Source organism: Cupressus sempervirens, chromosome 9 (genome assembly GCF_028749045.1).
Source record: "Cupressus sempervirens isolate cs-2001-9-10 chromosome 9, ASM2874904v1, whole genome shotgun sequence".
Classification (NCBI taxonomy): domain Eukaryota; kingdom Viridiplantae; phylum Streptophyta; class Pinopsida; order Cupressales; family Cupressaceae; genus Cupressus; species Cupressus sempervirens.
Window position 1 is genome coordinate 393,539,461 of NC_143126.1, and position 72,089 is coordinate 393,611,549.

The 72,089-nt window shown below is 36.3% G+C and overlaps 1 protein-coding gene across 1 annotated transcript; it reads left to right on the top strand.

Annotated features, from left to right (window-relative positions):
* The first annotated feature begins 4,961 nt into the window (after nt 1–4,961).
* Nucleotides 4,962–23,852, top strand: LOC149538920 (protein kinase STUNTED-like). Its single transcript, XM_089800305.1, has 11 exons — nt 4,962–5,462; nt 19,495–19,592; nt 19,954–20,072; nt 20,161–20,273; nt 20,396–21,307; nt 21,436–21,684; nt 21,801–21,961; nt 22,101–22,180; nt 22,268–22,415; nt 22,514–22,663; nt 22,896–23,852. Exons 1-11 carry the CDS (start codon nt 5,309–5,311, stop codon nt 23,112–23,114), a joined length of 2,403 nt encoding a protein of 800 aa, XP_089656431.1. The 5' UTR covers nt 4,962–5,308; the 3' UTR covers nt 23,115–23,852.
* The last annotated feature ends 48,237 nt before the right edge of the window (nt 23,853–72,089 follow it).

Genomic DNA, 72,089 nt, shown 5'->3' on the forward strand with positions numbered 1-72,089 from the left:
TCTTGAATATTTCCAACAGTATCATGATGTTGTTCTGTGATTACCCTAAGATGTGTGCAAAGATTGTATTGTGTACTATTATCTTGCTACATTGGACTAGGTTGTTGTAGTAGTGGATGGTCATGTGTTTGACCATTTTCACTTATGTGTTTTAAGCACCTTTTTAATGATGTTTAAACAACCATTATTAAATGCTTAAATAACTAGAAATGAATTGTCCATGTTAGATTCTTTGGTTATTTGCTACGGATATTTACCTTGTTATATTTCAATTCGAGAGATATTTGTTACTCATGTTATGTTTTACATTTGAGATGATCCGGGGGTCAGGTATTATACTTGATTTCAGTATCATAGATTTTAGACTACTATGTTGTTCAGTTGATCATATTTGCATGATAATGTCATTTTGAGATGGCAGGGTGTTTTATAATGATATCTGCTTATCTAGTATTTGGACATATCTCTGATTATATTATGTGATGGATTTAATGCTATGGTTATTTACTTCATTCTTGCTTCATTATGCTATATGTGAATGTGAGTGATGTAAATATATTACTTTAGTATAATTGAATAAATGGTTAAATTAGGTGATTTAATGCATTTATTGCTTCGGCTAAGTTATTACATGCAATTGCACTTGATCATGTATTTTAGTGTGCAACATTTATATCCCTAGTAGTGGCACATGGAGTTAGTGATTTAGTTGTTCATATTTACCAATGTCATCCCTGTATGGTTGATGTATCTTATTTAAATGTTTAAATTAAACCTTTCGGTGATTTGATAAATCCAGAGTCATTTGCATTATGTGACTAGACATGTGATCATGTCTGTGCATTTAGAGTTTCACATTGTAGCAAAGTTAAGAAAATTTTATGATTTTTCATGTTTTCGAGCTTTATTTTGATTAATTTTAATTTCTGTCAGCTTTTTCATAGATGAATTCCAATTACTTAGAATATCCTATTTTCATTTGGGTTGGTTTGGGGTTTAACTAGGTTGGCTGGTTATTTGTCCTAATCGATTATTCACTCAAAAAGTGAATAAGTATTCAAAAAAGAATTTAATTCCTCATTTCTCACTTTTGAATTAGAAAATTTGAGAGTAAAACCCAAATTCCTCTTCATAAGGAATGACTATTATGTTCATTGTGGGAACTATGGGTGTGGGATTGTCACGAGATCGGTTCGGGGAGACCTTGGATTGCTGCGATTTTCAGCTAGTTCTACGAGGTTTTTTATTTTATGGTTCAGATTCTTACTTTGCCCCTTTTGGCTATGAGGTAGAGCTCTCCCATTTTATTATTTCAGCTTCTATTTTTGGTAGCCATTTTTCAGGGGGCTAAGAACTAGTGTTTCCCTCTGTTTGTGTATGCTAGCTCTACCTGGTTGGGTGGGTATGAGCATTTCCCTATTTTCTAAGATGAGGGTTTGAGGTTTTGCATTGTTATGCTAGTCATTTTTTCATATAGACTTCAAACCTATATTTTATTGGATTTTCATGGCTTTTGTGCCCTAAGACCAAATGGGTTTTAATTTTGAAGTTTTCCTATTTTTTGGGTTTTTACCTTATTTTGTGTATTGCCCTGTTTTCTCAAGTTTTCTTGGCATGATGTTAGTCGTGGACCTGGATCATCCGTTGGGATGACAGTTAGATCATTGTTGCACTTTTATGTTGCAGTGGGATGCATGCTGCATCTGTACTTTCGACTTTGTGTTTGGTTGAGTGATTTTATACCTGGTGTTATTATTTCTTTTGGACCCTTGTTGTTATATTGTGGACACTAGGATTCTTTTAGAATCCATCTTCCCAAATTGAGGTCGGTTGAGTGAGTTCATGATGTTTGGTTGTATTGCATCATTGGGATTCGTGTAAAATTCATACTCTCGAATTGAGACCGGTTTAGGGAGTTTTATGATGCATGGTTTTATTGTTTCTTAAGATTCATGTAGAATCTGTTCGAGTATGTTTTCAATTGTGTATTTTCTTTGCATTGTGTTCTCATCTAGTCCTTGTGTTATGATCTTCGTGATGGTGGTACGCCACACACAAGTATGTACGCGTACATTTTTTGGGTGACTTGCGAGGCCCAATCTTCTGTGGACTTGCTGGAAGTTATGATCATTGGGGTTGGGTTGGGAATATGCATGTCTACAGACATTCATTGTTGGATGAGCATGGGTAGGGTAGGGTAGCATATGGAGGGGGCTTCTTTTTTGTAGCCCAATGTCTATTTCTTGAGGGTTGGTGCACATAAGCTTTAATCAAGTGATAACTAAAAAAAATACTAGGTGGTAATAAAACTTAAGATAATAAAATATATGTGCGAGAGCCTTCCATTGAGGAGTTGAGCTGCACGATTTGAGCTTGGGCTTGTTAATGCCAAGTGACTCTCCATGATGTCAGCCCCTACTTAGTAGCCCATTGAGTGTTTGACCAGGACTTGTAGTACTTGCATTGTCTCATGATCTTGGTTTCAATTTTCATCATAATATCTAGCGTGAGTGTTATCCATGGATGTCTATTTTATGTGTGTTTGTGGTTGGATCAATATCTCCATCATCACAACAAGAGTGGGCCTACATGTTTCATGTGGTTGGGAGGTGTAGCTACTTTCACCACTATTGGGGACCAATGTACAAAGATAGTCTATTGTCCTAGTGGGACCGTTGCTGGATGCTTTCACTTGATACTTCTAGTTCCAAAGTATGCTTTCTTGTAATTTATGCTTTCATTGGAATGCTTGGATATCATGTTTAGATGATGTTAGTTTATTTGACGCATTCCCATGTTATGATGTTTAACATATAATTAGATAATGTTATTTTCTTAGTTGGAGTATCTATTGCTTATTGAATTAACATGTTAGATTTCCTATTCTTATGATGTTATTACGCTTTAGTAGTGACGTCCTCATAAGACAACTCCGACTATCTAGTTGGCAGTTTGGGATGTTATGCGTAGGGGATGGCTAGGACCTTAGAGGTTTCATGATGCTATTATGGTTGAGAGGAATTGCACACGAGTTTTAATTGTCTGGTGCTTTAGTATATATGTTTTCCTTCATATGATGTTTGGTTTATGAACCATATATGTTCATTGCGATGTTGCTTTCTGCATGTTCCTTCATATGCTATTATGGATTAGATGGATAGTTGTATTATACTTCTTATTGCATGGTGTTTTGTATTTCATGTGTTTGAGAGTCCAAGCCTCAATTATAGTGGATTTGGTACTCCCCGATGTGGAGGTTCTAACTCTTTTACCCTTTTATTTGTTCGTCAAATTGTTTCTTTTCAATCTTGGGTGATAGTGGTTCAACATTGGGCAATACTGGAAGAGTATTGCATACCTTAAGTAGAAAGCTCGTACAATGCTAGGAAGTATCGTACCATAGTAGTGTGAAATATTATATGATACTAGTGAACTATCGCCTAACCGTACTGAGAAGTATCGCCTAGCTATAGGGAAAGTATCGCCTTGGGAAAAAGTATCACCTGGATATAGTGAGAAATGTTGCTTGGCTGTATTAAAGTGTTGCCTAGTTTTCTTCCAAATACCTGTTCAAGAAAACAATAGGTATCTCTGGACATTTCATTAGGGAGTTGATTGGTGTTTTGAGTACCCTTTAGGGTTGCACTCCTTCCTAGTTCATCAGAGGTTTCTGTGAGGTTTAAAATATATCATTTAAGTATAAGTTTATGTATATTTAATTCTTTATACTTCCTTATACTTAAGATATATTTTAGTATATGCAACGATTCATTTGAGATAGGAACTAGACCTCTTCGGGATTGGGTGTAGATTCTAAAATTTTTTAGGGCTTTAGAAATTTAGACTTAGCCAATTTTCAAAGCTTCGGGATTTCAAACAACCAAATTTCAAGAATCGACATTTATCTTTCATCATGGTGTTTAGCAAAGTGGTGGTAACTTTGTGCCCTCGTCTTCTGCTTGACCTTTGTTGGTCTCTACTTGCGAATCGTGATTATGATTTGATTTGTGGATATGGACTTGTATGTCTAAGCATGCTACGAGCTTTTACCTTGGGATTGAACAAGAATATTCCCTTGGTATATTCTCATGATTTGTGTGGTCTTGGGTTGTGAGTTGCAGTTTTGAGCTTAGAGATCTTTGGAAGTAGTTGTAAGACTTTTGTTGGTGTAGGTGAACATGTGAGTCTTGCCATGTGTCCTATTCTCATCACCTTGTACTGGTGTTTTGTTATTGCACTTGGTTACTTTTGTTGTTCTTAAGTAACTTATCTTAAGAAAAAAAATTATTCAGTGCATGTTTTATCCTTGTGTTCCAAGGATCTTTGGACGGGGCATTACAATGTGCCTATTTTCATCAATCCTAATCTACACAAAAAACCTTAGCATTTGATGTAAGCATCTTGAGAAGGATCAATTTTAGCATACTATATATAAGCCAATGTTAATAATTTGGAGATCAAATGTACATGGAGTGAATGATGATAAGAACATGAAGGAATTTGACATTTGTCTCCTAAAAAATCAAAGAATAACCAATTTTGTTCTCCTATTTGTGTAGCAATTTGTAGAGTTATTCCAGACCCCTAAAATGGATGAGAATCATAAGACATGACAGAAAAATAATTTACCAACTTTTATATGTAGACATTTTACTTACATGCTGATCATTGCATTTGAAGACAACTCACCTGTAACTTAAAAGAAAACGTCTCTTAAACCTGTAACTAAAAGAAAACGTCTTTTCTAACTTACCCTCCTTTAATCATTAATAAAAAGAGGTTTTTAATGATTTATCACATAAACATACTCTTATTCGTGGGAGTCTATTAAACCGCCTAGTTGAAAAGGATCCTACGTTGTCTTCATCACACTCCTCCGCATTGCTTTCGAGCAGCTCCCTTGTGGGGCCAAAGCCTAAATTCTTCTCCCCATAATTGTTCCTCAATGTTCTCAACTTCCCGTCAGCTAATTTGACTCGTATCGATTAGTGACGACACGGTGTTTTACCAAAAAAAAATTCCGTTTCTTGATTTCATGGATGCCTAAGTAGCATCGGGTACCCACATAAATGAACCAACGATTATATTGTGCCTGCCAAAAACGACACGAAATCTGTAAATTGATGACGAGAAACCTGCAAGTAGAAGAGGGTGCGGGCAATAGCAGTTGAAGTGGATGGGGGAGTTTGGTGGTACACATCTCTCTGTTTGGAGTGGGGAATCACCAGCCGGCCCACTAATTCCATGCGAAAGAAATGGAGAAACCAATGCCAAAGAGGGGCAGAAGAATTGTATGTAGTTAATCAAAATGACTGCCGCGAAGGAGAGAGGAAGCAGGAGCAGATGCATTCTGGTGGCAGTCAAGGCTGGGGTGAGCAGTCACCAGCTCTTAACATGGGCAATCTCCAAGGCCGCGGAGCCAGGAGATCATGTCATTGCTCTTCATATTATCACTCACTCAGGTATAGGGCTTTGTACTTGAATGGGTGCGGAAATTATTTATCTGCTTTGATTATACTCAATTCACATTCATAGATAAATGTGGCATTTGTTCTTTTCTTTCCGACCACTTAATAGCAATTCAGGGGGCTTATCATTCTATTTTGTAGTAGACACGAGGTTTTCATTGTGCAGGAGAAGGAGTGAAATTCTTTTTAAGGTAAAATATGTAAGTTCAGTTCACAAACATTAGGGATCATGCATCATGAGGCGGAAAAAAAAGACCGGTTCCCTGTCATACAGTTATGGTTTATAACTTAGTGAGATATTGTACGAAGTGTTATATAGTAGAAAGAGATCTCCTTGTGTTTTCGGTCCAGATCCTAGCATGTCCTCTTTTTCTTGTGGTGTTTGACCGAGTGCTGCGTTCAATGTAACTAACATGTACAATCCAAGGGGCTCTATATTATGCAGGGGCGAAGTAGTTCAATTAAAGCAGCCTTTGTAATTTTCTAGTGTCTAACACAATGGGTGGTTAGTTAAGCCTGAATTTCTTAGTTTAATAAATTGCTAGCTGATGAGACTAATGGCTAAATGTTGGGATATGAAGCCCAACGGTCACACGACTGTTAATCTCCCTCTTGACTCTTCATAATCATAGAGCTCTTTATAATGGCTGTGGCAGCCCATGTACTGTAATGAGATTGTGAATTACATTAATATAATAGTTGCATACTGGAATGTGGACGTATGCAAAGTTTTGCTGAACCACTATAAACACACTGTTCTTGTATTTCGTCTACTTTGTTTACGTTTTTCTGATTCTTTGTTCGTTTTATATTTACAATTGGTATCAAAGCCAAGGTGATGCTAGAATAGAGATGGAGGATGGTGAAGTAGATTCTATCATTAACATATTTCTTGGGAACTAAAACTTGGTAGAGAGTGAGGTTGTGTGTGCAAAGATCAAAAGAATCTGCCACGTGCATTGGTGGAATGGATGGAAAGATAAACCAAAAGCTGAAGTAGAAGAAGATTTTAAAGCTCTTAATTCTGAGCTTAATGCAGTTCTTGAGTGCACTTGTGATGGTGATGCGCAACATAAGAAAGTTGTCATGAAAAAATTGTGGAAGAGAGCAAAGGAGGATAAGACCTGCGAGTCTATAAAACACTTGGTGTTGACCTTTTATGGCATGACTTCTCTTATTTCTAGCTTCAAACTAGATGAACCAAATATTTTTGCATTCAAAATCCACAAGATGTTGCAGTTTGAAAACTGTACATATGTCCCTGGAGAACAAAAGTCTGGGACAGAAAAGAAGTTTGTTGTAGAAGAAGATAAAGTGGCAAACGAGAAGTTTGTTGTAGAAGAAGATAAAGGGGCAAATGAGAAGTTCGCTGTAGAAGAAGATGAAGGTGCAAACAAGAAGTTCACTGTGGAAGTAGGTGAAAGGGCAAACAAAGGAGAAGATAATTCGCTGAAGGGACACACCAAACCCGCTTGGTAACAACAGTTTACCCAATGCACTTCCTGCCACACAGTCACAAACAGTGGTGGAGAAAGTCATCCAGACTGGGCATGACTTGGAATTCATTGACATGGAGAGTCTGCCAGACACTCTTGTGGTTGGGAGTAACAAAGATTGTCTTATACGCATAGGCAAAATTTCACATGGAATTCAATCATACGCGACTCTTTTAAAGGTGCACTAGGAAGTATTACTACGCAGCTCCAGGTATTTCCATTTCTCCCTTGCATAATTCTGTGGATATTGGTTTCTTTGCAGAAAATTGGTTTCAATATTTGTCGTTGTGTGGTGGTGTCGATCACATACAAATTTCACAAACAAGACAAGGTGTCTCAGATGCATAGGTAATAGATGATATTGAGTTGTGCACATGTTCTCTCACTAGTAAGCATTTAATTGCAATACAAACACATTCAAATGTGCAAACAAATAACTTGTTTGGAGAGGGCCACGATGGAAATTACAGGGATATGAGATTATTAATTCCCCTGTTAAAAATTTGGGATTAAAACATGGCGTTGGGTATCATCAGTGTTTGCTGGACGTGGCAAGTACCGTGCTTGGAGATTGGGTACCTACGTGATGTGCTTAGATCAATTTGTAGCGGACGCTAATGTGATTCTTGACAAACTCAAATTGTAATTTGGGATTTTTATCCGGTTTCTCAAGCGCAGGTAAAGATTATTACCATGTAGAAACTGAGGAAAATATCAATTCCTACGCGAACTGTTAATTCAATGTAGAGACAAGCACATACGGGCTCAAATTAGTAGTAGTTTGGGTATGCAAAAGACCAAAAATACAAAGATTCTTGTTAATAATAAACATAGAGTGCTTTCGGCGAGGGGGAGTCAAAATAACGTCTTGGAGACCCTAGTCATTGGAAAGTCTTTACAAATGTATCTTGCTTGGGATATTTCTAATTGTGTCCAGATGCTGCGCCATTTTGCTGGAAGATTATTTCAAACTTTGCATTTTCAAGATGCCATAACGAGTTCAATAGTTGCCCGAGTGGCTACAATTACATTGAGTCAAGTTGTACAAAGGTGAAAGAATCTTTGACAATGGGAGAGCCAGCCAAGAGCTTTTCCCAAATGGAGGAGTCTGAAAGGTGTCTTCTCCAAGCTCTTCCAAAATTTTAGTATCATATTGGTGGTCAAATCAGCACAACAAAAGTTAAGGATGTGTTGGATTTATGCAATGACACAAATCTCAGAGATAAGTACAGAATTTGAGTAACCGCATCAAGAACTTTCAAGGGAAAATAGTGTTTGGGATGGAGATTAGAGGGTGTTCATATTCAGATCTGACATCAAATTCATTTGCAACAATGGGGAGCATATGATTACAAGTGTGCCCGAGATTTTTGTAAGAGAAGATGTTTATGGTTCTGATCTGATGTGGAGAAGACTCATAGGATTGTGTTGGAACAAGGTCTGGCAATCCTCATTCTCTGAAAATTGAAATAGGTAGCAGGGGATGTCACACTACATGGCTGTACCGGCTGAACTTCATGGGGGAGATTGTTGGGATATGATCACATGACTGTTCGTTCTCCCTCTTGATTCTTCGTATTCTTAGAGCTCTTTATAATGGCTATGTACAACCCATTTAATGTAATGAGATTGCGAATTAGGTTAATATAATAGTTCCCTGCTGGTGTGTGGATGTAGGCTCTTGCCAAACCACGATAAACATTGTGTTCTTGTATTTCATCTTCTTTTGTTATATTTTTTCCATTTCTTTGTTTGTTTTATATTTACACTAAAGGCTTTATGTACTTAGTAGGGCATATCTAAGTGACATCCTAATTCAGAGATTTGCTGCAGAGTTGTTTTCTAGCAGGAGGGGACAATCACTGGAGCCCAAACAATTATGTTGATCTGTAAATAATAGTAAAGAATCAGATATCAACTTCTTAGTTACCTGTAATTTGAGGAATGTGGATGTTTTAGAGGGTCCCCTTAGCTACCACCTATTTGCAGAGGAACTTGTTAATCAATTCGGTTTAGAGATTAAATTAAGTGGATAATATTTGGATATTTCCCTTTTAGGTGATTCTATGGAGGATGAAGACCTAAATTTATGGCTGTGAATCTAGGATGCTTGAATGCCTCTATTATTGGAAAAGTAGTTTACTATTCTTTCAAGTTTGACAGTGAATGGTTGAGGAAATTAAGAAGCTCAATGAGGGCTTGCAGGATTTGCGCAAGAAGGTTGAAGACATCCAGAAGGCCAACAATTGTAAGGTATCTAGCAACAGTGCTGAAAGTGAATTCAATGTAATAATGGAGGCCCGTATGCACCAGATAAATGAAGGTATGGAAAAGAATGAAGCCATGCACCAATTGCTCAAGAGCCATAAGGAAAAGTAAGTTATCAATGTGGAAAAGGAAGAGGGCACTTCAACTGCTGGCCCTCGCAACAAAACCGGTTCAAGCATGAGGAAGAAGACCCAGGTAGATAAGAAGGAAAAGCCTAAGAAAAATTCTGAAATCAAGGAATCACTGCAAAGGCTTGAGACTTTAGAGGAGGAGACAGAGACTCTCCTTATGCAGTTGGTCTAGCTGGTCCTTTTTGGTTCTGTGTCTGTTCTGTGTTAGTGCGTCTGCTGTTCTTAGTGTGTCTGTTGTTTAGTTTTTTGATGTGACTTGTCTATGTTACCTGCTCTTGGGGTGACAATTTAATCTGATGAACTTATTGAAAATCTTTCTGTAACGAGAATGTAAAGGGTTTTGGGTCCCTTCAAAACTTGTTTTTACCATCTATCAAAAACTTTGAATATTTAAATCATAAATGTATTGAATAATTATTAATATATTTAGTAAATATTAGGTGTTATCAATTCATATAATGAATTATAATTATATATTTATTGATTTTCATTTAGGTTTTGGTGATCTAATATTTATGGTATTTCACATATTCAATTCTGATTTATTACATTTAGGGATATCATAGTTCTCTAACTAATTTGTTAGTTGTAAATATTGTCTCTTATGATTTCTACAATACAATATCTATGAATAGATTGATGAGGTGTTTATTTATTTATATTCCAACTATTATGATCTAATATTAAATTTCATCATTAGAGGGGGATATTACATATTATTCACCACGTTCAACACTGACTTTTGTTTCTTATTGACAAAATATGTTGGTTACATCATTTGATAGTAACATGCAATTTTTCTGCAATATCATACAACACCATGCTAATGACCTGCAACAACATACAATAACACAAGCAATTCCCTAAATCTCATTCTATGTTTGTTGTACACTCTTGTTCCAGTTCACAGGTCAACTTGAGAATAGAAAATATAATACCTTTAGGATAAGCACAATCCCCAATTGAGACTCACCACAAGAACCAAAGGGATATAGTCCTTTGAGATCTTGTCTCAAGGGCTTTTTATCCTTAATTATTGAGCATTGTCTCAAGGGTTTTTTATCCCAATGATCAAACACACTAATATATATCACGCCGGAGGGCCCAAATAATGATGCCCCATGAGCTGTCTTCATTCTTAGAATGACAAATGATATTCAAGTCGCTACCTCAAAATTAGTGCCCCACTTTGGTCATCATAACATCCTCTTAAAAGCAACTTGTAATGCTTTCATAAATCCGTCATTTAAATGGAGTGTTGCAACCATCCTTTGTGGAAATTGTAAAATTTAGACATAATTAATATGTTATTGTGCTTAGTTTCTAAATCATGGCCTGCTTAATAAAAACATTTCCTCATCCCATCGGGAAATAAATGAATGAGCTCATGGGTCCATAGATGATTAATTAATGAAATAGAGACACCCTTCCAAGTATTGCTTGTCCACAAGCTATGGAGTGTTGGACAGTCAAGTATCTTTGACACTCCCATGTAGCATCCTTTTTTAAGGTAGGTTCCTCCAATGGACAAGTTCTATGACAACCTTGTTTGTTAGTTGCTTATTTATTAGTTTTATACCTGAGTTTTCTTTAAGTTACATTTCCACAACATAACTTGTTTGATGTTCTATAATCAAAGCATATGATATCAATTGAACTTTCTAAAGTAAATAAACAATTAATATACATAATACAATTTATAGCTTCATTTCCAACAACCAACCATAGTTTGGTGAGGAATGCATGATAGGGTGCCCAAAACATTTGCCGCAACTAAGCTTGAGGGTGTGATATAGCACCCCTTGGCTCACAAGTGATAGGAATTGTTTGTCCATCCAACATTTGGGTGGCCTACTTAGAGGAGGTACATATATTTGTTCTTCCAATTGTGACTCCTTACTAACCCATACATGATTGCTTCTATTCTTTAGTTTTACTTCCAACAATCCCCTTGTAGGGGTTGGAGAGGAATGCATGATAGGGTACCTAGATCATTCACTAGAACTAAGCCCAACGACATGATATAACACCCCTTGGCCCACAAGTGACATTATTTTTTTTCCACCCAATATTGGGGTGACCTACTTAGAGGCAGAACCCATATCTTCTCTCTCAATCGCTTCTCCTTACTAACCTATACATGATCTCTTGTGGGAGAATAAATAATTTAAATCAGTAATTAAAGAATCTAGATAGTTTAGTAATTCTTCATACTAAATATATCAAGATAAATATGAGAATACATATTAGATAAGAACATAGCATTGCATACCACAGTACTTGTTAGTTCACAAGCCTAGTGTATTCTGCATGTAGATTTCTTGTATCAGATCTGATCCACATCGATGTGATCCCTTTAGATGGATGCTTCATCAAATGATTATTAATCTCTCTATCTATCTATCTCTGTATCTAGCAATGGAGTCAAAACTCTTTACTTGCAAGGGATGGAACTCTTCATTTAGTGTTGTTTGTTATTCCTAATTAGCTGTGTGTAACTTCCACTTGGTTAGCCCCATGAAGAGAGGCGCTTATCCATAAGAGGTCAGGTTCTTTAAACAAGACATATATGATTTTGTTTACTTTTCAAATCACCTAGGTGAAGGTTGGCTGGGAAAGCATACATATATTTATATTTCTCAAAAGGTGAGCACCAAGACTAGGTTGGCTAACATGTATTTTAATTATTTTGTTCTCATTTCTATAAACGGTCAGCCAACATTTTTGGTTGTTTTCATTTATTTAAACTCAACCACTTACATAAGGGAGTTAGCTAAATATTGTAAAGTTCTAACATCTTCTAAATAAGACAATTTTATGTTTAGCGATGCATATCCCATTTAATTTATTTGTACTTTCTTTTAGGGATGGATGAGAAGGTATCATTGCAGAAGCATGACACTCTCATATGTCAATAATAGCATCATGAACCCATAGAAGTTTCCTCTCATCATCCAAGGGTGGCAGATGAAATGATGGTGCAATGTGTTGGGCATGTTTCTTTTTCAGACAAGACATAGAAAAATATTTTGAACTTGAGCTGCTATTGGCAACTCCAACTCCTAGACCACTTTGCCAACTTCCCTCAAATCTTTGTGTACTCTTCTAAGGCAGTGGCAGGCTCTAATCCCATGGGCAAAGCTCACTATTGGTTTGCTCAGGCCTTTGCACTTCTTGGTTTGGTTGGGATTGTGATGGATTGTCTTCCCCCCTTTCAGTTCTCTCTGGATGCCCTGCTCACCTCCTTCCCTCTCAACAAGGGCTAAATGAGCACATTAAGCTTGACATCTTCCAACAATATATTATCACAACATCCTTCGGGGGGCTCCGTCCAAGGATGGCTTTCTATGTTGACCACGCACTTGATATCCAAGACAGGGTCATTGTGCGTTGTTGGTGCCTTACTCGCTGCCTTCCGTATCTCTTTGGGCTCATTTAGAGTGGGTTCCCATCGGTTAAATATACAAACTAATCACTAGATTGACAAACAAGATAGGATTTGCCGCCTCTTCCCCCTTGGGGAGGTGGATCTAAGACCCATTTTCTTTTCCGTTGCCCCATCTACTATGAGATCAAGGGGAGGTTTTACTACTTATTTTAGAGATTGTTGGTCCCTTTCTTTATTTTTTCAGATATGCTAATTAGGGGTGTCTAGCCCTATATCTCTAGGAAGTCATGCGACTTCAAGATCACACTTTGCATCTTTTGCTCCAATCAAGAAAGACTCCATAGTAGCTCATCACCTCTTTATTTTCCCACTCTCTAAATGTGGTTGTCATTTTGAAATTACACAATTCACTTCAATTTTAGAGAGTAATGAGATCTATCTTCGCTGTAATAGGTTGCTAGCTCATCTTGAGCTGAATGAAATCAGAATACATACTCCATCCATTCAATGAAGCACACTTCGTTCGCATCAGGCAAAGTTGAGGATTTAGTCTATGTGCATTCAAACTTGCACCTTCTTACTCACAGAAATGAAGAGTACAAGGAAGGGGCAGCAAAGTTGTGGGATGTAGAACTGGAGCATCCTAGGATTTTTCTATTGTTGCACAATCTTCAACAGTGGAGGAGTCAAGTAGCCAGCGTATTTTTAGTGCAAATAACAGTGGGTTTTAATCATCCAATGCCAATGTTGATGACAATCTTTATATTGATGATGACCTATATGTGATGTTCTCGTCCTCATGCTTGGATGTATACCTCCTCTATATATCAATTTCTCAAGTGTCAAATAGTAGAGGATGTGTACGGCAAGGAGGGAGCATACTGTAGGTCTGGAGAACAAGAGGTCGTGTGGTGAGTAATTAGATGGCCGTACGGTGAGTGATGTTGATAGCCATACATGAGAGTCAAACCCAGGAGCATACAGTGAGGGAAGAATGGAGCTGTATGGTGGCCAAAAGTAGGGGTTTGTACGGATAATCTAGGCTGTATGGTATCCACTAAAGTTCGTACGGTAGAAGTGTGTGGGAAATTATGTGTGAATGGTCGTATGGTCAATAATTCAGGGATGATGTGTGTTGCAGAAAGATTTAGGAATGTTGTACGATGGTCTATAGTTGTGTTTGTCGATTCTCCTGGAGTACAGGAAGATGCACTTCGTGATGTAGGAAACAGATGATGTACAAATGAAACCATAAACCTATAAACCCAAATTTATCAGATAGAGTCAAACAAGAATGAAAATTTGCACAGGAATAACCTTAAATTAATATTTGCCACAAGATGGTGCTCTGATTTACCAGATCCGAGCAAAGTATTACAGGCAACTGAATAGGGTAAGGGTTGAATCCCACCTAAATCGGAAAAGCCACACCTAAATTGGAAAAGCCAAATAGGGAAGACCTTCTACTTCCAAAATGGTGAACAACAAAGAACTCCAACAGGAATTCGTAATACAAAGAAATAATCCAAAATTCACACCTAGTACGACCTACAAGCTGTGCTTAAATACCCATTGGGAAAACCTTTCGAGGGTGTACAAAGATAGCTGACGGCCAAAATACCTACAGAAACAATTTAAAAACGGGTCCGAGATATATTAAATCAATTGGCCCAATAACAAGGTTTACTTAATTACATTTATTTTATGACGGGGATATTACAATCCTCCCATCCCAAAATTTGCTTGTCCTCAAGAAAATGCAAATTCGGCTGTGGAAACCTTTCGTAATCAGCTTCTTCAATCCCGAGTCAAGTACTAAGTAGAACTTTTTGCCGAAGTAAATGATGTCATCAATAATTTTCTATCTTTCATCGCGTACATAGCCATCCATCAACTAACATGCAAAAGTGTTCTTGGAGTACTCGACCAATAGATGGGCCCACCAATTATCCAAGGAATGGGTTAAGGCATTGACTGTCGTGTTTTTACTTGCAGTGTCTGTCATCCAATCATGATTAGAAATGGTCTCCATCTTCTTGATTGTGACTTCCCTTGATCCTTTATTTGACATTCCTCTTAGTAGCACCTTCTTGCCATTCGTCTCAAATGAAAAGTCCATCCTTTTGAAACTTTAGGTGTACTAGTCAAGAGTTTCCAACCACTGGATGCCCAAAATGATATTAGTATCAACCAAATGTATGACAAAGAATTCATCTGTCATGGTATAGTTTCCCATGGAAATTTGTAGCCGCGTGATCACATGAGTGCAAGGTAACAAGGTTCCTCCTGCAACCTTAACCTCAAATCCTCCATACTCAACTGCGTGCAAGCCTTTAGCAGTGACCAAAGATGAATTGATGAAATTGAGTGTGGTGCCACTGTCAATCATGATTGGGACTTGTTTTCCATGAAGTGTGCCACGAACCCTGAAGCTACCACTTCCAGTCGTTATAGTGAGGGTAGCAATGGAACCCCCTTTTTGTATTAGGGTATTTATTCTTTTCTGTTGGGTAATTTCTTCATTAGTCGCTATAGGTATATGTCCTTTGTTATCAAGAATCACCTCAATGTAATGAATCTTTCCCTTCCCAAGGCCATGATGACCAGGTCCCCATGGTTCTTTGCATGTGAAACAAAGCTTTTCCTTTGGAGCTCTTGCCAAGAATCTTCATCATACTGAGGTTTTTTCTAAATTGGCTCCTTGTCTTCGTCTTCTTGTGGGGATGGTGTTGGTGTAATTGTGTGAGTTTTGGAGGAAGATGCGGCCATGTCACGCACCTTCTTAATAGCTTCGTCGAGTGCACACGTGTTGAACCCTTTGATCCAGCCTCTCAAAGGCTCTCGCAACCCATCCATGAATAACACAATTCGATGTCTTTCAAAAATGTTTGTGACTAATACCGACAACCTTTGGAACTCAGTGATGTAGTTGTCTACTGTGCCCGTTTGCTTTAGCTGAGCTAGATCTTTGAAGTTTAGCTCAGGATCCTTCCAATCGAAACAGTCAATCAGTCTCTCAATGAACTCGACATAAGAGCTTACTTGGCCGTGTCCGAGAGTGACCAGTCCATGATGCCACCACTCATGCACCACTCCTTCTAGATGAAGTGCTAAGAACTTGATTGCTTCCTCTTCGGGCATCAGATTGAGTTGGAAATAGGTATTTGCCTTTAGAACTCATGATTGCACAGTAATGGCTCCAGATCCATCAAATGGTGATAAGTTTACTTTTCCAATCTTTCTCCTCAGATCATCATTAAAATAACCACGATTTCCCTTTCCAGAATATCTCATTCTTAGATCAACATAGTTTTTGTAAGATATATCACCTTCCATATTTGCATTGCGCCAATCTTCTCGAAATTTTTCTTGCATTTCCTGAATACTGGGCTCTCTTTCTTTGTGCGATGCTTTCGTCCTTGGAAGGAAGATGGGTATCGAGGGTCGAGAGTGAGAGGGTTGAAAATTTGCCCTTCCTGAAATGGAGTTGTCGCTATGCCCATTTTGTTCTCTTGCTGTCTTTCCCTCGGATAATTTTTGTAGTGTTTCTTGCATCATCCTTTGGGTTTCGTTGATTTGTATTTGGTTTTTGTTGAGCTCTCTTAAAAGATTCATGAGTTCTGTTGTAGGATCTTGATAATCTGCCATTCTATCAAAAGGGTTATTTCACCTTCTCCTTCGAGTATAAACTTGCATTCACTTTCACAGGTTGGTAGAATCAAAATCAAAAGCTCCGATACCACTGTGATGTTCCCGTCCCCATGCTTGGATGTATACCTCCTCTGTATATCAATTTCTCGAGTGTCAGGTAGTAGAGAATGTGTACGGCAAGGAGGGAGCAGACTATAGGCTTGGAGAACAAGAGACCGTACGGTGAGTAATGAGAGGGCTATATGATGAGTAATGACATGGCCGTATGGTGAGTGATGTTGACATCCATACATGAGAGTCAAACCCAAGACCGTATGGTGAGGGAAGAATGGAGTTGTACGGTGGCCAAAAGCAAGTGTCTGTACAGATAATGCAAGCCATACGGTATCCACTACAAGTCTCTACGATAGAAGTGTGTGGGAAATTATGTGTGAATGGTCGTACATGCAATAGGGAGACTGTAAGGTCAATAATTCAGGGATGATTAGGAATGTTGTAGGAATAGTTGTGTTTGTCAATTCTCCTGGAGTACGGGAAGATGTACTTCATGATGTAGGAAGTGGATGATGTACGAATGCAACCATAAACCTATAAAGCTAAATTTATCAGATAGAGTCAAACAAGAATGGAGATTTGCACACGAATAACCTTAAATTAATATTTGCCACAAGATGGTGCTCCTATTTGCCAGAATTGAGCAAAGTATTACAGGCAACAGAATAGGGTGAGGGTTGAATCCCACCGAAACCGAAAAAGCCAAATAGGGAAAATCTTCCACTTTTGAAATGGCGAACAATAGAGAACTCCAATAGGAATTCACAATACAAAGAAATAATCCAAAATGCATACCTGCTACTACTTACAAGCCGTGCTTAAATACCCATCAGGAAAACCTTCCGAGGGTGTACAAAGATATCCAACGGTCAAACTACCTACGGAAACAATTTTAAAATGGGTCTGAAATATATTAAATCAATTGGCCCAATAACAAGGTTTAACTAATTACATTTATTTTATGACGGGGATATTACACTATATGGTTCTGATTAGTGATCTGATCAGTGATTACTAGTATTATTCCATGTTAAACAAAGACTATAATATCACAAAACTAGTTCGATCTTTTTGATATTTAAAACTGAATTTCAATTTAAACTATTTATGTTTCACATTCTGGACCTTGTAATGGTTTTTAACTTTTGACATTTGGTTTCGCTGCTAGCACATCTATTGGTATGTGTATTCTAAACATAATTTGTTTTTTAGCAGCACATACATTTATAATACCTTGTCATATACATGTATTGGTATTGTTGTGTTTTATAACAGCACATATATATTTTTTATTTTTTTAATATAGATATATATGGATGTGCCCAAAACATACCCAACCCCCTAAATTTTTTTTTTGTTGTACCAGCATTTTGTTCCCACATATCTTCACCCATTCCCGTATCCAATTCGGCTACTTAGGGTAAAAGCTCACTTCAGTCTATTTTCACTTCATTGTATTCATAAACCTGATCCTTTCCTTCAATTTTCATCGATCTTGCTCCTCCCACATCAGTTTTTGTCCTTTTGATCAACTTGGAATTGACATCTTCATCAAAATCTTATCTATAGCATGGCTTTTTTTATTCTTGGGATTTTCTAAGGGTGGAAATCCCAAGGTCTTGAGATTTCTGACCCTCACCTTGCATTTTCTCTTTGACAACCTAAGCTTATATTCATGTTTGAAATGACTTTCAAGGTTTACTTGTCATGAATCTCAATCTGATGTTCAATTCAAGTTGATTGAAAGTTCACTGCCATAAGAATTCAATTCATTTTCATTTTCATTTTCAGTCTTCATCTTTTATCTCCAAGTATCTGGTTGATTTTATCTTCGCTCTCTCAATTTTGTTCTCCACCAATTTGGCACTCAAATCTCATTGAAGGCCATCCTCTTTCTAGGGCACAGATCTTGAGTTCTTGGGATTTCAGACCCCTTTATTTTGGCTGTTGGAACCCTCAATCCCCATAATTTGGCCATAATAACTCTCATGATTTAGACTAGTTAGATTCTTCAGCATTATTGTAATTTTTTCAAAGAAATAACATCTGGTTATAAATAGGAAGAACTTGATGTCGCATAATACATAGTGATAAAATTATGAAATGGCTTATGGGCCATGAGGATTTGTGAGGTTTGGCTGGGGGCTTGGCTCGATTGGCAAGAGTTTCACATGGTAGGCACAGCAGCCGTCTGTGCAGTTTGGCTGTAGGCCTGACATCAATTTGCAAGAGCTTCATGTGGTAGGCTCAATTAGCTACCCGTTTCCTGCAGTCTAAAAAAGAATAGGTTTGTGCAGTTTTAAGGCCTTAGTTTGGGCTTCATGGTGCTAGGGAAGACTCCATTAGTGGTGCCATCTCTTAACCCATGTGGAGGCTCCACTTCTTGACCCCCACGAGGGGTGATACCCCTCAAACCTATTGGGATCTCCACCCTCAAACCTAGCAAGTCATCATCCTCAAATCTAGGCCCTTAGTCACCTCATTCATGCATCCCCCATCCCAAGACTCTCTGGAACATAGCTTATTTTGCTTGAATTTATACAGTTCAACAGGTTACAAGTTCTTTAGTTGATTGTAATTCCATTTAGTATTTAAACTTGACAAATCACTGATCACGAATTTATGACTGTCCCTTTCTGCAAAATATGGGTTATAAATTTTTCAAATATTTTGTTTATCGGCTATTACAGATATTAGTATTTTATGTAAAATCAGTAATAATATATATATATATGTGTGTGTGTGTGTGTGTGTGTGTGTGTGTGTGTGTGTGTGTGTGTGTGCGTGCGTGTGTGTATTAAACAAAATATTTGAAAAACTTATACCCCATATATGTGTGTGTGTGTGTGTGTGTGTACCAGCTCTGGCAACTTGATTAATCTATGGTGTTTATATTTTAGCAGCTTTGCATGAAGTAAACAGAATCAAAGATTTACAAATGATAAATAAAATAAACATTTTTGAATGCATATCGTTCAATAGAGGATGAATAGTAGCATTTATCTGCTAAATATACTTATCCTCTGACTATTCTGCAGAACCGTTTTCCAAGGAACAAAGTAGAGCAAATTACCGGGCTACTGATTTCTTTAATTCGGCTGTTGAAGCCTATGAGGAATTCTGTAGCCTAAAACAGGTATAACCTATCTGTCTCTTTTCCATCATTTCTCTATCCTTGCAAGTTACAATTTGATTTGAATTTCACACCATATCTTCTTTTTAATTCCTTAGGAAATATTCACTGGTTTTCTCATTTTATATAATAATCAGGCTATATACAAAAAATAGAAACCTTTCATATTTCTGTGATTATATAGATATTGAATCTTATATACAGTAACACAAATGAATGACCTCATTCTCCATTGCTTGCCGTAATGCCAAAATTAGCAGAGTTCAAAACCCTCAAACCTTCATTCTTTTATTTCTAGATTTACTTTTTAATCATTGATATTCCATGGTTCTGACTGGGTCATTGATTATATCTTATTTAACAGGTAGATCTTCATTTCAAGATAACTCATGGATCTTCTGTAAGGAAAGTGCTTTTCGAAGAAGCAAAATTATACGAGGCAACAAAAGTGATACTTGGTGCTAGTAGGCACAGAGCTTTAGGGTACGAGCTAAATTTCCTGTGGGATTAAAATTTTAAGTTTGAAACTACAAAGAGAGGATCTGTAATCATGCTCTTGCGGTTTTCTCAGGTCTCCAATTTCACTAGCCAAGTATTGTATGAAGAAATTACCTTGCAAAACTTCTGTGCTGGTTGTTGAAAATGGCAAGGTTATCTTTGAAAAGTTTGGACTACAACTTTCAGGTAGGCCTTATAAAAGACTGCAAGTTAATAACCCTAGTCATTGGATAAGTTGCACTGACATTGAATGATTTGAGGTTCCTGATACTTAGCTGCTGTTGGTTGTCTTATTTCTTGAACTGCAGTTGCAACTAATGTCCCTCAGCTAGGATTGTTCAATGCTATTCAATGGAGAATCAAAAGCAAGAATTGTGAAGCTCTGAAAAACAGTGAAGAAAATTATTTGCCTGTTGTAGAGTGCCCATTGGAAGCAGCAGCTGTAATCTCTAGTAGCAATTATGGTTCTGATGCATCTGATAACATCAGTGATCTTATGTCAGATATTGAATGTTGTGAAGTCTCTCCTGTGAACATAGTCAATGTTTGCCAATACACCTTATCTGATAAGGAACCATTCAAAAGCTCATTCCTTTCTTTAAAATCTAGCTGTGCTCTCTGTGATTCAAATATCCAGACTCTGGTTTGCAATGAGAAGAAATATGGAGGACATGACTTGAAGGATTCAAGAAGTCTATCTACATGTTCATCACTTAAGACTGTTTCCAGCACTTCCAGTCTGTTCTCTCATAGAGAAGAGGAGATTGGTTCTTACACAACAGTTAAACCAAAAGTTTCCAAATTGTCATTGTCAGGATCACATAGGCGAAAAGGAGAGTTTCCACCTCGGTGGCCTTTCTTACAGAGAGCTATTTCATTTAGCAAGCTTCCCAGACACCAATCTATACCAAGGAAAAGGACTGTGATTGAGTTGTCACAACAACTTCCATATAATTATTCACAGACGACTGAACAGTTTGAAGTAAAGCCAAAATTTGGTCGGGAGATCTGCAACCAAGAGTCTGAGATGCAGTTTCCAAAGAAGGTATCTCTTATTGAAGCCTCAGATGAAGGAGCTGGATTCCCTTGCAGTCGGCAAATTGAAACAATTACTGAAGCACATTATATGGAAAAGAAACTAGAGTCTCTTTGTGAAGGGAAAGCCTGTAGAAAATTTCTGTATGAGGAGCTTCAATCTGCAACATCCGACTTCTCGGCAGGTTGTATTTCTAGTTTCCCTTATACTTTTTCCCTTTACAAATCACCAATGGAAAAGTTGTCTTTTAACTGTATTATGATGCACAAAACCTGTTTGATTTATTGGATTTATCTTTTCTATGCCTAGCAGGGAGTTTTATAGGAAGCGGGGGATGGAGTCGTGTCTACAAGGGTTTCCTTCCTGATGGGCAACCAGTGGCAGTAAAAGTCCTGAATTGTTCATTGGATGTAGAGGATGAGGTCATATTGGAAGTGGATATCCTTACTTCATTGAAGCACAATCGCATTATTTCGCTTGTTGGATATTGTGTAGAAGGCCCTAACTGGCTTCTTGTGTACAACTTCGTCTCAGGAGGAAATCTTGAAGAGAATCTACATGGTATGCATGGATTACACAGCGGATGATTTTAAGAACCACACTTCTCATTTATTCTTGCAGTGTTATTTTATCTTCTATGTTCTGCTTATAGCTGTGGCTATGATTACATGTATCAGGGGCCAATGACAAACCAGTACTTTGTTGGACAAAGCGGTTCAAGGTGGCTGTTGGAGTTGCAGAAGCATTAGATCACTTGCACAATGGATGTTCTCGATCTGTAATTCATAGAGATGTCAAATCTTCCAACATTCTGCTCTCAGAGAACTCTGAGCCACAGGTACACTGTTAACGAAAGAATCTTTATGCCAGATTTTGGATGTCTGCATTATGCATATATAATTTATTTAGTGCTTTGGATTTGCACTGCAGTACCAATGAATTTATTTGCAACTAATTTGTGAACTTGTTTTCAATAGTTGACAGATTTTGGGCTGGCAACATGGGCACCAATTACATCTTCACACATCAGTTGCAGCAATGTTTTAGGAACATTTGGGTGGGGCAATTTCTTCCTTTTTTATTGAACTTCTTTTGAGAAAAGATTATCCATAGAGGCTGGCTAATTGTGAGTATAATTTTTCAGATACCTTGCTCCAGAATATTTTATTTATGGTAAGGTTAATGACAAGACAGATGTATATGCATTTGGTGTGGTACTGCTCGAGTTAATAACTGGAAGGAAGCCTATTGATTCAAGATGCCCCAAAGGTCAAGAAAGCCTTGTGATATGGGTATGGCCCACCTTTTCTATTTGAACGCCCATGTACAGTTCAGTTAATTTTCCTTTATAATCAGTCTTTTTGTAGTTTCTAAGAACTCTGGAAACCAGGCAAAGCCACTTTTAGAGGAGGAGAACATGGGAGAGCTTGTGGATCAACGTTTGGAAAATGCATATGATGTAAATGAGATACAAAGAATGATGCTTGCTGCCTTACTGTGTATAACACAGTCATCTCAGTATCGGCCTCACATAAGCTGGGTAATTTGTCTCCTGTTCGTATCTACATAGAATAGAAATTTATTGATTTGGGTGACTGTTCATCAACTTGACTGTTTCTTTGTTTTTATTTATAGTAAGATACTATTCAAGGTGCTCTGATGACCATGCAGAACAAATTTCTTCCTTTTTCTCTTAAAGTATAAGAATAACATTGCATTTTAGAACATAAATCAATCTGATTATATTGACATCTAGATATGATTTGTGACAGATTCTAAAAATACTACGAGGAGAAGACGATATATCCAATCAGACATGGTCCCAACATAGAATGACTAAGGAAATAGAATCAGATGCTTCAGATGACGATGAACACATTGTATATCAGGGAGGACACACTATACAAACTCATCTCAGTCTTGCCATGCTTGGGGTGGATGATGATATTGTATCAATGAGGAGCATTGATCAGAGTGTTGACATTTTGTAACCAAAAGATTCTTTTGAAGATTACTTGGAAAGTCAACGTGACTGTTGATCAAACATCAATTGATTTGGGACTGGATAGTTGTTCTGTTTGCTGACAATCCATTTGCTATGCTTTCTCCTCAGTATTTCTGATGTTCATGTGGTTTGATCTTTTCAGTTGCCATTGGATCAATCAATGATTATGCTTAACCTCACCACAATGGCAAAGTTTTAGACGGGAAGATATAGTATTGAAGAGTAAATTTTACCCAAACAGAACCTATTTTGAAGCCAAAAATTTGTAGCAGCGGTGCTGTGGGGTAGAAAGAAAATTGAGAGGTAATCATTCTCCCTCCTATTTACTGCAGATATCAACAAGTTAGCTTCTTTGGTTCATATGAAGATGCAAGGTATCAAGGCTTATTGGTGACATTTTCTAACTCTTATGGCCAACTTAATGTATTTGGAGGGAATAACGGTGGTGTTTTTTATGGGAAATACCTCTTTGTTCCAGTTATGTACATTGTGGAAAAATCACAAAAAAGAATACCTAATACTCACTACTCTTATGAGTGCAATATTGACCATCCATATCAATCGAGATAGTTTCACAAAGGCAGAGCCTCTAATTTTGTGTATGTATTTTTGTTTGCTCTTGCCATACTGGAAACTATTAATGTATGACTGAAACTTGGCATTCAGACATAATTTCTTCCTACAGATTATATGAAATAAAGGAAATATATGTGTGCAATCAAAATTGGAGATTAAAGAAGGTTGTGATAGACACAACCTGGATAAATGCAACTGTCTTAGACCTTCAGAATGTTTGAAATCTGATTGTTTAGCAATTATCACTGAACTCTCTAAAGCATGTATTCCTAATTTTTGTCTGAAAAGAATCTAATTATGTTGTCTTCAGTTCCCTGTGCATTTAATGATACACAATACCATTGTTATCTTCTGATAGATGTGTAGGGAATCATTTCATATAAATAAAAGATCATGACTGCTATTGAGTTTTCCTCTTTCAACCAGGCATACTACATTCAATTGTCTAACCCAACTTGGGAGCATGGAGAGAGAGCATATATAGGGGCAGGGAAAGCAAGAGTGTTATTTGCACAATTGAGGACAGGTTCACATCATCTCTGCTGTGAGACAAGGAGATGGAAAAAACCCAAAGAGATACAGCAGGAGAGAACTTGCATAGTTCTACAGAATGGGTGCAGTTGAGATAGAATGATACAGCATTGCAATGTTGCTGATTTGGATATGATAATCGGATTCACAAGTGCTCAGAATTTTTTGGGGCAGTTTCAGATGCGTTTGGACTCGTTATATATCTCTGTGTGTGCGCGGGTGCGTAGAGAAATGCAAGAAATATACAAAAATAAATTTGGATAAAGTAAGCATACTGTATGGCAAATGATAACTGACATTAAAATAATTTTCTTATCGGTAAAGGATAATTTGTGTTTACTTGGCAAACGACAACTGAGAAGTTCAATAAAAAAAGGAAAAGAATGGATAAAAAAGATAAATAATTGTGGAAAAAATACATCGAATAAAATGCAAGCTATTTGATGAGAAGTGTCGAAGATGGTGCAATTTACAAACTCAAATGAATCACAAATGAATAATTGTGTGATAGATAATAAATTAACTGCCTACATTCAGTTGCATTAAAAAGTAATCGTCCGCAGGATAATGAAGATGTTAGTAAGGAAAACTAGCAGGGCGCATAATACTTAACCCAATAACTGTGTCTGTAAAGAGAGAGGTTAGAATGTTAGAATGTGATATCCACAGAATAATAGAAATGATGTTTAGGAAGGAAACCAGCAGATAAGTAATAACCTTATTGAAAGACATTACAGAGAAATGTTAGAATTTAATATCCACAAATAGAAATGATTTTTTGGTAAGGAAACCAGCTGATATGTGATAACCTTATTAAAAGACATTAAATAAGAATAGATAAGTATTAGTCTTGAGAAGCAAATACGCGACTTCATCACAAAGTATTTATAAAGAGTAGAGAAGGTGCTTATGATGCAAGGGATTTGCTGAATAAAATAGTTAAGTACTGCTAAAATATAGGACTGACCAAGCTGGGGGAACTTGAAGCAATTTATTCAGATTCAGAAAACTCTGCTGATCGCTGATTGTCATGATCAGAAAGTTAATGTCAGTAATTTGATTTAAATTCTGGCACAGACAGCAAAAATGTAAATTGCTATCAACACTTAAGTATGCACCACCCATCTAACCTTGGCAAGGAGCTTTTCAAAACGCATTCTCTCTGCTTATACATCTGCAAACCCTGATGAATTGAATCCAGCAAAGTAAATAGTTGAACATGTTTAGCACGGGGTAATCTCAGGTTCTACCAATGAAAATGATCTACAGTTCTGGGCATCGCATACTAATACACCAGAAATGGAACTCTTTGTGGCACATTTCAAAGTCCATGTGATTCTAGCAACACCTGATCATCAGAGGGTGGATGATTCATCTAGATATAGTCTAGTATTTTGAAGTTGAATAGGCCGCAGCTTGTAATGGGTAAACATATGTTTAAACTTTTAAAGTGAAAAATGGAAAAAAAAAATAAAAATTTACTTTTGGGCATTCTTTTGGCATCCTGGGCGCAGATGTGTCTGGGTGTTCAGGGATGCCCGAGGATGCCATCAGCACATTCATAGGGCACTAGCGTGTGCACACCCAGAGAGCGCCCGCCTCCACATTAGCACCAGAACACGTCCACGTGCATTCGGGGGGTCCAAGAGAGCATCTGGTAACGTAGCGTATGATGATATTCAAGACCAGTACAAGATCATCATGAAAGCTGACAAAGTGCACAGTTTCTTTGATGAGGGAAAAATCAACCAAATTGCTAGCTATATGGTCAAGATTCATAACAGGTGGTCAGATAGAAATGAGTATAAAGATTACCAAAGGTTGTGTTCTTTTGGTCCCTTAAATTGCTCAGTCTTGTGGACATCATTAAAATCATTCATTCCTTCACTACGATATTTTATATCATATGGGACAAAGTTTCGAAGAAGCAAGTTAACTTTTCCATAATCAACTTAAATATCTAGGTAAATAAAGACTACCTTTGTGCAAAAATGCGTTCAAGAGAGGGAATAGTGAATGAATACTCATGGCATCGTGTTAAGGTAACAATATCAAGAGTTGGCTCTTATTAAACATAATTGTGGTGGCACAAATGGATCATTGAGCTAATTAGAGTCATTAGATAATCATCTTAGTAATAGTTGTATTACATTTATGATGAATTTATAATTCTTTAAAAATTATTCTAGATTGAGTTAATTATAGCTCATGTTGTCTTATTAAATAGGACAAGGTCATTTGTTATTAATCATCACTTAGGTTTAGATCTATGATGTTAATATTATTCATTGTAATATGTTCAACTTAAATTCTATTCATTACATGCTAATTAAGCCGAGAGGCTTTCTTACAGTGGGAACAAATATCAATGTAAACAATTAGCTTTTTAGAAAAATTTAGACAGCCATTTGCACGTCTTGTACCGAGAAGTAGAAGATAGAATTAAAAAGTCACCATAATAAAGAGTTGGTGGCCATGTGTTTCGATTTCTTTCCTCACCGGACAATCAATTAAAAGAAGATAGAATTAAAAAGTCACTATAATAAAGAGTTAGTGGCAATGTGTTTCGATTTCTTTCCTCACTGGACAATAAGTTACAAACCAAGAATCAATTTGTGAATACATTAGCAATCGGGTAGGTCATGCTTTTTTAATGCATCGAGCAAGTGCTTTTCTGATCTATCCCTGTAGAGCAACATCAAAACATGTCTTTTCAAGATCATTGCAGGAGATCAAAGTCACTTTTAAAGGTGAGAAGAAGCAATTTTCTATAGAGGAGATTTCTTCCATAGTGTTCATCAAAATGAAGATTGTTGAGAATTATTTGGGGCAAATTGTTAAAGATGTCGTTATTACTCTTCCAACCTACTTTAATGACTCCAAGCTGCCGGCCACAATGCATGAGTAATAATTTTGGGGCTGAACGTAATGAAAATTGTTAATGAGCTTATCACTACGGCCATTGCTTAAGGTCTTGATATGGACGCTCTTTCTATTGGAGAAAACACTATTTTGGTCCTTGATCTGGGTAGAGGAAGACACTTCTGGAAATTGAGGAGAGGATTTATGAGGTTAAAGCTACATTACCAAGGAAGTAATTCCTTGCAACATGATCTCTATCCCAAATAATTAAAGCCTTTTGATTTTGGTTGGGAATGATTTTTCACTGCTAATGTTATTTTTGTTCTCATTATATTTGTGAAGTATCAGCACTTAAAAGTTTTATGTTTTAATAATCTAAATTCAATATGGTATAGAAGTTTTACAGATTCAATGATAAAGTACTTTATCATGACTCAGATCTAATCAATTTTTGATCATGGCTACATTTTCCAGGATGAAGTTTTGCTTCCCTGAGTGGAAAACAAGTATAAATCTTTATTTTCATCATGCTGAAATCTATTTAACAGGTGTAAGAGTAATTTGGTATCCTCTTTGGAAGAGAAGTTTTTAAAATTTTGATACTGAAACTTCTTTCACTCTGAGCAAAAAATGTATAGAAAAACAAATGTCATTTTTCTAAGGGTAAGGTCCCATGGGCACCCGCTTGATTAAAAATAGAGCTGGTGCTGTTGAGTTTTTTTAGGAACTTTTTAAACGGAAGTGGTCTATGTGAATCCGCTTTAAACAATTAGCTCATACAAACAAGGAAAGCTGGTGGTCCCATGAAAACTATTTAATTTTTTTTAATTTATGATAATATTATTTTATTTATGAATTGGTTTTTGGTGGGAAAATGAAAAAGCTAAAAAGTAGGGGCTCCTATAAAATAGGAAAAGATTCTAATTAAAGCTTTAGCCCCCACCAAAAAAATGCATGGGACCTCCGGTTCCCAAAAAATAGAGCCCAAGCCCCCTCCATGGGACCGCTACATAAGTCTTTAATTATTAATTGTTTAAAATTTATAAATATGTTTTATAAATGTAAACTGAAAGAAAAAATCTCTAATAAAGTTACTATGGAAACATTCTGGCTGAATATTCATTGAATTGATCAAATAGGAATCTTTTAAAATATAGTAGAAATCATTTTAAAATTAGAAAGTATGGATGTTAAAAAAAAAAAAAAAAGAAATAATAAAATAATAAGTAATATTAAGTTTTTAAGTACATTTTTAACTTGATAATTAAAAAAGTTCTTTATAAAAAAATATAAGTTTCATTTAATTTTTTTTTATTTATGGACATATTTAATTTAGAAGATATTAGAACCACTTAATCAATTATAAAGTTTGAGTTTTAGTAACTAATTTTAAGCCTTAATTTGAATAGCATCACCACTTAATTAACATACTAATTAGTGAACTCAAAATTAATTTATAATTTTAAAACAATTTGAGAGATATCCTTTTACAAAATATTTAAGAAACAAAATATTTAAATGTCACCCTAACCCAAAATTTACACACCCATCCCAAATGTTAAACCATAAATTTTAAATACCAAGCCAAGTTATAATATTAAATAGTAAACCCTAATATTGAATGCTACACCCCAATTGCTAAAACCACGCTCACATCTAAATATGGAATGTACATCTTATATGATAAATGATAAAGTTACTATGGAAACATTCTATTTTGGTTGAATATTCATTGAATTGATCAAATAAGAAGCTTTTAAAATATAATAGAAATTATTTTAAAATTAGAATGTATGGAAGTAAAAAACAAATTAAGAAGAAATAATAAAATGATAAGTAATATTTAGTTTTTAAGTACATTTTTAACTTGATAATTTAAAAAGCTCTTTATGAAAAAATAGAAGTTTTATTCTTTTTAAATATTTATGGACATATTTGATTTAGAAGATTTCAGAACCACTTAATCAATTATAAAGTGTGAGTTTTAGTAACTAATTTTAAACCTTAATTTGAACACCATCAGTGCCACTTAAGTAACATACTATTTGGTGAACTCAAAATTAATTTATAATTTTAAAACAAATTGAAAGATATCTTTCTAGATACACCTTTTCTCAATTTGTCTCAAAATATTTAAGAAACATCTCAAACTATCTAAGAAACAAAATATTTAAATGTCACCTTAACCCCAAATTTTAAACGCCCATCCCAAATGTTAAACCTTAAATCTTAAATATCAAGGCAATTTATAATATTAAATAGTAAACCCTAATCTTGAATGTTATACCCCAATTGCTAAAATCATGCTCACATCTAAATATGGAATATACATCTTATATGATAAATGATAAATCCTGCTTGAAACCGTAGTCCTAAATGGTAATAGACAATGATGAAGATAATGAACCCTAATCTTAATAGTAAATTTTAAGCCCTAACTTGAAACCTATTTTGCAAAAGATAAAATCCTAATCCTAAATGTTAAACCATATTACTAAACCTAATTGATGATGTGCGCACGCGCATGCATGCACACGCACACGCACACACACACGCACACACACACACGCACATGCACACACATGCACACACACATGTGCGTGCGTGCAGGCGCACGCGCACAGAGGGGGTAAATTGGAGCCAAGAGATGGCAATATGCCACAATAAATTTGATGCTAATGTAAATAAAAGGCAATAGATAAGATAGAGCTCAAGGAGGATTATTAAAACTCATAATACATAGAGATAGTGATAGGGGATGGAAGAGGGAAGAAGGGTAATTACACAGGTACATGTGTGAGATATGGTGAGAGATATGAGCTAGAGTTAGAGGGTAAATAAGGAAGAAGTGATGGGGATAGAAGGGACATGTGAGTGAGAGATGGAGAGAGAAAAATGTAATGTTGAGAGTAGTGAGGGGAGAAAGCACATGTAAGAGGTTGATTAGGAGGAGAGGGAGAGAGGGGGAGAGGATGAAGAATAGAGAGATGGTGGAGGGGGCAAGGGGGAAGGAAGATATAGGGAGGGGAGGGAGATGGAAGAAAGGGAGATGATGATGGGCAAAAATATGAGGTAGACAAAGGGAAAGGGGCAAGTGAGAGAGATAAGTTAGAGAAAGAAAGTGAAGATTCATAGATATGAGATAGATGAGAGATGTAAGATACATGTGGGAGTGAAGAAATATAGAGAAGGTGAGAGACATGAGGTAGAGACAGATGGTAAATAGAGAGAGGGAGGGGGGTGTTGAGAAATATGTTAGAGAAGGGGTGAGATAAGTGGGAGAGGGTGAAATATATGTGATAGATATAGGTGGAAATTAGGGGGAAGATATGGTGAGAGGTGGGAAAAAGAGAAAGAAGAAGTGGGAGAGGGGAGATAAGGTAGACAAGGAAAATGAGGGGACAAGATCAAATAGATCACAAGAAAGGGTATCATTAGTGTTCAAGGTAGATAGGTATGATGATGATGGTGGTGGTGGTGGTGTGTGTGTGTGTGTGTGTGTGTGTGTGTGTGTGTGTGTGTGTGAGAGAGAGAGAGAGAGAGAGAGAGAGAGAGAGAGAGCGGGGGGGTGTGCGGGAGGGGGGCATGTGAGAGAGAGTGAAATAAGGGGGAGAGGGTGACAAGTAGGAGGTAGAGATAAATAGATTCTATATCGCAAATAATTAAAGAAATTTTAAGGGTATTTATCTATCAAAAAATATAAATAGGTTTCTATTTTAGAAATGCATTTTTACTTAAACTAACCATAAACTATGTAAAATTAAACATATACGAATATGTTTTTTAATAGTTGAAACCAAACACAAGCTAAAATGAGGCGTAAGCACCAACCCATTTAATACTAGAAAATATTATGATTAAATTTCAGCTCATATTTGAGACATAGATACGATCCTTCCTCAATTTTGTTCATGTTTTATTTACCAATCAAAAGTTAAATGCAATTATAGCTTATATTTCTCCCAAAAAAAAATACATTAGCTATTTTAATAAGCTAATCAACTTGCAATCTCTAAATCAATTTAAATCTAGGAAGTTATATTTAAATAAGGAAGTTATGTAGAAGGGGAGTAGCTTGAGAGATGAACTAAATAAGAAAAAGAAAAAGAAGGCCCAAAATAGATGTAGACACTGATGTGGAGAGCAAGAGTATGATGGACAATGATGGACAGTGAGAATGATTATGGATGGAGAGTAGAGAGAGAGAGAGAGAGAGAGAGAGAGAGAGAGAGAGAGAGAGAGAGAGAGAGAGAGAGAGAGAGAGAGAAGGGAGTGGGGGGAGTGGGGAGGGTCTACATTATAAGGGTTGGAGGGGGTGTGGTAATTATAGACTGGGACATGTGAGAGAGAGTGTAACAAGGGGATAAGGGTGAGGCATGAAGTAAACACTATGTGAGAGAGTGAGAGATAATGATACACGAGACAAAAAGAGCAGATAGTAATAATAAGAGGGGACATGATAAAGGGTATGGGGGGGAGAGGACATGAGAGACACGAGGTAGACATAGAAATAATGTGAGAGATAAAGAGATATGAGGAGGGGACATGAGAGTTAGATAAGAGGAAATATGGTGAGAGACATGTGCAAGAGATATTGTGAGAGATAAAGATACATGAGTGAGAGATATGGGGTAGATACAGAGGGTAAATGGGGGGAAGAGATTGTGAGAGGAGGGAGAGGAGAGACTTAAAGAGATTAATGATGTAGGGAGGGAGAGAGATGATATAGAGATAAATGGTAATAAATACTAGGATGTGGTAAGTAGGGGTGGAAATAGGAGAAAGGGAGAAACGAGGGAAGGAATAAGGTAGAAAGAGACAACATCAAAGGGGAGAGAGATGAGGTAGAGAGAAAGAGAATAATTAGGGCATTGAATGGATGGAAATGATGATGGGGGAGAAATTTTGGAGAGCGAGCGAGAGAGAGAGAGAGAGAGAGAGAGAGAGAGAGAGAGAGAGAGAGAGAGAGAGAGAGAGAGAGAGAGAGAGATGACAATTTTAGGAGGAGGAGGAGATGGAAAAAGGGGTGGGGGAAAATGCGGTAACTAGGGTCCAAAAAATAGATTTAGATGTGATAAGGAGAGAAGGAGAGAGGGGGGATGTGGATGATGCATGAAGTAGACAATTTGAGAGAGGGTATGTGATAAGGATACATGAGAAAGGTAGAGTAGACAATAATAACATGAGGAGGGCGGGGGGGAGAGAGAGAGAGAGAGAGATGGTAATTAGCAGGGGGAGATGGTAATATGTGGTGGGAAACAAGAGAAAGGGAGTAGAGGGGAAAGAGAAAGAGACAACATGGAGAGAGAAAGAGAGAGATATGAGGTAGAGAAAAAATAGGATAATTTGAGAATCAGAGAGAGAGAGAGAGAGAGAGAGAGAGAGAGAGAGAGAGAGAGATGGGATAATTTGTAATAGAGTAATTAGCACGTGACACATATGAGGGAGAAAGAGAGAGAAGAGGGCCCAAAGGGTGAGAGAAATGGGCTATGGATATATGGTAATCAAGAGGAATAGATAGTGAGAGGGGGAGGGATATAAGATAAAGATGGAATAGGAGAGGAATAGAGAAGAGATGGGATTAATATAATAATTAAGGCATAGGATAGATGGACATGGTAATGAAGGAAGGAAGAGAGGATAATAGTGATAAGTGTGGCAGGGAGGGAAGTGGGGGTTAAGTCCCACTACGACCTTTGGTCTATTGCAAATAATTATCTAGCTTTAAGGATAAAACTTATGCTAACACTAATGCAAATGGAAACTCTAATTTCAATCCAAAGTTTAATTCTAATTACAAGAATAACATTTTTTTCATAGTAATTATTATATATGTGGTGATTTAAAAAATAAAATCAAAGGGAATCTATTACATTAAGCATATTTTTTAATTGAACATATAAATTATATAATGTATTATAAAATATATTTTATAATTATTATCTATTCGAGTAGATTAATAACAATAATGTCTTTCATTCTTCCATCGCGAGTGTGTGATGAACCTCCTTATAGCAATATCGTGAGAATGCTCGAAATAACAGAATACAAAGTGATAGCAGAACTCAGAATGAATCTACTGATCGCAGGCCACTTCGAGGGGGTAACCTCCTTTGAGCAAGCTCAATACAATAAATTCGTCCGTGCTCATCAAGGGCCTCAACCTATTCTTATATACTGAGTACGATCTAGAAAAGTAATACTACCTATGCATGTGGGATAATAAAATATACTCACGGGACGACTTACAAAGCATATGCGTCCAACAACACTACTCTAACAAAATAAACAGAAGGAACACACAGGTTCCTAACATCAACACTACTCTAACAAAATAAACAGAAGGAACACACAGGTTCCTAACATCCCCTCTCCCTTAGAAAAAAGCTTTGTCCTCAAAGCTTAAGGTGTGGAAATTGTTGTTGAATCTGAAGAAGGGGTTCCCAGGTAGCATCCTCTGGTTGCATGCCATGCCACTGAATCAAGACCTCAGAGATGGAGCGAGAGCGAAGCTGGCGAGTGCGCTGGTCAATGATTGCCACCGGCTCCAGGATAATGGATCCTTCCGTATCCATTTCAGGGAGAGTAGTTTGTGCTCTGACAGTGGTACCCAGAACTTTCTTTAGACAAGAAACATGAAAGACTGGATGAATGCGGGAAGAAGGAGGAAGTTCCAGTTTATAAGCAACTGAACCAATCTTCTGCAAAACCTTATAAGGCCCATAAAATTTTGGGGCCAGCTTATGACGCCCTTTCAGCTTTAGGGAGGATTGTTTGTATGGCTGTAGACGAAGAAAAACCATATCCCCAACTTGAAATGAGCGCTCAGAACGGTGTTGATCTGCTTGCTGTTTCATCCGATTACGGGCCATGTGAAGATTATCCTGTAAGGTACGAAGAATCTGATCCCTGTTGCGGAGAACTATGTCAACTGCCTGGACTGGTGAGCTGTTGGGAGTGTAGGGAAGGAGCACTGGAGGTGCCTGACCATAGACTGCTTCATATGGAGTCATTTTAGAGGCAGTGTGGTAAGAGGTATTGTACCACCATTCAGCTAAAGGGAGCCACTTGGCCCACTGATGTTGCTGTTCGGAAGTGAAGCAACGAAGATAAGTTTCCAAGCATTTATTGACAATTTCAGTTTGACCATCAGTTTGTGGGTGATAGCCCGAACTCATCTTCAGTTTGGTGCCAGTTTTCTGAAACAGTTCAGTCCAAAAATGACTGGTAAAAGTTGCATCACGATCAGAGACAATGGAAGAAGGGAGTCCATGAAGACGAAATATCTGGTCCATGAAGATTTGTGCAACAGAGGAGGCAGTATAGGGGTGGCTGAGGGCACAAAAATGACTATATTTCGAGATACGATCAACCACAACCAAGATCACTGTCTTGCCACCGGATTTAGGAAGCCCTTCAATGAAATCCATAGAAATATCAGTCCAAATCCGTGTAGGGATGGGCAATGGTTCGAGCAAGCCAGGAAGGAGGGTCGTTTCACCCTTGTGGCGTTGGCAAGTATCACATTCAGCCACCATCTGTTGAATCGTCTGTTTCATCCCTTTCCAAAAGAAGTTTCTCCTTGCTCGCTCATAAGTTTTGAGGAAGCCTGAGTGCCCTGCTGAAGGAGAAGCATGGAGTTCATAAAAAATAGCCTGATGTAGAGCTGGGTTCTGAGGAAGCACTAGCCGACCCTTGTATCGAAGAGAAGCACCATCCCAAGAGTAATGTGGTATAGCAGAAGGATTATTGGCTAGCTGGTGAATGATTTGAGATAAAGAAGAGTCACTGTCATAGCCCTGCTGAACAGACGCTAACCAATTGGGAATGGGCATAGAAATAGCGGAAAGGGAAGCTTGATTATCAAATGTGCGAGAAAGAGCATCTGCCACAATATTCTCCTTACCCTTCTTGTAGGTGATCTCATAATCATACCCCATGAGTTTGCTGACCCATTTCTGTTGTGTAGGAGAGGATACCCGTTGTTCCAGGAAGTATTTCAGACTTTGGTGATCGGTTCTGATGCAAAAATGACTCCCTAAGAGGTATGGCCGCCACTTCTGTACAGCATGCAAAATAGCCATCATTTCTTTTTCATAAGTAGAGAGGGCTAGATTCTTACCAGAGAGGGCTTTGCTAGTGAACGCAATAGGATGGCCATTTCTTCTTCCATGATTTTTGCTCCTGTACGCGTAACAACCATAAAGCAAGGGTTTTTTTTTTTTTTTTTTTTTTGGAATGGGTAGAAGATGAGAAACAAAAACTTTTTTAGTTACGGCAAACTTGGATTTGGGTAAAACTCAAATAGGAAATGGGTGTTCGACGGGTGGTGGGAGACTATCTGGGGACAAGGGAAACAAAAAAATGAGGGTTTCAAGGGTAGGGAGGCGAAATGAGGCGAACAGTCCAAGACGGATAAGGGAGCAAAATGAGGAATTGAATCTTGTGGCGCAGTTTGGTGGCGATTGGATGAGAGGTGAAAAAGATAGGGCAAACCCTAAAATTAGATAAATGAAGGATTTAGGGCTTTGATATGTAAAATTTGGGGTTGGGTCGCCAAGGAAGGAAGTGTGCGAAATGATATTGCAGACGTTCTGCAGAAGTATGAGCAGAAACAGAAAGCAAACAAGGAAGCTACGACTAAAAAACAGAAAAAATTTTACTCTTTTTTTTTTTTTTTTTTGTTTTGTTTTTTTTTTTTTTTTTGAACAGTCGACTTAGAAAAATTCACTCACAGACAGAGCAACTGAAAAGAGTTATTGCAATAACAAGAGATATTAGAAGTGAGAGGAACCTGAAGGCCACGACAGAAAAAAAATTTGATGTAATTTCCACCCAGCGAGCCCAAGAGAGTGCTCTGATACCAGATGTGATGAACCTCCTTATAGCAATATCATGAGAATGCTCGAAATAACAGAATACAAAGTGATAGCAGAACTCAGAATGAATCTACTGATCGCAGGCCACTTCGAGGGGGTAACCTCCTTTGAGCAAGCTCAATACAATAAATTCGTCCGTGCTCATCAAGGGCCTCAACCTATTCTTATATACTGAGTACGATCTAGAAAAGTAATACTACCTATGCATGTGGGATAATAAAATATACTCACGGGACGACTTACAAAGCATATGCGTCCAACAACACTACTCTAACAAAATAAACAGAAGGAACACACAGGTTCCTAACATCAACACTACTCTAACAAAATAAACAGAAGGAACACAGGTTCCTAACAGAGTGCTACTAGCTTATATATATTATATATATAAAATAAGCCGAGAGATATCCTTCTCGAGGTGCCTATTTTCATAATCTCACTCAGTTTAATAGGCACCTCGAGAAGGATATCTCTCGGCTTATTTTTTTTATATATAATATATATAAGCTAGTTTATGTATCATCTTCATCTGTGAATCAATTCCTCTCAAGGTTGCACGGTATATCAATTATCACTTCTCTTCAAACTTGACAATCATTTTGGCTATAGGTTAAGAGTTGCATCCGGTAATGTAGCGTATAATGATATTTAGGCTCAATATGAGATCATCTTGAAAGCTAACAATATGCACAATTTATTTGATGATGATAAGATCAACCAAATTGTTAGCTATATAGCCAAGATTCATAATAGGAGGCTAGATATAGAAATGAGTATGAAGATAACATAAGGTTGTGAGCTTTTGGTCCATTAGATTGCTAAGTCTCATGGACATCACTAAAATCATTCATTCATTCACTAGGATTTGTACACAGAGAGGTGTTTTATAATGAGAGCATAGATTATCAACATGACATATTCCACAAAGATGCCATGTACATAAAAAGATTTGGTAGGAGTTACAAAAAAATTAAAATTAAAGAATACAAATGATCTTAAAAAATGCTAAATGACAATAAGAAAATGAAAAAAAATGCCAAAATAAAATCCATGCACTAAATGACACTTACATTTAAAAATAGAAATGATTTTTAAAAATGCTAAATAACATTAGGAAAATGAAAAATGTCACCAAAGGTCATTAAAGGCCAAAATAAAATGCCAAATGATGTTTTAGTTTTCAAATAAAAAAGTAAAAAAATAAAAAAGTGCTAAATGGTCTATAAGAAAAATTAAAATTAAAATTAAAAACACTAAATAAAACTTACCTAGGTCATTACCAATGGCCTTTCATTTCCCATGGGGGTTGTATCCATCAGGTTCCCCATGACCCAATTGCAATGATAGTGACTGACAACAACCATCGCTACAGTTGTTCTGTAGGTGTTGTGGCTTCACAACACATGCACAATTTTGAGTCAAAATGGGGGCTCCCTCTTTGCTTTTAAGGTAAGATATCCCACTCTCTAGAATAGGGCACCTAGTTAGGCACCTCGTCGGAAGGGTCTCCCTCTGGGTCTAAGTCAATCTAGGATATCCAAACAGACAACATTAAACAAGTTTGAGAAGTCAAAAAGTCCAATTTTGACAAGATAAAGAGCAAGTGCACACATGTGCACCCTTTAGGGGTGTGCACAGTGTGCAACATCAACACCTTGAGGGGTGCATATGCGCATATGTGCACATTGCACACCCTTAGAAGTATGCTAGGAGTGCACGCTAGTGCCTTGTGCGCCTATAAGAACCCCCCCTCCCCCCTTGGTTTGTTGATTTGCATTCCTCAAGCCTCTAGAGACTACACCTTCACACCTTCGTTGTTGCACATCCTTTGAGCACATCGCACATGAAGGTACTCAAGTGCGCACATGCGCAGGTACACAACTTGTGGCATGTGTGACCCCTATGACAAGCATCCTTATTTCAAACTACCGAGGCACTCTAAAAACCACACCTCTCTCACCTTGTGCACTTGTGCAAGACATGCTACCTGTGCATGGTGTCAGTTTGAAACACCAAGGCCATGCTTAGCGCACTATACATATGTGTGCATGTGCACTAGGTGTGCAATATTCGCATGTGTTCAAGGTGCACAATATGCACATGTGTGCTTTAAAGGCCTTATGTCAGTTTTATTAGTTTTGGTCAAGTCTCTAGTCAATTTGGTTGTACCAAGTAGTGTCTTTCAATCTTCAAAATTGAAATATTGACATGTGTCTTTTGTGCAGGTTAAAATGGCATCCTCATCATCCTCCATGATAGGGAAGATAACACCCAAACCAGTCACCTTTAAGCTTCAAGGCACCCTGAAGAAATCTCTATTCGTGGATAAACATTTAGAGGTTTGGGACATAGAAATGGAACACATTCTTGGTCTTGTGCAAAAAACTAAGGGAGAGATCAGAGATCATCTCATCACTAATCCTAAGTGGTTTAGGGAACACAAGTTCCCACCCTGTGTCCATTCAATCTTCAGAGTTGATCATGACACTGACCCATCATTACATGCCAAAGGAGAAGGTTGTGAAAAGCATCACAAGGGAGATGGTCCTAGACATATGCCCTAACAACATAGAGAAGCTTTTCCACCTACCACCTGGAGATCAATTCTAGAAGATAACTTATGACATAGCCGACAGGTGGTATAGGGAGTGCAAATAATAGACGAAAGACATAGTGTAAGAGAATTATCTCCTTGCCCAACCCATTGCAACCTGTGAGCTAGAAAGGTCAATACAACTGAGGGATATATGATAGATGATATTGGCTACAACATAGTGCTCCTGAGAAGAGTCATGGGACTCCCTGTAGCCAATCATCTTGAAACATTGATGGTTTATTTCATAGAAGCCATCAAGAGGAGGGGACTACCAATCAACTAGGCTACCATCATCAATAGTAACTTGGATTAACAACTTATTTTAGTGAAGTCTGATTATCGTTTCTAGATGCCTTCCTATGTGGTATACCTTTTGGTAGCTAGCTCACTTGATTATCTAGGGTTGGTAAAGAAAGGAAGCATGCATGAAGGCAATGCCTAGATATATATATATATATATAGTGTACCCTCAGTTGGTATGGAAGAAGCTCTCATTTAAGAGCCCAAAGTACAAACTAGTGAATGATGGTTTTATCTTTTCTATAATTCAGCTCATTGAATGGGACTATGCAAAGAGATTGTTTGTGGAGGCTACTATCTGGGTAGCACAAGTGTGTTCTTACTTCATTCAGTTTAACACATTCACATATATTTAGGTGGCAGGCACCCTCCTATGTCCAAAGAAGCTTCCCCTTTATCTGTCAAACAAATTGATATTACTGGAGATAGCCAGGCAATTGGCCTCAACCTATGATAGGGTAAAAAAGAAATAGAAGAAGACATGTGTATCACACATTACCATTGGAGCTTTCGAGGTCAAACAGAAGCAGGATATAGCCACATTTGAGCTTGAATAGGACCAATACCCCTTAGATGACTATCCAATGCTGAGACCCTATTTTGACAACATAAGGATGGTCTAGCATCTTTTAGGGAAGTAGTTCATACTAGATGCTACTATTGGATATCATTGGATGAACTATGTAGATAACTACAAGGTCTGAATCAAGAACTATAGTAGGATGAGTCTACAACTTGCAAAAAGAGCACTTAATTTGCACATTCCTTTCAAGATATGGAACAAAGATAGTCTTGATGTGCTGGACCTACTATACAACAAGGACAAGATCTTTGAGAGGTCTAAAATGAATGTCGAGATTGACTAGGAGGAAAATAATGATATACAACATAGGACCTATCATGTCATTCAAATGACTAGAGATTGGGTAAGGAAGCCTTTTCACTTGGAGCCAATTCCTAATGCGCTAATGTTACAGGCTATGTAAAGGCTCAAGAAAGGCAAAGGGACTAAAATGATTGTTTAGACTTATCAAGAAAAGTCCCTAGTACGACCGAAAATAGTTTACAAGCATAAGCGAGAAGTGGCTTACTTCCGTAGTAATAAGGCCAAGGGGAACTAAAGGAAAAAGGAAACTTGGGAATAGGAAGCCCCACTAGAGGAGGCTTAGAGCAAGGAAGCACTAGCTCAGGGAGAAGAAGCTAAAGCTCCATCAACCGAAGCCTCAATCCAAACAGAGGCCTCTCCATCAGTACCCAAGAGGGATATGACCAAAATGGTAGTAATAGGTGAAAAGAGGAGGAAACTGAAAAGAAATAAGTGCAGTTTGCCTCCTCAAATCCTAGAGACTATACATGAGGGAGAAGAGGAAGAGCAAGATGAAGAAATTGAGTATCTCCCACTTAATAGGAGAATTCAGTCAACTAGGGCCACAGAAGAAGAAAGGCGAAAGAGTGCAACTTAGACACCTCCCCTATTCTAGAAAAATCAATCTAGCTTGAAAAGTCCACAAACCAGGAGGGATGGATGAAGTTCATAGAAGGAGATGACTTTGATGTCTTTGACCTCTCAAAGTTCAATTTTATGCTAGATGCACACATTTGGAGGGCAGAGTGATAAGGGATACTCCACAGAGAGAAACATTGAGTGAAGATTGGAATCAATTGCCGCCACTATCACAAGGACCAGTGGGTATACCACCCCCACCACCCAAAAAACCACCTTCGCATCCTCCACCATCGAGCTGGAAATTACCCCTTTGTCACCACTAATCACTGGATTAGGTAGTCAAACATTCGATGGGGATGATTTCCAATAGTTACTAATGAGGTTTTAGAGGAGGGACAAAATGTTGGAGAGAGAGAGAGAGAGAGAGAGAGAGAGAGAGAGAGAGAGAGAGAGAGAGAGAGAGAGAGAGAGAGAGAGAGAGAGAGAGAGAGAGAGAGAGAGAGAGACTTAGAAGGACTGGAAACCTCTCCTCCAAGGATGATAAGAACTACTTCGTTAGTGAAGCCATCTAGGGTGGAAAAGACCCCAAAAAGAAGTGATAGGGGAAAGGGGCCAGTCTTTAAAATGACCTCGTCTTCAAGCCATTACATGTCTCCCATGGGTACTACTCCAGCATGGTTGTAGTGAGAGGTATTGACTTGCCAACAAAGGTATGTGGAATATGCAAAGGCTGAGGGGTTGGAGGCATTGACGAAGGCAATGAAGACACTGACACTTATTTAGGGTGATTCGAAGAAACTAGCCTTGTCATGAGGAATCATAACAACGACTTGATATCACATATAGCTATTCCTCCTCCCCATGTAGATATTGAAGATATTTCTCCTAAATATTACCGAATGCAGGAAGTAGTGTTGGAGAAGGCCACCCAAGAAGTGCCAAAGTTTTGACTACCATGGGCCTTAAGTAAGTGTTTCGATGCTTAGATGAAGACGAGGCCGGGATTTTGTAATTGAGAAAGCATAATGATGTGCTTTGGGAGTATGTGTAGGAGGTAGTCAGTCCATTGGACCTTGGCCATCCCGAGGTCACCCTAGAATTTGCTCTCGAAAAATGTGTTCCGAACTCGGTGATGAGAGCCATTTATGACCCATGTTTATGCCATATTTTAATCTATTTTATATACCTTCACACTCACTTCTATATTTTATTTCAATTCCATTTCATCCCATTTTACAATTTTATGTTGCATGAGATTATATATATATATATATATATATATATATATATATATATATATATATATATATATATATATATATATATATATATATATATATATATATATATATATAAGTAGTATTTAATACAGCTTTGGGATTAAATTATGGAAATTATTTGTTGATTATTTTTACTAATCAAAATTAATTTATGTCATGACCTGTAAAGCTTGCAACATTCTGATTAGATCTTCCTATCACAGTCTAGGATTCTATAGAGCTTTTCGTTGCTTGTTTGACTTCCTGTCACCTGACATAATACCTGTCACCTATCAGACTTCCTGTCACCTGAGAGATTTCTTGTCACCTATCAAATCTTCATGATGTCTATCAACTCTTCTTGACACCTATTTTACAACTTCATATGATTGGTTGATTTATAAATTAATTTCTACCAACCATTTTAAACTCATGGCTAAAAAGTCAAAAGGGGTTTTCTTTGGTAAAAGTTTATTGGGGAAGGTTTGAACATACAACCTCCCCCATGCTATTTTATGCCTCCACTATTCAACCAAGCATTTATTTTTATTAAAGTAAAGAGGAAGGTAGAAGGGTTTGAAATCATGACCTTCCAATTGTAATTGTCACCTCTCCATTGTTATGCTATGCACAATTTTCAAAATTTATTATAACTACGCTGTGTAATAAATGGAAATGGCTAAAAATAGAGCATTTGGACAGCTCTTATATTTTGTAAACAAAATTATTGAGAGGGGGGATTGATTTGAGATTGAAATACAAACTTTTGTTCATGCAGTTCCTAGCAGAGTCATCTACAATTTCTGTAATGAATTTGGAGAAATAAATTAATGCTATTGTGATCAAGACAATGTAGAAGATTGTTTGCTTTCCTCACTAGTCATATTGAGGAGATAGGATCCACTTCTCCAGATGACTAGTGATTTGTTGTAGATTAGAAGTGTGTTTAATTTTTGTGTTGATTGAATTTGATTTTATGCATAGAATTATTAAATTAATTTATATATTTCAATTTATGCAATTGTAAATAATTATCATTAATTCATGCATTTGTTTTAGATTTAATTGTGATTTTAGATTTGTGTGGTTTACTATTGGATTTTCACAATATTGTATTATAGATTAAGAGTTCGTGTTTTATATTTTTCTTTACCAGTTTCAGTTAAGTTCTTGTCGCCAATTCTATTATAATTTATTACGTTTCAGCTTAGCTCCCATCGCTAGGAAGTGATAGTTCTTGTTGCCAATTTTGTTTTGGTTTATTCTAGGATTCCTTCCATGTGTTTTGGTTGCATCCATCCCCACTTGACATGCTATCTTCATCCCTTGAGTAGATAGCCACTATACCTTTCACACATTTACAACCCCAGATTGACATTTAAATGCAAGATAAACTGATTCACAATCTTATCCACTATCCTTAATATTTGAACCACAATTTGTCCCTACACCCAACACCCACAAGTTCAAATTTGGATAGGTGTCAAAGATGGTGTCATAGTTTTGAGGACAGAGGAGTACTAATTATTGAGTCCAACATGGATGCACTACTAGGTATACAAAAGAATACAAATAGGTTGGTTACTATAGTAGACTAGGATTTTGGGTTAATGGACCAAGTGGTCACATGGACCAAAGACATGGAGGCATTTCAAATAATTAAGGGACAAATATACTAGATGCTAATGGATATATATAAGGCAGAAGAGTTAGACAAAGTAGATGAGTAGATTGAGAAAACAACAAAAGGCAATAGGGTGATGATCAAGCTGTACAAGCATATTCAAGATGTGAAGAATATGGCCCTTGATCAAATTTTGGAAGCTAGTCATGTAAGGGTCCATGGACCATGTTATTAATAATTTAATAAAGAATACATGCGTACTTAGCACCCTATTAGGAGTCTATTCGTAAATAATTTGCTTAAAATTAGTGATTTTAGCATGCTTTTTGCAAAGAAAAAGTGTTAGATCCAAAATTTGCATTAAGGATGGGGTTTCCTATAAACACAGAGATGTAATATATATTCAAGGCCATTATTTTGATGCAATAGATAATGTTATTAGTGCTCTCATTCTATGTGTAGTGTTTGTTACTGGAATGTGCATTTACTTTGTGAATTTATATTCATGAATGAGAATGGAGGCAATGATTTTATTGTGTTCTAATTCTTGTGTGATCAATTAGTTCTAGTATTTGTCATTTGCCAACAAATTCCTATGTTGTGATGAATATTGATTATACATTTCTTAGTATTAAATTTCTTCCGCTATGAATATTGATTTTCATCTTTTTCTTTCTTCCTTATACTGCTCTATTTTTATTGACACATTCATCTCATGCACTCTCTTCTTTCAAGCACCACAGATTGCCATCTCATTTTCACTTATTCTTGTATACTCTAGTTAGCTACGTAGGCTTCACATACACATTCTCTATTTATTCTTCCTTGGAAATGGCTCTATTATGCTTTTATACATTTCATTCTTACACTCGCTTTTCTTATCTTCAAAATCAATCTTTATTTATGCCTTTGTCATTAAAGTCATGAATTTTCAAAGTATGACCTGTCACTTCTAAACATAATTTGTGAATAAAATTAAAAACACAACATTAATTTTTCACTCGGCACTAACTATTGCCGAGTGCCAGTTTTGCTCGACACTTTAATAAATTGAGTGGTAGGAGTGTGCCGAGTGAGCTCGACACAAGAAGGAGCCGAGTGAACTTGACATGTAAAGGGCAACTCGGCACCAATGGATGCCAAGTGATCTCGGTAGTGTGATTATCGAGTGAACTCGGTAGCCACTATAGGGTGGAGCTCAGTAGAAGAAGGTATCGAGTGAACTCGGTAGCCACTGTAGAGAATGACTTCTACTAGAGACAATACCGAGTGACAAAACTATAACGTGAACTTTTCAACCATTAAAACTAGAGAACCAAAGCTTGAAACTTCCAAACAAACTTCTCAAATGTAATGAATAGAAGAAGAACAATGGATTCTAGTATGCCTCCTTTCTTTGGCTCCAAGGGCAAACAACATTTTGCATTTAATATTCCAACATTCCCCCTTTGTCCTGAGCCAAACAAACAAGTATCACTGCTGATCCACATCAACTACACGAAGACACTCTCTTAGGTGTACAAAAGTTCCAATCCCTAATGGCTTGGTAAAAATGTCTACTAGTTGTTGCTCAGACTTACAAAATTCCATCTTGATATCCCCATTCTCCACCGAATCTCTGATGAAGTGATATCTGATTTCAATATGCTTACTTCTACCATGGAAGACTGGATATTTGGACAATGCAATATATGAGATGTTGTCACAATAAATTGTGGTTCCATCCTCTTGCCTTTGATTCAAATCTGTCAAGATCCTTCTTAACCAAATTGCTTGACATGCTACTGCATTTGCTGTTATGTATTCAGCCTCTACTGTAGATTGAGAAAAAATAGGTTGCTTCTTGGATGCCCATGAAATTTCACCCGATCCCATATGAAACATGTATTTGGAAGTGCTCTTCCTATCATCTATACTTCCAGCCCAATCACTATCTATATAACCTACCAACTTGAATTCAGTTGCTGCAGTATACAAAATTCCAAATCCCTTGGTACCTTTCACATACCTTAGGATCCTCTTTCCCACTTGCCAATGGGAATCCTTTGGTGTTTCCATAAATTTGGAAATCAAACTCACTGCATGCATTAGGTCTAGCCGAGTTTCAGTCAAATACATTAAACTTCCAACCATACTCTTGTATAGTGTTGGATCCACTCTCTTACTAGAGTCTTCCTTGCTCAACTTTAGACTTAACACTATTAGTGTGGGGGCTGGCTTACTATTCTCCATTTTGAATCTCTCCAATATCTGTCTTGCATATTTTTCTTGAGAGATAAAGATGCCATCATGCATTTGTTTTACTTCTATGCCTAGAAAGTACTTCAAGAGACTAAGGTCTGTCATCTCAAATTCATTTTTTATGGCCTCTTTGAACTCACCAATTAAAGCCTTGTTATTACTAGTAAAAATTAAATCATCTGCATACAAGACAACAATCAATACATTTCCATTTGCTGCCTTGATGTAGAGAGTAGGCTCACCATTGCTTTTGTTAAAGCCATTGCTCATCAAATATGATTCAATCCTAATGTACCATGCCCTTGGAGCTTGCTTGAGCCCATAAAGAGCTCTCTTCAATCTATATACTTTGTTCTCTTCACCTGCTACTTCATAACCAGGTGGCTGCTCCAGTTATACTTCTTCCTTCAATACACCATTTAGGAAGGTGGACTTCACATCCATTTGGTATACCTTCCATTTGTGTTGAGCTACAATTGCTATGATAGCACGCATGATTTTCATTCTTGCAACTGGGGCATATGTCTCATCATAATCTCTGCCATACTACTATTTGTAGCCCTTGACTACCAGCCTTGCCTTATGCCTATCAATCTTGCCTTTAGCATTGCATTTGGTCTTGTAGACCCATTTCACTCCAATCACTTGCTTCTTGGGAGGCAAATCAGTTAGCTCCCATGTCTCATTCCTTTCTATAGCATCTATCTCCTCATCCATGGCCTTACACCATTTCTTCTCCTTAATAGCTTCTTCAAAATATATTGGATCACTATGAGAAAATAATGCAAAATTAACAATCTCATCATAATCTTCAAACCTTTCATCTTGGTATATCTCCCTAAGACTCTTGGTCTTTCTTGGTAATAGGGAGGAGAGTGCGGGATCAGAATCTTCACTACTACTTAGCACTAGCACTCGGTCATGCCTAGAGGAGCTCGGCAATGATTGAGGTTGCTTGCCTTTTCTTCTATCTACTCCTTCTTCTTGCTATTCATCAACATCTTCTTCACTCATAATTGGCACTTTACTTGAGGTGCTCAGTGACTCATCAATTTTTCCATACCATGACTAATTTTTAAAAAATTCTACATCTCTTGAGAGAATCATCTTGTTATTCAATGGGTCATACAATCTGTATGCCTTTGATTCTGAGCTATACCCTGTGAAGATGCACTTCACACCTTTGTTATCCAATTTTTGCCTTTGCTCTTTAGGCACATGTGCATATGCAACATATCCAAACACCGTTAGGTGTTCAACTGTCCATCTTCCTCGTGACCATGCTTCCATTGGAATTTTATCACGGACTGCCTTTGTAGGACACCTATTAATTAGGTAAACTATTGTTGCCATAGCCTCTCCCCAAAATTCAATTGGGAGACCTTTCTCTTTCATCATGCTCCTTGCCATTTCAACAATGGTCCTATTCTTTCTTTCACCCACTCCATTTTGCTATGGTGTATAGCTGGCTGTGAACTCTTTCTTTATGCCATGTTTTTTGAAAAAAATTACAAAAGAATTGGAGGTATACTCCCCTCCTCTATCTGATCTTAGGACCTTGATATAGTGTCCACATTCTCTTTCAGCTTGGGCTTTGAACTCAAGAAACTTATCAAATGCTTTAGATTTAAATTTTAAAAAAAAACCCATGTCCTATGAACGAAATCATCAATAAATGTCATGAAATAAGTACTCCCCCCAATGGAAGCAACTTGCATAGGACCGACTAGGTCAGTATGCACTAATTCTAATGGATATCTAGCCCTCGTAGAATTTTCAAAATTAAAGGGAAGCCTATGTTGCTTATCCAAAATACAAGCCTCACATTGTCATATGAATTTCCTATTCGTGGAAAACCTTCTAACATTCTTTTATTTGACAACAAATTTAAACCAGCATAGCCTAGATGACCATACCTGAGGTTCCATAGCCATGAGGGGTCTTCAGTCACACTCCTTAGAGCTGATTGTGTGGGAGGTGCATCACCAACTTGAGATGAGAAACATGTCTCTATCCTCAAGGGAAACATTCTGTTCTTTGTCATTTGAACTACTGCAATTAGGTTCTTGCTCCCATCCTTTTCATGAATGACACATGTGTCATTCTCCATCAGCACTTTGTATCCATTTTGAATGAGCTGACCAATGCTCATCAGATTGTGCTTCATACCAGGGGCAAAATACACATTTTTTCTTTCGTTCTTCTCACCTTGCTTGGTGCGGACCATAATAGATCCTTTGCCCACTACTGGTAAGGTTCCATTGTTACCCATTTTAATCTCAGATTTGAAACCCTTGTCAATGAATGAAAAAAAAGTTTCATTACCACTTATGTGGTTTCTACATCCACTATCGAGGTACCAAACCTCAGGGCTTCCTTCTTCACCAACATTACAGATGATGAAGGCAGTGGAATTGTTTCCACTTCTCATGTTCACATTAGACACATTTTCTTGTCTTGATCGATCATTTTGCTTCTTCCAGCATTCACTTGCATAATGCCCATATTTATGATAGTAGTAGCATTGTACATTACTCCTATTTGAGTTGTAGTTTTTCTTACCTCCTCTTGAAGTATTTTGTGAGCTACTTGCTCCATCTGCTCTTCCTAAGCTTTTTATTGCAGCATTTCTTTGTCCTCCATTTCCTCGGCCTTTGACTATGGAGTTTTTGCCTGAGCCATTTCTTCCTCTCCCCCTTCCTCTTGGATTTGATTGAGCCTTAAATTCTTGCTCTTGGGAAGAAGAATATGTAGATCTATTGATCCTATGCTCATGGGTCTGAAGAATACCCATCAACTCATCCATTGTCAAAACAGTGAGGTCTTTTGCCTATTCTATAGTCATGACCAAATTATCATATTTATGAGGTAAACTCCTCTATATCTTTTCCACTATCCTCTACTCTTTATAGTCTTCTCCATTTGACTTCAATTGATTAATCAAATTGGAGGTCCTTGAACTGAAGTCTGCAACTGATTCATTTTCCTTCATCTGAAGGTTCTCAAACTCCCTCCTTATATTTAGTAGCTTTATTGTACAAACTTTATTAGTCCCCTTGAACTTAATCTCAAGGATATCCCATGCTTCTTTTGCATAATTTGCTGTTGCAATATTGGGAAAAATAGTTTCTGTCATTGCTGCCTCAATAAGACTTAATGCCTTTGCATCCTTTCTCCTTGACTCTTTCAACTGAGTCTTTTGTACATTTGTGAGAGCAGCATACTGAGTTGGGTCTGTCACATCATTGAATTCATTAACCACAAAATCCCACAAATCATTAGCAACCATTATGGTCTTCATCTTCTTTGCCCATGTAGCATAATTTTGTCCATTGAATGATGGTGGCTGCTGCCATATCTTTCTTGCATCTCCTTCCATGTTAAATATCCCAGAAAAATTTCCCTAACTCACTCTAGATGTGGGGCCTCAAAGCTCTGATACCATGTGAATAAAATTAAAAACACAACATTAATTTTTCACTTGGCACTAACTATTGTTGAGTGTCAATTTTGCTCGACACTTTAATAAACCGAGTGGCAGGAGTGTGCCAAGTGAGCTCGGCACAAGAAGGAGCCGAGTGAACTCGGCACGTGAAGGGTAACTCAACACAAATGGATGCTGAGTGAGCTCATTAGTGTGATTACCAAGTGAACTCGGTAGCCACTACATGGTGGAGCTTGGTAGAAGAAGGTACCAAGTGAACTCGATAGCCACTGCAGAGAATGACTTCTACCAAAGACAATACTGAGTAACAGAACTATAACATGAACTTTTCAACCATTAAAACCAGAGAACCAAAGCTTGAAACTTCCAAACAAACTTCTCAAATGCAATGAATAGAAGAAGAACAATGGATTCTAGTATGCCTCCTTTCTTTCTATTCAACTTTGATTAAATCATTACAGAATCTAGGAGCATTTGACTTCAACCAAAAAACCCTAAAATAACCCTAAAACTTTAAACTACTTCAATACTTCAAAAAATTTAAACTTGCAGCTCTAATGGCTGCATACAATAATTCTTGGAGCAATTACTGCTTCAACAGGATGAACTTAACAAACAATAAACTTATAGAATGATCAGAGAAGAAATACGTGCATCTGTAGGCATGAAATGAACTTCCTTCTGTCTCTGCACTCTGACAACTGGATCTGATGATCACTTCTCTTCTCTCTGCAACTTCTAATCTTCTCTGCTCTACTAAACTTCAACTTCTACTACTAGAATGAATGTGAGGCATTCCTTTTGTCTTCTACCACAAAAAATTCCCCCCTCTTTTCCAAATTTGAAAACTCACCTACCGCATTCATGTTTTCTGTCTGTTCTGCAATTCGTTAGGGGTGGTAGGTGGGTGTGTGGCTCCAAGCACAAATGGCCTTTTGCATTTAATATTCCAACATAATTTATAACTAATTGCTTTTATTAATTTTGTTTAAAATAATTATAAGACAATGAATCATTGAAACCATTGAACCATGCTGCTCCAGACAAATTTTATTTCATGGCATCTAAACTATGGATGCCTTCCATTTCTTCTATAATTGGTCACCAATATATCACTGCATACTTATTTAGTTCATTTTATTTTACTGTCGATTCATGACTTACACTTGATGGTATCAACTATCATTTTGGCTTTAGTATCCATCTTCCTTTTTGTTTAACAAATCACACCCTTTGCTAAACTGAAATCACATATTTTTAATAAATCATGTAATCATGATCCCACTGCTTTAGATTAATGATTTATTAATTTAATATGTTGACTTCATTTTACGACACATTTTGATATGTTATTTTCTCTTTAAAATTTTCATTGCGATCTCTATTTTGTGATCGAAAACAACAAATTTTTAAAGAAAATTTCACTATATTTTCATTTGAAAAAGAATCATGTTTGACTTTTTTTTGTCTTTAATACATTATGTGGAGATTAGCCAAAGCCTTTTTTTTATTACCTTCATACAATTCTCTATAGATGTTAGGCTTTATTACATGTCGACATTCAGATATTCATTAGCTGTGCCACTTATATATCACTTTATAATTTCTTCAACCAATTTTGTCGTAAACTCCACATATTGCAAAATTTTGATGCCATCTGTATAGTTTATGAATTTTGTTTTGTTTTGTACATGCTCTCTTCAAGATCCCACACCTATTTTCTTGTTCTGTAGTGTTTTTCATGACTCATCCCTGAACGGTACTTTATTCCTTTGTTCATGTGTCCTCTGATGGTTTCTCTTTGAAGGCTGACATGCTATGTTGGTGTTTCTAATAATCTCCACATGCTTACATTTTTTTAATCTTGATAGATAAAAAAAATTCTCATATTCCATAACCTCTTTTGAGGAGTCAAATGCTTATGAAATAAGTCAATACCAATGGTCTAAGTCTTTCAATCATTTCATATTGTAAGACATCATCGTTGGCATGATTAAACATGCCGTTTCTCTTCCACAATGAACTGGCTCAACTCCCAAATTATATTTTTTTATGTTAGCTATGTTTTAGAATTTGAAGCTGTGTCTCTGTCGTTTGATAATTATATTCATATTTTATTCCATTGCTTCCATATATGCTTATACATATATTCATGTGGATATCACTACTTTGTATTTTTCTTTTCAACTTTTGACATCACATCTAAATGTACCCATCACTACAAAGGTAACATATCATTGTGTTCTCCAAAATGGCAGTGCTCCTAGTTGGTGACTCATACTAAATATCATATTTCATGTTGCCTTTGACATTGATGGTGCTAGCTCTATGTCTATGTCCAAAATTTTAGGAAAAAAACACAAGTGCAATTTTTTTTCAAAAAGCAATACTTAGGAATTCACACAAGGAATGATACACTACTAGCTAGGTTATTGAATGGCTAGGAGTTCAGAATACCTAACAGGTTGGTCGAATGTTCAATTCTAGCTAACATCCAAAATCAAAAGAGATAATTTGATAATACAACATCCAAGAGTTGGTGGGAGGAAACCTAGTTCTATAAGCCCTTAGTACTAGCATTTGTTAGGGTTATAGGTTGTTAGTTATGTTCTATAGGCTAGGCATCAATTCCTCTCTACATAGTATTCCTTGTAGCATTTTGTTAAGTGTGTGTACATAATTGAACTTATAAACACATATGATTTTGAATTCTACATCTAGGCAGGGTAATGATTTATGCTATCCTTATTATCAATGTATATGTTTATGTTACTCATGACATGGTTAGGACTATGGGTTATCCTCATTGTCAAAAGAACTATGACATAGGGATGGAGGTCTCACTAAAGATTTTAGCCATGTTTCAACTTGAGTATTGATATTTAGGTAATTAGGTTATAGCAATTGGGTATGATGGTTATTCCACATAATTAATTAGTCCATTGTTCAATTGTGTCTAAGATTATACAATTTACAACTTACTAGATCCACCAAATAATTATTATTTATTTCCCCCTTACTCACATAAACTGTGCGTCTAACCACTTACCTAATATCATTTAATCTATTAAACTCCAATAACCATTCTAAAGCCACTACATCATTAGGATTACTTCCCAAATTAAGCAATGCTCCTTGTTTACTATTTTTCATACAGAAAGGAAACTAATAAATACATAATACTAGGTGACAACTAATTATTATTTCCCTATATACAAATATCCATGTATCAAATAGTAATTTATTTACTTAATCAACCTATCTTCTTAGAAACAACTTAGCTCATTTAATAACCTAATTAAATAGAATATTTACAACTAGCTAACCTACTACATTATCAAAATCCTACTCTATTTCCTGAATCCTAATTACTACCTATATTTACCACTATATTATCCACACATTACAAAATACTTTTCCTTTTATTAGTCTTTCTAACCCCTATTTATGTACACTAAACTATACTACATATAACACCCCACCCCATACTATCTAATTCCCCACTATCGTAACAATACCACTTACACCTAATACTAACTCAACCCTTATTCCACATGCCCTACATAACTACACTCCCTTAACTCCTAACTTCACCTTCAACCCTTAATCCCTTCCCATTTTCCTCCTACCAAGTGGCCCCACCCAACATACTCCAAGATGTTTCTCTCATGTGCCCAACTTCTCATTTTCCTAGGATCTGGTGGCCTACAGTCTTGGGAAAGTGCTTGTCTTGATGTGAAAGGTTGGTGGAGAGTTTGGGAGGTGTAAACTCCTTGGCAGAACATGTGGATCTAGGAGGTGGTGCTTGAATGTGTATGGAGAAGTGTGGAAGGAGATTTAGGGAGGTGGGGACCATTCTCCTCATTCCTTTAGTGCCATCTATGGTGCAACTTATATGCCCATGGTGATCAAGAGAAAATGACCTTTACATGTGCATAGGGTACTTTCTATTGAAATGCCATGCCCTTTGGGTTAAAGAATGCAAGAGCCACTTACCAAAGAGAAATGACTACTATCTTGCATGATATGATGCATAAGAATATGGAAGATTATGTTGATGAGACCTTAGCTAAATTCAAAAAAATAGATCTACACACCTTGAGGACTTGAGTTTGATATTGGACCACATGGAATGGTTTCAACTTAGACTAAACCCCAAAAAGCGTGTCTTTGGTGTCACATCAAGAAAGTTACTAGGCTACATCATATCTACAAAAGGCATAGAAGTTGGTCCAAAAAGGTGCAAATCATTATGGAAATGCCTCCTCCTAAGAACATCAATCAATTAAGAAGTCTTCAAGGACATCTTCAATCCATTAGGAGGTTTATATATCAGTTAGCTGATCAAGCACAATCCTTCAATAAGAACTTGCACAAAGGCTCCACCTGTATCTGGAATGAGGAATGCCAAAAAGATTATAACAAATCAAAGGATATTTGGCTAAACCTCCAATATTGATGCCACCTATACTAGGAAAACCTTTGACCCTATAAATCTCAGCTACAAATTCTTCCTTAGGAGCATTAATAGCACAAAGTGATGAAAATGAAAAGGAATGTTATATATACTACATTAGTTGCACTTTGGTGGCTTATTGAGTAAATTACACAAACATTGAAAAAGCTTGTCTTACAGTAGTATTTGTGTCCCATAAGCTTAGGCACTACATGCTTGCTCACATGGTGCAACTTATTACAAAAATTGATCCCCTTAAATACTTATTAAGTAAAGTTGCGCTCACTGGATAACTTGCTAAATGGATGATGATTCTCTCATAACTTGTCATTCAGTACATCAAACACAAAGCCATCAAGGGACAAGACATAGTCGATAAACTTGCAAAGTTTCCACTACAAGATAGTGCTCTCATGTAGATTGAATTTTATGATGCTTCCATCACGTATATCACTGAAAGGACGTGGAAAATATTCTTTGATGTCTCACACACCTAGAATGGAGTTGGTGCAAGAATCCTGTATATCATGCTCATGGCTACACTATCCCAAAGTCCTATGAACTCTTGTTTCCATGCACCAACAATATAGCAGAGCATGAGGCCTTAACTAATGGGATTAAAATGGCTGTAGAATGGAGGATTGTATAAATACACATCTACAGTGACTCTTAGATTGTCATTAATCAAGTTAACAATGACTATCAAACTAAAGATGACAAGCTTGTACCCTACAATAAATTGATTGATTCCCTAGGGAACTACTTCACATTTGTGACATTCTAGCGAATTCCTAGGCTAGAAAATAAGGCTATAGTTGCTATGGCCACTCTAGCCTTTATGATACAATTACAAGAACATGAATCATGCTTTGAGTTCTATTGGGTGGATATTTTGCAACCGATGGTTTTGGGTAAAAATTCAATCACAAAATAGGATGACTAGTCATAGCATGTGAGATAAAGTCTCTCCTACCTTAAAGGGAAAGCTCCCCCTTCTCACCATTCCTTGGATCAACTCAAGGTAAGCAAGAAGTCGAGAGATTTTATAAAAAGTGTGTTACAAATAATTTTTTCTTCTAATCTTTCAAGAAAGAATCCACTTACTTGTGGGGTGAGTAATGGGCAGGGTGAATCTCTAACTACACTTCTATCAAGAGTTGGAAATAGTGATACCAATAAACCTTCACTAACTCAAAGGCTAGTTGAAAATATACTGGTTTGGCTCTAAGTCTGGTCATACTTTTATATGAAAAAGCTTTACAATTAGGGCATAAAGACTCCTAAAAATAAAAATAACTTAACTATTTTGTGAATTAAGAGAGAAGTATAAGCTATAGACAAAGCTTCTAGCTATATATTTCCACAACCACTCTGAGTTAAAGCTTTAGCTCCGATTGCTTCTTAAATCACTATGCTCTTTTATTAAACACACAATAATAACATGAATCAAGACAATAGTCACAAATTACAGCCAAAGCTTCTAATTTTCTCCATCACAATTTCTTCCAGTCAAAGCTTCGAATGCAATTGCTTCTTTTGTTCACTTTTCTCCCAAATTCATACTACACAATCAAAGTTATGCTTACACAAATGTGGCAAAGCCTTCTTGCATACAATAAAAGATAACTTTTACAATGAGGGGACACTACTTTATATAGGCACAAGAGTTGAGAAAAAGATGAAGAAAAAAGTGGGAGCAACTCAACCAACTTTGACCTAGTCTAACTAAAAGAAAAAATATAGGGTTACATGCAACTGCACGTGCAACTCGCATTACATCTTCTCATGTACATACAACTCACATTACATGTAATTACATTTTTTTCATGCAATGCATCCTTTCCAACTACAAACATGGAAGAAGAAAAAGAAGAAGAAGAAGAAGAGAGATGGAAGAGAATTGAAACAATCTTGAAGTACCTTGTACTTGACGATGCAATCCCGGATGATCAAAAGATCAAAAATTCCTATACTTTGTACTGTTGCATTCACCTTGATAACCGTGGTGTTGTGTCTTTTGATAACTTCTAACTCTCTTTGATGAACTGTCTGTTGTCATTTGAAAATTTGATGTGATCCAACTTTTCTCACTCAAGTTGTCATGAATTCTCCTTTGTAGATTAGCACAAACTAGAGTCTTTGACACTTTGAAAACCTTCTCGATGGTGTCTAGATGTAAACTCGAAAAAAATTTCCATCAACACCTTTACCTCTTCTTCTTTTTTGAAGTAAAGTGCTTGGCACATGGGAATGTGTGCAAATGGAGATTGTTGATTTCCAAAATGTGACTTGGGCTTTCAAGATGTCATTGCATAGAAAATGGATTACATGCAAATGCAACATGCAAAAAAGGGTGAAGGATGAGATGGAAAGCGAATGTGAATGATCGATGAGCTTTTACATGTAAGTGCAAATGGAAGAGATGCAAAACATATAATAACATGGGAAGTGGAAAAACATGTATTTTCTCATGTAGGTGCGAATGCATATGGAGAGGCGACAATGAAATAAAGTTTGAGGGAAAATCTAGGCCGTTTTTGTAAAAACATGGCAAAAAAATACATGGCTTTGAGTCATTTTTGACTTGTGAATGCAAAAACTACTTCCCCAAATGTATATGCATGGATCAAAATGTAAAAAAGTGATTCCAAAATGTAAAAAAATGAATAAAAACCTCAATTTTCTAGACATTTCTAGCAAAAACGTGATTCATAAAAGACATGAAATGAATTCATTTTTGGCTTCTAAGTGCAAAAATTGTAAGGAAACTCAGGTGCAGAAACAACTTCCTACACTAATCTCATAAGGAAAGTATGATGCAAATCCTATTAAAATCTTCTACATTTACAGATTCAATATCATGTAAACAATAATATTGCAGCCAACCATGCATATAGAAAATAGACAGAGAAACGAACACATAACACAAGGATTCTTTGGTAGGGAAAAACCTTTCGGTAAAACAACCCGACCCCTTCAAAACCTGCACAATGTATTATCTTCAACACGAGGTTACAATACACTTGTAATGCAAGTTCAACATCAACAACAGAAGACTCCAGTAGCTACTCACAATACCAACAATACACCTTTTTCACATCGCATCTCTTCGCAACCCTAAAAATGCTTATAACATGCACTTCCCTTTAGGGCTACTCCCAAAAGGTAAACCGTATTAGGGTTTTACCATTCTTCAAGAAATTGGGGTAGAGTGTACAGTACTCAAATATCTTAGTTGCCACATGTCTTCACCTATCATTGAATCTTCCTAACATAGCTCTTACGTGTCATAGGAATCCATCATAACCATTTTAGTCATGATCTCCTTACACACAATTCAAGATGTCGACACATCAACATTATTTGCAAGAAATACATTTTACAAAACAAATAATAAGAATAGGAATTATACAAGGTTGAGACACCTTATTCCTAACATTCTCCCACTTGTTGAACACCTTGTAAGAGCAACATGAACATAACAGGAACTAACTGCTATAGGCCGAAAGGCCCATAGACTCCGAACACCATCTGAACTTCTCAGTGTCTACTGGTTTCGTTAATGCATCTGCAACATTCTTCACAGTATTTACCTTTTCCAAATTTACCTTTCCATCTTCCACCATATCTCTCACAAAGTGATACTGCACATCAATGTGCTTTGTTCTGGCATGGAAAGTTGGATTCTTTGCAAGGAAAATAGCACTTTGACTGTCACACCAAATAGTAATCTGTTCTGCATCAACACCAACATCAGAACACAATCTCTTAAGCCAAATGGATTCCTTACAAGCATGAGTAGCAGCCATGTACTCAGCTTCTGTAGTGGACAAAGCAACCATAGGTTGTCGCTTTCTCATCCAATTGATGGCACCACCAAACATAGTGAATACATAAGCACTGGTGGATCTCCTACGGTCAATATCACCTGCCCAATCTAAATCCACAAACCCATGAATACAAATTGAATTCAGAGATCCAAAAGAGTTACCATGATAGCATATGGAGTAATCTGATGTACCCCTCAAATATATGAATACTTGCTTAACTACAGCCCAATGTATCCGTCTAGGATTAGCCATAAATCGACTCAGGAATCCCACTGCTTGGGCAATGTCTGGTCTAGTACAGACCATAGCATACATAAGACTGCCAACTGCACTAGCATAAGGTACTCTACTCATGTCCTCCACCTCACTAGGAGATTTTGGACAATCATCTACAGATAACTTTGTTCCCATAGGAATAGGAACACATAGTGGTCTACAATCTGCCATGCTGAACCTATCCAACACAAACTTCACATACTTACTCTGACTCAACCAAAGTTTTATGTTAGACCTGTCTCTACTAATTTCTATACCCAAGATGTACCTAGCTACCCCAAGATCTTTCATCTCAAACTGTACTGACAACTAAGATTTAAAATTAGAAACCATACCCTTACCCTTCCCAAATAGCAACATATCATCAACATATAATGCAACAATAAGAAGGCGATCATTTTCAATTCTGAAATAAACACAATGATCTAATTTCGATCTTACAAATCCAATTGACAACACAAAGGCATCAAACTTAAGGTACCACATCCTACGAGATTGCTTCAAACCATATAGAGATTTCTTTAATTTGCAAACTAAGGATTCTTTACCTTTAACAATGTAGTGCTCAGGCTGTGACATATAAATCTCTTCCTCCAAATCACCATGAAGGAAAGCTGTCTTCACATCCATCTGTTCTATCTCTAAATCATATGATGCAGCAAGAGATAATACAAATCTAATGGATGTCAACTTTGCAACAAGAGAGAATATTTCACCATAATCTATTCCCTCTACCTGTGAATACCCCTTTGCAACCAATCTAGCTTTGTACCTTTCAACACTACCATCTACATAGAATTTCTTCTTGAACACCCATTTACAGCCAAAAAATTTTCTCCCTTTAGGAAAAGGTACAAGGTCCCATGTTTTATTTTTCTCTAATGAAGCCATCTCATCATCCATAGCCTCAATCTAGGAACCTGCATCTTTCATGCCCAAAGCCTCTTTCACAGATCTAGGCTCATCAGTGTTAGTAATCAAAGCAAAAGCACAACTAGAATCTAACATAGAATAACCAAACCTTTCTAGTTGCTTTCTTTCTCTCATGGATCTCCTCAAGGGCTGAGGTTGAGGTTGTTCTTCCTCTTCTTCTGAACTATCAGAGCTGCAAGAGCTCTCCTCATCATTAGACCCAACATGGTCTCTCTGTTCAGTCTTCTCAGTGGTAGGAGGCAACTGAACAACATCTTTTTCCTTTTCTTTTTCATCTGGTTGTAGCACAATAGGAGAAGATGTTAGCTCTCTAAAAATAACATTTCTACTATACAACACCTTACTAGTCACAGGATCCCAAAGCTTGTATCCTTTCACACCGGCACTGTACAAGATGAAAATACATTTAACAGCTTTGTTTTCCAACTTAGATCTTTTCTCCATTGGAACATGTGCATAAGCTTCACAACCAAAAACACGAAGATGTCTAATTGAAGGCTTCTTACCAGACCACACCTCCATGGGTGTCTTACCAACAAGGGCTGATGTAGGAGATCTGTTAACTAGATAGCAAGCAGTGGCCACAGCTTTGGACCAAAACCTTTGTTCTAAACTAGCTCCACTAAGCATACTCCTAGCCTTCTCCATCAGTGTCCTTTTCATTCTCTCTACAACTCCATTTTGTTGTGGGGTATACAGAGTTGTCTTATGCCTCTCAATACCTTGTTCTTTACAGAACCATTCAAACTCTACTAAGAAAAACTCACTACATAGAGAGTTGTCTTATGACTCTCGATACCTTTTTCTTTACAGAACTGTTCAAACTCTTCTAAGAAAAACTCACCACCATTGTCAATTCTCACACACTTAATCTTCTTACTAGTCTGATTCTCTACAAGGGCTTTAAATTGCTTGAATCGACTAAAGACTTGTGTCTTACTTTTAAGGAAATAAATCCATTTCCTTCTACTATAATCATCTATGAAAGATACAAAAAATACAGACTTGGAGATTGAAGGAACTTTTACAGGACCAAATACATCAGAATGAATAAGATCCAAAACATCAAAAGATTTGTGAGAACTAGAGTAAAACTAAACACAATTTTGTTTACCATATACACAGTGTTTGCAGAAGTCAAACTCGAGATTGCAATCATTTAACCCCTCAACGAGATTTTTATTTTTCAGGGTTTTGAGACCCTTCTCACCAATGTGGCCAAATCTCATATGCCACAACATTGTCTTTTCTATAGGAAGCTTTCCTTCCAAAGTGTTTGCACCCTTACTGCTCGTTTAGATGGTGGGGATGAAGTGATAGCTGCTCTCTTCTTTGAAACAAAAAAACTATTACACTGAGAAATGTGTGCATCAAGCTGAAACAAAGTACCTCTCCTAGTACCCTTAGCAAGCACTACAACTCCTCTCATCATCTTACATCCATCTTTAGAAAAAACAACTTGCACACCTACATCATTTAGCATACTTATAGATAATAGGTTTCGTGCCAAACCTGGAATGTGCATAACTCCATTGATTCCCTTTACTCATCCATTAGTAAATTTGATAGTGACCCTTCCGCGTCCAACTATCTTTAGGTGAGAATCATCACCCAAGTACACCTTTTCACCATTGAACTCTTCATATTTTGAGAACCAGTTTCGATGAGAGGTCATGTGAAAAGATGCACCCGAGTCAACCAACCACACATCATCATATGCATGGGCTGCCAAAGCTACAATGAATGCATCACCATCTTCTTGAAAATTTTCAGAACCAGAATCTGAGGCTTTCTTCTTCTTCTTAGGCTCTTTACAGTCTTTATAGAAGTGCCCAGTCTTATCACAGTTCCAACATTTTGCCTTGGACTTATTGGAAATCTTTGACTTCCCACGAGATTTGGATCTACCCTTATTGTCAGACTTTTTGTCAATTTTCTTTCCTCTTTTTGTGGATCTCCCATGAACAACAAGGGCTTCTTTTTCCAAAATGGAAGCCTTTCTCTGCATCTCCTCTGATAGCAACGAAGACACCACATCATCCATTTTGAAGGTGACTAATGTCCTTCCAAGAGCCATCACAAGATGGTCCCATGAATCTGGTAAAGAACACAAAAGTGTGTAGCAACGATCCTCCTCCTCTAACTTGACACCAGCTGATGTCAACTGTGTAGCCAGCAAATTAAATGCATTTAAATGATTCGTTAAGGATCCAACTTCCTCCATTCGTAGAGAATACAACTTCTTCCTCAAGAACAACTTGTTCACCAAAGATTTGGCATGATACACGACCCCAAGTCTCTCCCACAAACTATATGTGGTTTTCTCATCTAGAACATTCAGAAGGACTGCATCGGTTCAACAGAGTCTTATGAGACCCTTAGCTTTACGGTCTTTGATATCCCAATCTACTTGAGCTATAGCTGCTAGTCTTGTAGCACTTGTAGTTGCTTCCCATAGGTCACGATCTTCCAACATGTCTTCCATCTTGAGTTTCCACAACTTGAAATTAGTGCCATTCAATTTCTCCTCCTCCATTCTTCCATATGATGAACTCGCCATCTCAATCTGCAAATAAGATTCAGGATGCTCTGCACAAGACTCCCACTCAACTTGAGATTAGCTCAAAAAACCCTACCCAACAACTAGGATCAAAAGTTGATCAAGCTTTGATACCACTTGTAAGGAATCTTAGGTGCAGAAACAACTTCCTACACTAATCTCATAAGGAAAGTATGATGCAAATCCTATTAAAATCTTCTACGCTTATAGATTCAATATCATGTAAACAATAATATTGCAGCCAACCATGCATACAGAAAATAGACAGAGAAAGGAACACTTAACACAAGGATTTTTCGGTGGGGAAAAACCTTTCGGTAAAACAACCCCACCCCTTCAGAACCTGCACAATGTATTATCTTCGACATGAGGTTACAATACACTTGCAATGCAAGTTCAACATCAACAATAGAAGACTCCAGTAGGTACTCGCAGTACCAACAATATACCTTTTTCGCATCGTATCTCTTCACAAACCTAAAAATGCTTATAATATGCGCTTCCCTTTAGGGCTACTCCCGAAAGGTAAACCGTATTAGGGTTTTACCATTCTCTGAGAAATTGGGGTAGAGTGTATAGTACTCAAATATCTTAGTTGCCACATGTCTTCACCTGTCATTGAATCTTCCTAACATAGCTCTTACATGTCATAGGAATCCGTCATAACTGTTTTAGTCATGATCTCCTTACACACAATTCAAGATGTCGACACATCAACATTATTTGCAAGAAATATATTTTACAAAACAAATAATAAGAATAGGAATTATACAAGGTTTTTGACATCTTATTCCTAACAAAATTGTGAGCCAAGATGTATTGCAAATGATTGAAGATGCCAAAACTCTTTTTTACCTTGCAAAAATGTGATTTAAATCACTCAAAATGGATTTATTTGAAGATTTTTCCAAAAATGTGCCCTTGGAAGGAGTTTGAAAAATTATTTTTTAGCAAGATAAATCTATTTTCAAAGCTGGAAAATCCATGGCTAAGCAAAAATGACCCTATTAGAAAAGATTTCATGCAAAACCATCAAGTAAATCTCTCACAATCTCTAAAATCAGGTTCTTGGAGGGCAAAGACATGCTCTTCTTCAAAATCAAACTTTTTGAAGGTCATTACACATATTAAATCATGTTTTTGATTAAAATTGAACCATTTTGGGTCAATTGCATGTTTTAAAATGTGTAAACCATCAAAATCTGAACTTTTGAGTGCTAATACATATTTTAAAAAGTGCAAGTCATCAAAATCGTACTTTTGGGTGCCATTACACATTTTAAGTTACATCGCACTTTTTAGATGCAAAGACATGAAAACTTCACTTTTGATGCAATTACATCAAAAAGGTTCACTTACATGATAACATCTTGATGTAATGACATCAAAAAAGTCCACTTTTGATAGCAAATTGAACTTTATATGCAAAGACATGTAAAATGTCCACTTTTGATTGATTTTACATGTAATTGCATATAAAAGGTCCACTTTTAATAACTTAAGACCCTTCATTCAATTTAATTTCATAGAAATGTTACTAAATGAGACACAAACAATATTAATTTATCATATTGAAAATACAATACATAAATGTCATTTAAAAAGTAACATTTAAATGAGCATTTGATTTAAAAATTAAAAATTAAAAATTAAACTGAAACTATATCGTTATATAGTCACCTTAAGTGAAAGATTAAAACATAACTCAACTTAAAATTATAACATAAAGTGTACTATAGTCACTTTAAGTTAAAATTTTAAAAATAAAGTAACTTAAAAACATAACAAAAAGTGAATTCAAGTTATATTTATCAAAAAGTGAAAGTCAAATAGAAATTTATCATATTTTTAATTCGTGTTGTTGCATCAAAAAGGTCCATTTTTGGAGCACTAAAATGACCATAACTTTTGACTGACAATTCTGATTGAGCTCTAGGTTAGACTAGATTGAAGAGAAAACTGAAAGTCATGACATGAGCATAGCCAAAGGACTAAAAACCAAACAATGCAAAATCAAAAGAAAAGAAAAGGACGATGAAGGCCTCAAAAAATCAAACAAAGGCTTGACAGAAAGAAAAATAAAAAAGGCCTGATGAAAGCCTTTAGTAAAAGGATTCATTATATCAATTGGTACTAATTGGTTGATCAATACTAACCAATTAAATAATGAGCTAAACTCAGAGAAATGTGAAACTAATTTGAAAAAGTTCTGTGTTGTTACCTACATTTTGTGCTAATAAAATGCAGGACAACAAGTTCTTAGTGGAAGAATTATGTCATCCTGCATATGACTCTACTGATAATCATGTGATATGCACTATTTTTGGTCAAGACTCCTCTCACTACTCCACCATCTTCTCCTACCTGCACGATTAAATAATTCTTGAAGATCTCACGTGCAACCAAAAATGTCAACTCCTATGCAATGCCTCTTACTAAACCCTTGTTTCTAGTGATTTGTATAGGAAGGGTCTAGACAAAATGATTCTTAGGTGTCTAGAACTAGACAAGTCCAAAAAGGCATTGGTCAAAGTCCATGATAACATTTGCAAGGCACACTCTAATGGCCTTGCACTTGCTCAGAAACTGCTTAGGACGGGTTACTATTGGTCGACTATGTAGGCTGACGATGGACTTCTATGGTGATAGTTGGGGGCCTACAGATTATAGGAGTGATTCAAGCGATTGATGTATTTGGTTTGTTAGTTGTTAGGTTATTTTTGTTGGATAGTCTCTATATTTGAACTTTAAAAATTATTTTGGGTATGTAATATATATATATATATATATATATATATATATATATATATATATATATATATATATATATATATATATATATATATATATATGTATGTATATATATATATATATGTATGTATATATATATATATGTATGTATATATATATATATATATATATATATATGTATGTATATATATATGTATGTATGTATGTATGTATGTATGTATGTATGTATGTATGTATGTATATGTATAATATGCACTCTTATACTCGTGTATTCTCTAGTTGATATACTACCTCTAATATATATATAAATAATTCAGGTTTCAATCATTTATTGATCAAACCACAATCTTGAATTCTTGTGTGTCATAATTGAGAATTTCTAAGAGCATGTACTTTCATTGAGAAGGAGAGAGCCAAGGGAGGATTTTGGTTTTTTGTTTGCATAGAATTGATTTGATTTATCTTATTGTTTTGCATTCAATTACATATCCATTCTCTCTTGATGTTAGCAGTATTATATGTATACATCTATTTATTTGTGATTGGATTTGACTCAACTACTATAACTTTTTGGATATTTCACCTTATCGCTAAATTTAGTTTAGTACTCTAATCAATCAATTTAGTCTTGTATCCAATCAATTCAGTTCATTTTTGCATGAATCTGAACTACTTTCAATATAATAAGTTAAATGTCTAATCAATTATATTATGCAACCCATTAACCATCAATTAGTCTCACTTTTCTAATCAAACAAATTAATCATCTATTCAATCAAGCTCAGTCATCTAATCAATGAATTCTAGTTATATCTTCAATCACCTAAGTCTGATTGAAGTCAAGAATTATATATTGTGAGACTTTATTCTTGTTATTTAAGAACCATAAACTTGAATTCCCATATTGTCACACTCGAGAACTTTTGAGATCTCATATTTGCATTGAGAAGGTGCGAGCCAAGGGAGAGTTAATTATTTGGTTTGCAGTGTGATTTTAGTTATGATTATGTGATCCATTTCAATTGTGTGTTATTATTTCTATCTTGAATAGGAGTTGGAATTTTCATTGATCCAAATCTTCTTGTGGTTGGATCTAACATTGTGCAAACTAGTGATTTACTTCCTATCATTTACATACATCATTGCTTGATTTATGCAGGCTATGCTTTTGTTGAAACCATACATTTTCACTAGTCATGTACATGGTGGATCTTTAAAACCAGACATGGTTCTTATCAATAATCTCTATATCAATTGAATGGTCATCATAACCAACATTTTCACCTCTTACTAACTATTAAATTTATGTCATTACAAGAGAGATAAATCACCTACATTTTTTTGCACATGAGATTGTTTCAGTTACATTTATTAAAAGGGTTGCCAGACCAACAATAGTTAAAATCTACTCTCTCCTTCGAATAGTTTTGTAATAGATGTGTTATTGATAATTTGATGTCACAAATTCTGAGTTATATCTATCGATTTTTTTGTAAAGGTTGTGATTGAATTCATTGAGAAATTTTCACTTATCATGAGCGATGGTATGTAATATTTTGGCTCGTTATTTGACAAGATTTCAACTACCCTCTAAGAAAGCAAAAGAAAAACCTAGGATTTAGTTGAAAACCAATATAGGTGATTCAATGGAAGCCAATAGGGCCAACTGACAAGACATTTTGGTCTTCTCCCATTTGAACTCTGTAAAATTTGGGTGGGTACACCTTGGGATCTATCCTCCCTCTTCCTTACAATGTTATTTATCATAATCCCAGTAAAAGAAATATTTTTCTTTTCTTCTTTTAATCTAAAGACAACAAAGAGGGACAGAGGATAGCTAATCCTCCAAACCCTAAATCTCTCTAAACCAAGTACATGGTAGCCTTTTAGATATTTTAAAACAAAACATAAAATATAATAGATTTTTTTAATTTTAAAACTCACATACTTCATAGAATTATTCATCTATTTTCTCAACTCTCATTTATGACCAATGCTTTATCTATTGGGTTATAGGATCACAGAATTAGACATACATAGTAGATCTATTCCCTCACTTTGTGAAAAGAAACATCAATACTTATTTTCATATCTCATTCTTATCAATCTATTCATGAAACCTTTGATTCTCCTAATTTATATCAAGCAATTACATAATCCATTTGATTATGAGAGAAACATAAAATAGGATATAACTTAGGATGAATTACAAGTGAAATTTAACAAACATTGTTCTCAAATCTCACAGAATTGAAGAATAACACAAACAAAGACAATATTTGAATTAAGCAACTCATAATACTTTTGCATTTGTATTAATTTCTTGAAGTAATACAATGGAATGCCAGATCCCATAAGACATAACTCTCAAAAACTTACCACAACATGTTCTTGTATTTCCTTTTATGAACAAGAAATAGAGAAAAACTTTATACAGTATTCTTGGACCGACTCAAAAGATGACAATATACTTTCATTTTATTAAAACTTGGACCCATCTCTAGCCTTGGAACTCACTTATATAGGTGAGTTGCAACAAGATTTGGACATAGAGATCTAGACACATGCCATCATCTGATGTGTGTAGTGCCTCTCCCATTTAATTTATGTAAGTCATCTCAATGGATGCAACCTTGTTGATCTTTCTTTTTGAAGTGATCATGATTAGGACTGTGAGTGGTCTATACCCTTGGGTTGATTAGATTTATGTTATTGTATCAGTTGTATTGATTATGCTTTTGGCTTATTTATGAGATTATGATGTGTTAGATGGTTCCACTAAGGTTTGTGTTAGTGGTTACTAGGATTAATATGGTTTCATAATGTTGTTTTGTGATTACCTCAAGATGTGTGTAGAGATTACATTGTGTATTATTATCTTGCTACACTTGACTAGGTTCGTGTAGCAGTGGTTAGTCATGTATTTGACCATGTTTAGTTATGTGTTTCATTGGTTATGTGCTACAAATATTTACCTTGTACATTTTGATAATTTATGCAAAATGGGCTATTTAAATGATTATTTAAATAAAATTAATTAGATGCTTTAATTACATGAATTCACATAATCGTTGCTTCAACTATGATTATTGTGCATCTACACTTGATTGTGTTCATTTATTGTGCAAGACTTATATCCCCAGAAATGGCACATGGAGTTATTGATCAGACCTTTTATGTTGAGCCAATATTGTCCATGTATGGGTGATGTATCTTTTAATGTTATTATAATCCTCTCGTAATTGGTAAATCCATATTCATAATGCATTATGTGATTAGACTTGTGAGCATGTCTATGCATTTAGAATTTCACAATGTTCACGGAAAAGATTAAATTAAATAATTTATAATGGGTTGAAGGGTTTAATTATTTATTTTAATCTTTTTTTTTTATTTTCAGCTAATTGGTCGTAGTTGGATTTCAATTCAATTAGAATCACCTAATTTAATTTGAGTTAAGGGAGCCTATTAGATTATTTAATTGAAATAATATAATTAATATGTCACTTTACAAAAGTGCATGTATTGGCTAAAAGTGAGTTTATTCTCACTTCTCACTTGATTATTTGAGGATTTTGGAGAAAAATCCTCCAAACCCTCTTGTGAGAAATCAATGTTTTTCTCGTTGCAGGAGTTTGGCTTCGTGGATCATTGTGAGGTTAGTCTCATTGGATTCGTATCAGGATTTCTCCACTATGCCGATGGTCTCATCTAATTTGGCATCCCCATTATTTTATGGCAATATTTCCCATTTTGTCATCTTTGCTGTGATGTAGGGCTTTGGAGTTTTATTTGTTTTACTCTATTTCAGCTTCTATTTTGTGTTTCTAAATGTTAGGGAGTGGAAAACTAGTGTTCCCCTCTATTTTTGCACATTCATATCACCTGATTGGACTGGGGTGATCATTTCTATTTCATCAAAAATTAGAAATGCAAGTTTAAGTGTTGTTATGCTGTTGGATTTCCATGAAGTTTCCAGGACCATGATTTTATTTGAAAAGTGTGATGTTGGGTAGACTTGATCAGTGGGTTTTTTATTATATCGAATTCCAAGATGTTTTAGTTTTGGGTTTTTTGGCATTGTCTCATTTTGCGTACCATTAGGGTTTTCGCCCATTTCTTTGTTTTACTTATTTAGAGATTTGATCTTGTAGCCCTTACCTTAATGATGAGTATTATGGAATTAGAATGGTTACAGGACATTCCAGAGTATTTTATTTCCTGATCTGAACTCATGTTTCCATAGTGGATTTTGTGGACTTGTGTCCTTTGCTAGATTTTCTAGATTGGGAATTTGTGCTTGTTTGGTGAATTTTATTGGACCCATTATTGTTATCCTTTTCTTGAATTGATATTTTAGTTTCATTTTTATCTGAGAACTTTGAGTTTCAGGGTTTTTATTCTTGCCTCAATTTATGTGCCACCCATATTTTGTTGGGATTTTGGCATTGTTTCCTTAGATGGTGGAAATCGATTGTATTACATGTTTCCTTGCATGTTATATTTACCCTTCATGGACACTGAGATTCATGTAGAATCCATACTCCCAAATTTAGGCTAGTCGAGTGATTGGTTCATGATGTTTGGTGATTTATTGTGCATTGGGATTCATGTAGAATCTGTACTCCCAGATATAGGCCAGTTGAGTGACCTTGTTATACTTGTGTTTTATATGTTTCTCATCCAAATCTTGTTGTTTATGATCATTTTCTAATTGGTGTGCCCACACATGAGCACGTGAGTATGCACTTATTGGGGTCTTGTGAGTCCCAAGCTCTCGATTGCTTGTCGGCTGAGTTATGTTCATTGGGGTTGGGTTGGAAAATTGCATTGCCTATGGGAACGAATGGATATGTAGGGTAGAACAATGGAGGGGCTTCTCTCATAACCATGAGTCATGTTCCTAGTGAGATATATGTGAAGAAGTTTCTAATAAGTGAAAACTAAATAAATTCATAGGTAATTAATAAGATAAGAAAAAATGCATACTTGAATGACTATTCTGAGGGTGTGTAGTTCCCGTTTGGTTATCTAAGGATAATTATTTGCATGAATCCTCTGGTGTATTGAGCACTATGGCTTCCTAGGGGAGTGGTTCCATTGGGTGTTAGCTTGGAATCTATGATGCCAAGCGATCTACTCTCCACTAGAGTCCCTACATAGTAGACCCATAGAGTGTCTAACCAAGACTGGTTGTATTTCATTGTCTCATGCTCTTGGTCTCAATCCTCTATACTATTTGGCGTGAGTGTTAGCCATGGATGGATGATTGTGTTGTGTGTTCATGGTCAAATCATTATCTCCATTAGAATGACATGAGTGGGACAATAGGTACCATGTGGTTGGGAGGTATAGCTAACTATACCACTACTCAGGACTAGTGTACAGAGATGGTCTATTTCCAATTTGTGGTTGATGCTGGATAATCACTTGGTACTTTGGGGTATTTTAAGTATGTTTCCTTATGATTTATGTTTTACCTTGGATGCATTTAATATCATGTTTAGATGATAGTAGTTATTACTTGATGCATTCCATATTATGATTTTGTATCTTATAGCTTAGATGAGATTCCTTACCATTGCTTTGGATAGTGTTGCTATTGATAGATTAGCATGATCGCATGTATTTTTCCTTTATGTTGTTATTAATAGCATTGGTAAGAATGATCTCATGACACAACTCCAACTATCTTATCAGAAATTCAAGATTCATGCTTGAGTGATGGTTAGGGCCTTTGACATATCATGGTGCTATTATGGATGGGAGGAAATGAGCACAATTGTTTTTAGTTTGGTTTCATTGCTAGTGCTTGCCTTCTTGTAATATTTGATTTATGGACATATATGTTCAATTTGATGTTTCTTTCCACATGATTACATTAGATGCTATGGATTAGATGTTAGATGTATTTGATATCCTTTATGCTTTTGAGAGTTTGTTCCTTGACTAAAGTAGTTTTGGTATTGTTTGATGTGGAGGTTCTAACTCTATCTTCATTCTAGAATTTTTGTCAAGCTTTCTCCTTGTAAACCTAGGTGACATTGGTTCAGCATTGGATGATACTAGAAAATTATTGCACGACTATAGGAAGAAATATCATGCGATACTGAAAAATATCGCACGACAATAGAAAGTTCTATTGTTTGACATTGGAAAAGTATCGCATTGTAATAGTAAGAAGTATCATGCGGTACTAGAAAGTATCACATGGTAGTTGTAAGAAGTATCATGTGATACTAGAAAGTATCACATGGTAGTTTTAAGAAGTATCCTATGATACTGGAAAAGTATCGCTTAACTATAGTGAATAGTATCATATGGTACTAGAAAATTATTATATGGATTTTGTACAAAAACCTATTGGGGCAAACAAGTAATTTTGGACTTTTCAAATGACTTTTGAAGGGTGTTTTGGATATCCTATTGGGTTGCGCCCCTTCCTAGGTCCTGATAGTTCAGAGATTAGTGTTCTTGTTTGTTTGACTTTCCTAATTGGTTTGTGATTGCGTTGGTAAGTAGTGACACTCAGAGATCATTGGTTGCTTTGATTGTTTGGCTAAGTCTTCCATTGTGATCTTTAGATTGGTTGTGTGTTGATGATAGTTGAATCCATGCTTGTTACCTTTAAAAATAATCTATTGGATTTTATTTATCCTTGTTCCAAGGATCTTCAGGTGGGGCATTACAATGTGACACTCCATTTTGTTATAAACATGAACAAAGTTAACCATTTAACAACTTGATGTGATAGTTTGTAATCACATGATCACATATCTTCTTTTACTTTCTTCATTTTATCTTATTTAAAACATTCCTTTACTTATTACTTTTGAGGCAAGGAATCTTCATGATTTTATCATCAAATGGAATGTATCTTCTAACCCACTCCTCAAACTCATTACTTATTGGCCATGTATGTTCCATGATTTGATTTGCCACTTGCCTGTATGGAATATATTTAATTGTGACCTACATGACTTCTTTATTGAATTATCATAAAATATTCCTAAGTTAACTAAGTTGGACATGCATTCTTGAAAACATGTCACATCCATATTTTCTTCTATTTTTCTCACCAAGTCACTTACTATGTTAATAACTTCAATTATCCAAATGGATTTTTTTTTGATAAATTTGACTTTATTCAAGATAGATGGAATTTGATCTTTTAATTCCACCATCTTATTCTCAATGTACTCTAGCAAAATAGAAATTTTCCTCAGTGATCTAACAATCCTCATCATAGCCATGACACTTGGGGGAGGGTTAGGGTCTACTCTTACACATAGCTCAATTTTCCTAACCCTACCCACTTTTTGTATGTTGGCTTAACCAACTTGCTATCATCCTCCATTTTGTTGATGACCAAATAAAGAACCTTACATACTTCATGAATACTAAATAATTTAGAATTAATATTCTCAAATAAAAGCATTAATGCAGTTCTAACTATGACTTCTTTATTGTAATCAAAATTATTATGTTTTCTTTTTAACTGCATTTGTAGATCCATGACCTCTTTTATTAAGGTGTCATCATTTCTTCTTTTTTTGAAGAAGTTTCCTTGGGATGGGTTGACAAAATTGTTGGGATAAAAGGTACCGTGCTTAACTTCATTGATGAGGTATCTTCCCCTATTATGGATGGTTGATCCCTACTAGAAACCTTGGCTACTTCAAGCTCTCCTATCCTTTCTCTAAAAAACTTACCTAGCTATGTAGATTGACATTTTCCTTTTTCTTCTACTCATTAGCCACATATACATGATTACACCTTTCTTTTAGTTGTTCATGTTTTAAGTCTATCCCCTCAGCGACATTATGAACATAGGCCACATGTTCTTGTAGATTTCTTGTGGATTGGGATAGTTTAGCATCTTTAACTCTTTGAAAAATCATATTTCAATTTACTTCACTATCCTCACCAACAACTTGACTAGAAGAAGAAGGTGAGAGAGACCAAGTAGACAAGAAAAATAGATCTTCACTATAGTACATCCCAGAGGTAGATATTTCTTCTTTCCTCTTAGATCTCTTCAACCTCATATCTTTCATGATTGATTCAAATACAATTGCATAAACAATATTGAGATTTTGCATCAGCTTGACTCTTGATTCTTTTATAGATTTCCTCCCTTCAGGCTAATGGCATCAAATTTGATCATCATTTCATGTTCAAATTCTTTACCAAGGTCATCAGGATCATCATCTGGCCTTTGCATCTTGTTTTCGTCAACCATTTTGTGGAAATCCTCTTTTTAGTACTGCCATAGTATTTTCTTGAAGGGGACTAATTTGAAAAATTCATTTTCAGCTACATCCACCTTGCAAGACTCTATTCTCAATTTCCTTGGGAATAGTCCCTTTATCCCTTGGGTAGCAATGTCAAAGAT

Excerpts from the sequence above, each read along its gene's own strand:
- LOC149538920 (XM_089800305.1), top strand. The coding sequence starts at position 5,309 with ATGACTGCCGCGAAGGAGAGAGGAAGCAGGAGCAGATGCATTCTGGTG. Across the intron at positions 19,593-19,953 it reads AATTCTGTAGCCTAAAACAG|GTAGATCTTCATTTCAAGAT; the intron begins GTATAACCTATC and ends CTTATTTAACAG. Across the intron at positions 21,685-21,800 it reads TCTTGAAGAGAATCTACATG|GGGCCAATGACAAACCAGTA; the intron begins GTATGCATGGAT and ends TACATGTATCAG.